Source organism: Muntiacus reevesi, chromosome 4, assembly GCF_963930625.1.
Source record: "Muntiacus reevesi chromosome 4, mMunRee1.1, whole genome shotgun sequence".
Taxonomy (NCBI): domain Eukaryota; kingdom Metazoa; phylum Chordata; class Mammalia; order Artiodactyla; family Cervidae; genus Muntiacus; species Muntiacus reevesi.
Genome location: NC_089252.1, coordinates 42,137,876 through 42,209,964, shown reverse-complemented (window position 1 = coordinate 42,209,964; position 72,089 = coordinate 42,137,876).

Below are 72,089 nucleotides of genomic sequence, written 5' to 3'. Positions count from 1 at the left end.
GTCTTGAAATAATTGAGAGTGAGAAGGTGTATTAGAGGGAAAAGTAGAAGAAATATATATTTTGAGAAGTTAAAAATAAGAAATTATATGTGGGGTATTTCTGAAAACAATTGGTAACACAAAAGCAGGAATCCTGGCTCAGATAGTAAAGAATCTGCCTGCAATGATGGAGACACAGGAGGTGCAATCTCACTCTCTGGGTCAGGAAGATCCCCTACTAAAGGAAATGGCAACTCAGTCCAGTATACTTGCCTGGAAAATCCCATGGACAGAGGAGTCTGGTGGACTACAGTCCATGGGGTCACAAAGAGTTGGATACAGCTAAGTGGCTAACACGCACACACAAAGCAAAATCAATTATTTGATGTCATATGTTCATATTGAAAGATATAGGATTCATCCATTCAACCTACAAGTTACTGGGTACAGGGCATAATGAAAAGGACTGTGAGATGTAAAAAGAAGGGTAATATACCATCTCAACATGGTAGACATTCTCAATCTAGGCATGATCTCACAAGCTTTAGTTTCCAATCTGCAGAGAAGTTGATTCAAGATCATTCTAAATTCAATCAGAAATAATGATCAAGTATAACAACTTACAATTTTGCTTATCCAGACCCTCAGTTAGTTTTACCAAGTGATCACTTTCTGAGCATCTCAAATAGTATTATAAATAAACAAGTTCCCTTGTAGAAAATATTTAGGTACCTGTAGGTGATTATATAGTCTATAATCAATCTATATCATCTACTGTTAAAACTAGAAAAAAACTGGTATCTAGGATGATCATCAAGCCCTGAGACTTTCTTCAATCAATTAAATTATATGTGTCTGTGTATGTATTTCCATTCTAGCCCTCAGCTTCTCAACAGTGAATTCCTGTTCATTAGATAAGAAGATATCTAATACAAAAGATTACATAATAATACAAAATATTATTATATAATATAAAATAATATATTGTTTTATTATTATATTAATATATAATATTATACATTATATAATATTTAAAAGATTATTATATAATACAAAAGATTATACTAAGATACAAAATACTAAGTACAGTGGTTATTGGGATGGTAAATAGGAAGATGGAAATAGTTTCCATTTATCTAATGTACCTAGATTATCTTTTTTTCTTAATTGAAGTTTAGTTGTTTTACAATGTTATGTTAGGTATTAAATTCAGATATACAGCAAAAGTTATATATATAGTTATATATATATTATGTATATATATATATGTTCTTTTTCAGATTCTTTTCCATTATAGGTTATTACAAGATATTGAATATAGTTCCCTGTGCTATACAGTAGGTCCTTGTTGTTTATAAATTTTATATATAGCAGTGTAGGATTATTTTTGTCTTCTGTATGAACTCTCATTTCTTCAGGTAACCCACAACTCTGCTTATGGTGGTATACCATCCTTTGGAGGTTATGTCTATTTGTTTTTGCTGTTCAGTCACTAAGTCATGTCCAACTCTCTGTGACCCCATGGACCACAGCATACAATGCTTCCCTGTGCTTCGCTGTCTCCTGGAGTTTGATCAAATTCATTTCCATTAGGTTGGTGATACCATCTAATCATCTCATCCTCTGCTGCTCTCTTCTCCTTTTGCCTTCAATCTTTCCCAGCATCAGGGTCTTTTCCAAGGAGTCAGCTTTTTGCATCAGATGGCCAAAGTATTGGAGCTTCAGCACCAGTCCTTCCAATGAATATTCAGAGCTGATTTCCTTTAGGATTGACTGATTTGATGTCCTTGCTGCCCAAGGGACTCTCAAGAGTCCCACACCACAATTCAAAAGCATCAATTCTTTGGCACTCAGTCTTCTTTATGGTCCAATGCTCACATCCATACATGACTACTGGAAAAACCATAGCTTTGACTATATGAACCTTTGTCAGCAAAGTGAAGTCTTTGCTTTTTAATATACTATCTAGGTTTGTCATAACTTTCCTTCCAAAGAGCAAGCATCTCTTAATTTCATGGCTGCAGTCACCATCCAGAGTGACTTTGGAGTCCGAGAAAATAAAATCTGTCACTGCTTCCACAGTGATAGATTATTATTTGTATCTAATGTCTTATCCATGGGAGCAACCTGTGTGTAGTTGCAGAGTTGTGACACATAATACAATTATCTCAAACTAACACACTCAAGTTTGGAAGAACAAAGGAGAAAGGAAATGAGCAAATTAATAAAATTTAACTTTGTTTAACCTTAGTGCATAAGATAAAGCATTCACTTGATTATATAGTGTTCTTTAAGTAAAGGTGCCTCCCTGTGAAACTGGTACCAAAGTATTTTCTCTAGTGTCAGACGCAAGATTGATAAAAGTCAATCCTACTTCTTATCTAAAGATTCACATATTTATTAGTTGTGTCAGGATAGGTGTGAAAAGGGTCAGAGCTCAGTGCTATATCTGTTCAGAAGGTGTGGCAGACTGTGGGGGAAGCCCCTAAAAGCAGTGGACCAGCCATATAGGCAGGGCAAGCTTCCAGCAGAGATATCAGTGTTTAGTCATAGCTTCTATAAAGGGACGAGGGTAAAGTTGTAGATGTGCCAGCAGGTAGGCAGGCGATAAAAATGAATACACAGCAGCAAACACTGCAGGTAACATCTGCAAGGTCTGTTCATGGCCTGGGAGGAAAAGGAGGTTGTCAGAGTAAGAAGGGAACCCAGATCTGGACCCAGATGAAGTCAGGTCATTAGAAATGGTGGTCATAATAGAAATTAAAGCAAAAGTAAAGTCTTCTGAATCCACTGGAGTACAATGATGCCCAAGAAGTTATCTCTGAAACTCAAAGAGGGACTCTGGCAGTCATATTGGAGCACTGGTGGGGCAGTGAGTCCTGTCAAATGTTATTACAGAAATAGACTGTCTTGGGAAGAATCAAATACTCAGCATCAAGTCATGTCATGCTGCCCCAACACCACTAGCACTAAGTGAAGTCGCTCAGTCGTGTCCAACTCTTTGTGACCCCATGGAATGTAGCCTACCAGGCTCCTCCATCCATGGAATTTTCCAGACAAGAGTACTGGAGTGGGTTGCCATTTTCTTCTCCAGGGGATCTTCCCAACCCAGGGTTTGAACCTGGGTCTCCCGCATTGCAGGCAGACACTTTACCTTTTGAGCTACCAGGGAAGCTAGCACAATGATTGGGTTCTAAGCATCACCCTCTTGGTTCAAGAAGAGACTGGAGAGACTACTTAAGTTCATTCATAAAGCAGATTGCTTTGATGCCTGGAATGGGTTGAACTTTTATGCAGAAATCAATTTATCTGCAGTGGAAAGGTGAGGAAGATATCAGCAGAAGAACTGAGGTGGCAGAGTGAGAGATGTTGTTAAAAAGGTCCTTAAAGGGTGTAAAGACAATTTACTTTATATTGGGAAACAGCTTCTACTCAGGTTCTAGCTTTTAGTTTGTTAAAGAGTAAATTTTAAAAACTTGTGAACTTAGAAAAAATTAGGATTATTATCTAATTGAATGTGGATTAGTATGAATACAAGTGTTCTGTTTTACCCAACAGATTTTAAGTAAGTCAGGAAGAGAAACGAGCATTTGCTTCAGCATTTTCAAAATATTTATTGAATAACAACTACTGCTAGAGACTTTTTTTATCATAGATTTCTCTCTTGCTGCAACTCATCCCCAACAATTAATACCTACCACTGCCCCCACAATCTTCTGCATGAGCTATTTTTTTTTTTTTTTGTATTTATCACAAATCTCTTTCTACAGCTCCTAGATAAAATATTTGCCTGCCTAGTCCTCGTCACCTTAAAGAAGAGCTGCCAGAACCATGAGGTTCTACTTTTCCAATTATATTGAGTCAAGAGATTCTACCCTTGCTGAGGTGGGAAGAAGCCCAGACATGAAGAACAACCAGCTCAAAACATTCCAGAGTTTTGGCCAGAGGAGAAAATGGCTAGCTTAATCATTTTCTACAATAGTACATATTAGATGATTTGAAGCCTCCAGCCAGGCCTCTTCCATTTGAATCTCCTCTACTCTCTTATTGATATTCCCAAACTCTCTCTACCCTTGTACATATCTTCACTGGCTAAACAGAACTTAAGTTTAAGATTTACATTGACTTACAATAGGTGTTTGGTTATATGGAAGGATAAGTAGACTTCTATTCTAGAGAAGACTCTTGAGAGTTCCTTGGACTGCATGGAGATCCAGTCAGTCCATCCTAAAGGAGATCAATCCTGAGTGTTCATTGGAAGGAATAATGTTGAAGTTGAAGCTTCAATACTTTGGCCACCTGATGCAAAGAGCTGACTCATTTGAAAAGACCCTGATGCTGGGAAAGATTGAAGGCAAGAGGAGAAGGGGATGACAGAGAATGAGATGGTTGGATGGGATCACCGACTCAATGGACATGAGTTTGAGTAAGCTCCGGGAGTTGGTGATGAATAGGGAGGCCTGGCGTGCTGCAGTCCGTGGGGTTGCAGGACAGAACTGAGTGACTGAATTGAACTGAACTGATTCTGGCTCTAATAAAGTGGTTTGTATCATACCTGCTGCTGCTGCTGCTGCTAAGTCACTTTAGTTGTGTCCTACACTGTGTGACCCCCATAGACGGCAGCCCACCAGGCTCTTCTGTCCCTGGGATTCTCCAGGCAAGAATACTGGAGCGGGTTGCCATTTCCTTCTCCAATGCATGCATGCATGCATGCTAAGTCATTTCATTCGTGTCCAACTCTGTGCAACCCTATGGATAACAGCCCACCAGGCTCCTCTGTCCATGGGATTCTCTAGGCAAGAATACTGGAGTGGGTTGCCATTTCCTTCTCCATTGTATCATACCTACCCACCCTCTAAGAACATAGCACATCTGTTTGAAGGCATTTGAGAGCATCTAAGTTAGAACTGGACATGGAACAACAGACTGGTTCCAAATAGGAAAAGGAGGACGTCAAGGCTGTATATTGTCACCCTGCTTATTTAACTTATATGCAGAGTACATAATGAGAAATGCTGGTCTGGATGAAACACAAGCTGGAATCAAGATTGCCGAGAGAAATATCAATAACCTCAGATTTGCAGATGACACCACCCTTATGGCAGAAAGTGAAGAGAAACTAAAAAGCCTCTTGATGAAAGTGAAAGAGGAGAGGGAAACAGCTGGCTTAAAGCTCAACATTCAGAAAACTAAGATCATGGCATCTGGTCCCATCACCTCATGGGAAATAGATGGGGGAACAGTGGAAACAGTGTCAGACTTTATTTTGGGGGGCTCCAAAATCACTGCAGATGGTGATTGCAGCCATGAAATTAAAAGACGCTTACTCCTTGGAAGGAAAGTGATGACCAACCTAGATAGCATATTAAAAAACAGAGACATTACTTTGTCAACAAAGGTCTATCTAGTCACGGCTGTGGTTTTTCCAGTGGTCATGTATGGATGTGAGAGTTGGACTGTGAAGAAAGCTGAGCGCCGAAAAATTGATGCTTTTGAACTGTGGTGTTGGAGAAGACTCTTGAGAGTCCCTTGGACTGCAAGGAGATCCAAACAGTCCATCCTAAAGGAGATCAGTCCTGGGTGTTCCCTGGAAGGACTGATGCTGAAGCTGAAACTCCAATACTTTGGCCACCTCATGTGAAGAGTTGACTCATTGGAAAAGACCCTGCTGCTGGGAGGGCTTGGGGGCAGGAGGAGAAGGGGAAGACAGAGGATGAGATGGCTGGATGGCATCACTGACTCGATGGGCATGAGTTTGAGTAAACTCTGGGAGTTTGTGATGGACAGGGAGGCCTGGCATGCTGTGATTCATGGGGTCACAAAGAGTCAAACACGACTGAGTGACTGAACTGAACTGAACTGAAGGAAGCCAAAACATGAAATGTCAGGATCCCCAAAAGAAGGGAAAAGAATTGAGGAAAGTCAGATATTCTGCACTGTTTTTCCTTCATACATTTGCTGATTCAGAAGACTTACATGGAGTATGAGCAACCAAGCAGAAAGGAGTAACTGAAAAGTAGAACAGCTAAGCAGGGTCTGACTGTATCACGAGGCTGGGAGACAAAAAAAAAAATGTAGTTTAGGACTTCCAAGGCAGCCAGGACTTGAGCAGCCAATTACAGAGAGAAATAGAACCCAGAGAAGTAAGCTCTTGTGCTGATTTTCCTCTCATGGAATGTGATGATTCCCAAGGAATATGTAGCATGGGATGAAAAATATTATAATTCAGGCCCAACCAAGAAGGATGGATTCTGGTAAATATTCCCGGGCTTTCATTTGGAATCCTGGAAGTCTCTCTTCTTAGGAATAAGAATAAACTCAGAAGAGACTAGGTCTTACAGTACTAGAAGTCCAGCTCCAAATTAATTCAATATCTGATTAAATTAAGGTGAGCAGTCTGTAAGAATCAAAAGAATATTTTCTCTGGAGGAAAATAACATGAATTAGAACTTCTATAATTTTTATACATGTGCCAGATGTGGCATCAATCAAAATTTAGTAGGCATTCAAGGAGATGGAGAAAAAAAAAAAACTTGATGATTAAAACACTAAAAGTTGATCCCGATTTGGAATTATCAGACATGGAGTATAAAATAATTGTGATTAACATATTAAGAAAAAAAAAAGAAAAATTGTAAACTTTCACAAGAGTCATACTTTTCTTTAAAAATGAAATAGGAATTCTAGAAGAAAAAATTCAGAAAAAGAAAGTCTCTATAAATGGGTTTAATGACCAACTAGGTACAATTTAAGAGAGGACTGGTAAACTGGAAGTTAGGTCAACATTTCTGAGATGCTCAGAGTCATTTTTTAAATAGAAAAATAAAAACTTCAGTTTTTCCAAAAAAAATTGTTGATGAACTTGTCAGTTATGTATGTTTGAGTTTGTGTTTATGTGTGTTACATAAATGATATTCTTTTTTAAAATTTAAGTATAGTTGATTTATAATACTGTGTTAATTTCAAGTGTATAGCATAGCTATTCAGTTTTTTTGTAGATTATATTCCTTTATCGGCTATCACAAGATATTGTATATAATTTCCTGTGCTATACAGTAAATCCTTGATGCCTACCTTTTTTATGTACAGTAGTTTGTATTTGTTAATACCATACTTCTAATATGTACTTCCTTCCTCCTTTTCCCCTTTGGTAAACATAAGTGTTTTTTAATGTCTGTGAGTCTGTTCCTGCTTTGTATACACATTCATTAGTATATTTTTTAGACTTCACATATAAATAATATTATATAGCATTTGTCTTTCTCTCTCTGACTTATTTCACTAAGCATAATTTTCCCTATGTCCATCCATGTTGATGCCATGGTAATATTTCATACCCTTTTGTGGCTGAATAATATTCCATTATACACATAAACACACACACATATCTCACATCTTCTTAAACTGATCATCTGTGATGGGCACTTGGGTTGCTTCTGTGTCTTGATTATTGTGAGTAGTCCTGCCATGAACATTGGGGTGCATGTATCTTTTTGAGTTACTGTTCTTGTTTTTTTTTTCTGGATATATAGCCATAAGTGATTGCTGGATGATACTGTAATTCTATTTTTTGTTTTTTGAAGTATGTCCATACTGCTTTCCACAGTGACTGTACCAATTTACATTTTCACCAACAGTGTACAAGAGCTTCCTTTCCTTCACATCCTTGCCAACATGTTTTATTTGTAGACTCTTTTTGTTACAGGTATTCTGATAGATATGAGGTGATACCTCAGGATGGTATTAATTTGCATTTCTCTATTAGTGATGTTGAGCATCTTTTCCTGAACCTGTTGGTCATCTGTATGTTTTTGGAGAAATGTCTGTTTAGGTCTTCTGCCCATTTCTTGATTGTTTGATGTTTGTTTGATAGTGAGCTACATGAGCTGGTTGTATATTGTGGATATTAATCCCTTGTTGCTTCTTGTATCATTTGCAAATATTTTCTCCTATTCCATAAGTTGTCTTTTCATTTTGTTGATGGTTTCCTTTGATGTGCAAAAGCTTTTAAGGTTGATTAAGTCCCATTTGCTTATTTTTGTTTTCATTTCTTTTACCTTGAGAGACTGATCTCAGAAAACATTGCTACAATTTATGTGAAAGAGTGTTTCATTTATGTTCTTTTTTAGGAGGTTTATGGTATCATGTTTTACATTTAGGTCTTTAAACCATTTTGGGTTTATTTTTTCATTGTTTTACATGAAGCTGTCCACCTTTCCCAGCACCACTTGTTGAAGAGATTATTTTTTCTCCATTGTATATTATTGCTTCCTTTGTCATAGATTGATTAAATGTAGGTGGGTGGGTTTATTTTGGGGTTCTTTATTCTGTTCTATTGATTTATGTGTCTGTATTTGTGACAATATGACACTGTTTTGATTACTATAGCTTTGTAGTATAGTCTGAATTGTGGAATGGTTATACCTCCAAATTTGTTCTTTTTTCCTCAGAATTGTTTTGGCAATTCAGAATCTTTTGTGGTTTCATATAAATTTTAGGATTCTTTGTTCTATTTCTGTGAAAAATGTCCTGTGTTTTGACAGGGATTGCATTAAGTCTGTAGATTGCTTTGAGTAGTATGGCCATTTTAATAATATCAATCCATCAAATCCAAGAACATGGGATATATTTTCAATTCTTTGCATAATCTTCAATTTCCTCCAATACTTTATAGTTCTCCATCAACATTTTATAGTTTTCAGAGTATAGTTCTTTTGCTTCTTTGGTTAAGTTTATTCCTAGGCATTTTATTTATGAATAATATTCTTCTATATATATATTTGTATTTACAAATAATATTCTTTTATATATAATATTCTTCTATATATATTTTTAGTTTCAATTGAACACACAAAGTGTAGCAACAAAGAAGATATAATCCTGGCTTTTCTCAAATTTATAGTTTAATAGTAATGCTTACATAGAGAAAATAAAAAGGAAGAAATAAAAGAAGGGAGGGAGAAGGAAAAAAAGACATCTTTTCTCATACTTCAGAGACAAAGTCAAGAAGAGATAATCATCTAAATTAATCTAGCTTTAATTATTTATTTTAACCTCATAAGCTTCCTTTTCTATTATTTGGTTAATTCAGATTAATTTTCAATTTTTAATTTTGTTTGGACCACATGTTTCAGCTCATTCCTACTTTTATTTTATCATATTTTATAAACTGAACATCTTGTAATTTTATATATTCCCCTGAGATCTTCATTTGGATAATTTGCATGATTTTTAGAAGAAGAATTCTGAATGAGCCATGAATCTTGACATGGCATTAGGTATGGTTGGGTATTGAATAAATATTTGTATTAAACAAATATTTGATAACTTTGTATCATCTTTTATGCTACATTTATTAGAGAAAGTTTAAGGTCTTAGAAATTAAAATATTATTTTATAAACTTAAAGAATATTAAGTAAGTAAAGCTGCATTTGAAAAGACAGGAACTAAAAATGGAAAATGGTTGTCTTGTGCAAGACAAAATGATATTGAAGCCCATCCTTCCTTTCAACACTGCAGTTTATTGCATGTCTCTTCCCTAGTCTTTTCCTCCTATTCTCTGTCTACCTGTGAGCTTTCTTTTGGACTTTGTGTTCCCAGAAATCTTCCACTGAAGTCTTTACCTCTGAAGAACCATTGCACTTTCATTTTTATCAATTATTGACTCATTTCCTACCTATTTCTCTAGGCATTTTCTTTCACATGTCTTATCTCTAACTCAAAACCCCTTCAATCAGTAGATATTTAATACAAGATGCTATGGAAAGTACAAACAATATGCATACCCTCTCATACACCCATGGGTATACATAGATCTCTGATGGCTTCTGATTCATTGCTGCCTAATTCTTAATAGAACTTGTTGTTCATTCACTAAGTCATGTCCAACTCTTCGAAACCCCATTGACTGTAGTACACCAAGCTTCCCTGTCCTTCACTATCTCCTGTAGTTTGCTCACACTCATGTCTACTGAGTCAATGAAGCTATCCAGCCATCTCATCATTTATTGCCTGCTTCTTCTCCTGCCTAATATCAATTCACTCATTAGTCTCCCATATAATAGATCTCCACATTTTTGATGAACACTAGAAACAAAGATTTTACTTCCAGCTACCCTCACATCCCTGGTGACTCAGAGAGTAAAGCATCTGCCTGCCATGCAGGAGACCCAGGTTCGATCCCTGGGTTGGGAAGATCCCCTGGAGAAGGAAATGGGAACCCACTTCAGTACTCTTGCCTAGGGAATCCCATGTATGGAGGAGCCTGGTAGGCTACAGTCCATGTGGTCACAACAAGTTGGACATGACTGAGTGATTTAACTCACCTTCACATCCAGGTGTGGCTGGGTGATTTTGTCCAATATAATGAAAACAATAGTGGCATGTAATATATCATTCCTTATCCCTATTCTAATATCTACAATGCAGGTGCTGCCATCTTGGACCATGAAGTTGAGATTATGTACTATAAAGCAACAAGGTAGATAGAAGCATGACACTTGGAGCACTATGCCAGTCAGAACTGCCTGGCCAGATTTTGATTTTACATGGAGAAACTACTCTCTTGCAGTTTCTGTTATTTTAGGGGTTCCTTTGCTCACTCCTAACCTATCCTAACTGACCAGGGCTCTTTATTAGAATGTCAAGCTAATATTCCTGTGCTTCAGTACTCTCATAGTATAATAATAATGACCCTTCAGTATTATAAGACTATTTTAGACAGAAGTAAAATTTAGCTGTCATTGAATTCCAAAGTTAGTACACATTTCTTACATTTGATTGGTTCTTTAACAATGAAGAATATATATCAATAAAGGACGCTTCCTAGCTCAAACATGTCCCTCATCAAATGAAACGACTATCCATAAGCTTATTTAATTGTGTTAAGATATTGTCTCCAGGGGTTTCCTGTTAAAATATTAATTTATGCCTTAATGAATATCTATCAATTACAGTCTAGGTTAATGTCTCAAAGGATCTGTAGTGGCTGTAGTGGAGCGTCAACCTTGCTGTACTCTGCTTAGTAGGGAAAGTAATTGTGTGGAAGTATTTCTTGGAACATTCTCTGGAGTTCCACCTAAGAAGAATTTCTCTTATGCTTTGATAAGCCTGACTCCTTAGGAAAACCAACAATGGGATAGAAAGAGAAGGGGTAAAACTGAGGCTAGCTAAAACTTAGGCATCTGGCCTCACCTTTCAGGAAATACTGACTTGCATTATCCTGTAGGAATAGAAACAATAATTGGAACTGATCCAACCATAGTCCTGAACAGGGCAAAAGACCTCTGGAGACTCCTGGCTGACTTGGGTTTGTCATTTGAGAAAAACACTCAGAAGGTCTTGAGTGAAACCTAAGCAGTTATTGAAAGTGATAAGGAACTTGGAGTTTATGCTGAATTTCTATAAAATTTATATTTTATGCTTAAACTTGGGTTTAAAGAATGAATAGAGTAACATAAAGGGAGAAAATTTGAGAGTGAATTGAAGAATTGAAGGTAATGATGAATTGCCATTCCATCTGTGGGATGTCTTTAGTTTTGGAGTGAGTATCATAGATACAATATGATCTTTATGGAGACTGACCTAGAGAAAAAAATCTCTGAAAAAAATCCCCAGATTTATCTGCATCTCAGAGAATACTTGGCATAATAGAAAGAGGATGAGATGGTTGGATGGCATCACCAACTTGATGGATATGAGTTTGAGCAAGCTTTGGGAGCTGGTGATGGACAGGGAAGCCTGGCGTGCTGTAGTCCATAGGGTGACAAAGAGTTGGACATGACTGAGCGACTGAAATGAACTGAACTAGGTTTCTCATAGTGTTTCTTCCAAGGAGCAAGTGTCTTTTAATTCCATGGCTGCAGTCACCATCTGCTGTGTTTTTGGAGCCCAAGAAAATAAAGTCTGTCACTGTTTCCCCATCTATTTGCCATGAAGTGATGGGGATTTGATCAATCAGATTATTTCAGCCACCATCAGGCTGAATCCAGGTAGCCCAAGCCAAAATGATCAATTAAGCTGGGAGGTCTAGACACCAAATATCTACAACCTCTCAGGTCCACAGCTATCTACAAAATGAGGCTAAAATTCTTGCCCACTTAATGACTCAACTTACTTTCTGAATCAAATTAGGTTATGAATGTTGCAATCCTCTGAAAGTTAAAGTGCTGTATAAGTGGACAGCACATTAATCAACAGACTGGTCATTGCAGAGTCTAATCAGATCAATTAAGATCAATCAAGTCAACCAGGACTGAAGGAGAGAGCCAGTTACCATGTAAAAACAGTCTGCTTTAGGGCCGTCCCTTGTGTCCAATTTGCCACTTTTCCCTGTTTTTACTCCTGTTTAGTCCTGGAAACACTGCAAGTGATTTCCATCTGATTTAGGGAAGTAATGGAGCAAAGAGACTATCTGTAAACATAAAGAATACAATGAGAAACATTATGTGTGTATATAAAGAAAGTGAAATAAAACCAGGCGAAAAAAATTTTACAGCTTGTCTCAAAAGAATTATAAAATTAGTAGATGAAGGGTATGTTGTTACATTTTTATATTGCATTTTGCCAATGGAAGGGCCTCATAATATTTTTACTATACTTGTAGACTTGGCTCTTCTGCCTATAACATGGATTCAAAGCTGATTCTCTGGAATTGGGGACTGCTGGGAAGTGAAATGTTTCCTGGGATGGGAGACAGCCTGATGTTATGATGGGCCAGGCTTTTTTAGCATCTCCTCTGGGCACAGAGCTGAGCAGGTGTGTAGCATCATGTCTGACTGTGCTGCTCATGCCAAAGCTTCCACCAGACATTCTTAAAGATGCTCTTCTTTTCTACTCTCCATCCTCCTCATTTTGTACTCCATTATAAAAAGGAACCCAAACCAAAACAAAACAAGTGTTAATTACAAAAGGGCCTTATGGCTCCAACTTTGTTGTTCATTGTTCAGTCGCTAAGTCATGTCCAACTCGTTGTGACCCCTTGGACTGCACCACACCAGGCTTCCCTGTCCTTCGCTGTGTCCTGGAGTTTGCTGAAACTCATATCCATTGAGTCATGAGTTGGATGTCATCCAACCATCTCATCCTCTGTCACCCTTTCTCCTCCTGCCTTCAGTCTTTCTGAGCATCAGGGTCTTTTCCAATGCGTCGGCTCGTCACATCAGGAGGCCAAAATATTGGAACTTCAGCTTCAGCACCAGTCCTTCCAATGACTATTCAGAGTTGATTTTCTTTAGGATTGACTGATTTGATCTCCTTGCAATTCAAGGGACTTTCAAGAGTCTCCTCCAACAGCACAGTATGAAAGCATCAATTCTTTGCCACTCAGCCTTCTTTATGGTCCAACTCTCACATCCATCCATGACTACCAGAAAAACCATCGCTTCGACTATATGGACCTTTGTCAGCAAAGTGATGCCTTTGCTTCTTAATATGTTGTCCAAGTTTTTCACAACTTTTCTTCCAAGGAGCAAAGGTCTTTTAATTTCATGGCTGCAGTCACTGTCTGCAGTGATTTTGGAGCTCAATAAAATGAAATCTGTCACTATTTTCATTTTTTCCTCATCTGTTTGCCATAAAGTGATGGGACTCGATGCCATGATCTTAGTTTTTTGAATGTTGAGTTTTAAGCCAGTTCTTTCACTCTGCTCTTTCACTTTCATCCAGAGGCTCTCTAGTTTCTCTTTGCTTTCAGCCCTTAGGATGGTATCATCTGTATATCTGGGGCTGCTGATATTTCTCCCAGCAATCTTGATTCTAGCTTGTGCTTCATCCAGCCTGGCATTTTGCTTGATGTACTCTGCATATAATTTAAATAAGCAGGGTGACAATATACGGCCTTGATATATTCCTTTCCCAATTTGGAACCAGTCCATTGTTCCATGTCTGGTTCTAACTGTTGCTTCTTAACCAGCATACAAGTTTCTCAGGAGGAAGTTAAGGTAGTCTGGTATCCCATCACTTTAAGAGTTCTCCATAGTTTGATGTAATTCACACAGTCAAAACCTTTAGCATACTCAGTGAAGCAGAAGTAGATGTTTTTCTGGAATTCTCTTACTTTTTCTATGATCCAACAGATGTTGGCAATTTGATCTCTGGTTCCTCTGCCTTTTCTGAATCCATCTTGTACATATGGAAGTTCTTGGTTCATGTACTTTTGAAACATAGTTTGAAGGATTTTGAGCATAATCTTGCCAGCGTATGAAATGAGTGCAATGTTATAGTAGTTTGAACATTCTTTGGCATTGTCTTTCTTTGGGATTGGAATGAAAACCAACCATTTCTAGTCCTGTGGCCACTACTGAGTTTTCCAAATTTGTTGGCATATTGAGTACAGCACTTTAATAACCTCATCTTTTAGTATTGTGAATAGCTCAGTTGGAATTCCATCACATCCACTAGCTTTGTTCATAGTAACGATTCCTAAAGTCTACTTAATTTCACACTCCAGAATGTCTGGCTCTAGGTGAGTGATCACACCATGGTGGTTACCTGGGTCATTAAGACCTTTTTTGTACAGTTCTTCTGTGTATTCTTGCCACCTCTTCTTAATCTTTTCTGCTTCTGTTAGGTCCTTGCAATTTCTGTCTTTATGGTGCCCATTTTTGTATGAAATCTTCCCTTGGTATCTCTAATTTTCTTGAAGAGATCTCTTATCTTTCCCATAGATTTTTTCCTCTATTTTTGTGTATTGTTCACTTAAGAAGTCTTTCTTATCTTTCCTTGCTATTCTTTGGAACTCTGCATTCCGTTGTATATATCTTTCCCATACTCCTTTTCCTTTTCCTTCTCTTCTTTTCTCAACTATTTGTAAGTCCTCCTCAGAAGACCATTTTATCTTCTTGCATTTCTTTTCCTTTGAGATGGTTTTGGCCATGCCTCCTGTACAATGTTATGAATAGTTCTTCAGCCATACTACTTCAGGCATTCTGTCTATCAGATCTAATCTCTTGAATCTATTTGTCACTTCCACTGTATAATCATAAGAGATTTGATTTAGGTCATAACGGGAAAGCGTCTGCCTATAATGTGGGAGACCCAGGTTTGATCCCTGGGTTGGGAAGATCCTCTGGAGAACCCACTCCAGTATTCTTGCCTGGAAAATCCCATGGATGGAGGAGCATGGTAGGCTACAGTCCATGGGGTCGCATAGAGTTGGACACCACTGAGCGGCTACACTTTCACTTTGAATGGCCTAGTGGCTTTCTCTACTTGCTTCAATTTAAGTTTAATTTTGCAATAAGAGCTCATGATCTGAGCCAAAGTCATCTCCAGGTCTTGTTTTTCTGACTGTATAGAGCTTCTCCATCGCTGGCTGCAAAGAATGTAATCAATCTGATTTTGGTATTGACCATCTGGTGATGTCCATGTGTAGAGTCATCTCTTGTGTTGTTGGAAGAGGGTGTTTGCTATGTCCAGTGTGTTCTTTTGACAAAACTCTTTTAGTCTTTGCCCTGCTTCATTTTGTATTTCAAGACCCAACTTGCCTTGAGTTTATGGGGCAACAGATACTCCAGTTATCTCTTGACTTCCTACTGTTGCATTCCAATTCCCTATGATGAAAAGGACATCATTTTTTGGTGTTAGTTCTAGAAGGTCTTGTATGTCTTCATAGAACTGTTTGACTTCAACTTCTTCAGCATTAGTGGTTGGGGTATAGACTTGGATTATTGTGATGTTGAATGATTTGCCTTAGAAACAAACCAAGATCATTTTGTTGTTTATGAGATTGCACCTAAGTACTGCATTTTGGACTCTTTTGTTGACTATGAGGGCTACTCCAGTTCTTCTAAGGGATTCTTGCCCATAGTAGTAGATATAATGGTCATCTGATTTAACTTTACCCATTCCTGTCCATTTCAGTTCACTGATTCCTAAAATGTCTGAGTGACATGCCTAAAATAGCGATGTTTACTCTTGCTATCTCCTTTTTGAGTCAGACACAACTGAGCAACTGAATAACAACAAATCTCCTTTTTGATCACAACCAATTTACCTTGATTCACCAACTTTGTTGCTTATTCTTTATTACCCTGATATTGTCAATGCTATTTAATGATTAATGCTTCAGTATTTGATCTATATCTGAAGAAGTTTTACTCCTGTGTTGCAAATTTGTTAATTTGTTTATTCAGTTTGCTATAGACTAAACTGCATGCCTCAAATATCCCTATGTTGAAACCCTAATCCCTAATGTGACTATATTTCGAGATAGGGCTTTTAGGAGGTAACTAAGGTTAAATGAAATCAGAAGGGTATGTCCCTAACCTGATATGATTGGTGGCCTTATAAGGAGAGGAGGAGAGAGAGACCCAGAAGGTAGCCATCGGCAAGCCAAGATTGATCTCACTAGGAATTAAACTGGCTGGCACCTTCATCTTGAACTTTTCAGCTTCCGGTGCTGTGAGAAAATGAATTTCTGTTGCTTAAGCCATGCAAGCTATGGTATTTTGTTATGGTGGCCAAAGCTGACAAATACACAGTTAAGTTGAGTGGGATTTTTAATTCTCTATCAGTTAAGAAGGATCAAGTTGTCTATTCAATTATGAAGCCATTTGTGCTTCTCAAATGTGTACTGCCTTCACTATTCAAAAAGCAAGAAGGTGGTATCCAAAGGGGTTGCATAACTTGTTAACATTTTTCCAGTGATAAGCATCTCAAGTCTAGCACCAGAGCCTATTTTAGTGTGCTTAAACCACTGCACAAATTAGATACCATCAAATCCAGAACCTTGTCTCAAGTGTCAAAATAATCCATCTAAACATGATTCAAAAGAGAATTAATAAAAATGACTATGTTTAAAAAAAGAGTTGTGATCAGCAAAAACCAAAGCAAAATAAAACTTTACCATAAGCAAGTCAAAATTTAAATGACAGACTAGAGAAAAATGTTTTGCAATTTAGATCACAGACCAATAATGTTATAAGAAAAGCAAACAAAGAGACAGTTCACAGTAAAAGAAACATAAACATCTTTCACATTTATGAAAAGATTCTCTCCACACCACTAAAAGAAATGCAAATTTAAATTTCACTGAGATGTTATTCTTCATCTATTAGATGGAGAAGATCCAAAAGTTTGAAACTACCTTCTTTTCAAGTCTGTGGGACAACAGTCCCTCTCATTCATGACAGAAGGGAAAATAAGTACATGCCTTCTGGAAAGTAAGTAAAAAATATCGAAAATTTTAAGTATATCCTTTTAACCCAGATTGTCATTTATGAGAATTGATATTATGTGCAATATAACTTGCAAAAGTATAAAATGGCTTTTGTCCAAAATTATTCATTCAGAATTATTTGTAAAAGTAAACAAATGGAAAAGACCCAAAAGTCCATCAATGAGAGATTACTCAAATAAACTATGGCATTAATCATATGATAGAATACACTAAACTAAGAAGAGAGAGATGAAGACCCTCTTTATGTACTGATATGGAAGGATCTCCAAGGCATATTGTTAGGTGAGAAAAGCAAAGGATAAATGCTATTCTAACTTTAAAAAGTCAAATACTTATAATGACCTAGATAAGTACTGTAAGATATACAAGCTTGTCAGTGTCTTATGAGGATGGAGATTAGTGAGTATGAGGCCAAAGGAGGATAAGAAAGAGTGCGACTTTTGACTCTACACATGTCCCTAAAATAATTTTTGTTTTTTGAAACATATGAATTCATTATCTATTCATAACTAATAGAAAAATAAAACAATAGAGAGAGAGAGAGAGAGAAATCCATGAGGGGATTCCATGAGAAGAATCCAATATTCTCAGTAATCCATGCCTCTTTGTTCTATTTTTTTGATGTGAAGAAAGTCTTCATTATGTCTCTTTTCAGTAGTTTCAGATTAATAACAACTTTGGCAGTTTAAGAAATACATATAGAAGAATTAGTAACTGCATGTTCTGAAAATGCAATATTTAAAAGAAATTTGGCCAAGAAAAAATAATAACACTAGAATAATCTTGCCACAGTTTAAAATGTTCTCAATTACTGGTTATATGTCGATAGTGAAAATAACAGAGACCTTAGAGACTAGTCAATTTGAGTTCAAATCTCATTTCTGCCACTAGCAACCTTTGTGTTCTTGGATGAATATCTTTACTACTAAAATTTCAGTTACTGTTCCCTCATGGTCATTGTAGTAATATCTGTAGTAGATGTACTGAATATCCATTAATGTTATTCAGGTTAAAGAGCTGGAATTGGTAGGTTTGTCATAGAGGGTAGCTATTTTTAGATGATTTCTATGTTGTCACTGTGAAAATTCCATAAAGCCTGCAGTTATTTGCAAAATAAAAGCAGTCTACAGAGACAATAACATTTCACCTACTTGAAATTTTACCATCTTCAATCTCACCACCAGAGTACAGAAAAAGAAAGAAGCAAACAATGGCTCTCAGTAGCAAAACAGATTCTGCAAATATCTGTATGAATGGTTGAGCATTTGACTCTTAGAAGAGCCCCCTAAAAGCCCCCTTTAGAGCTGATTTGGCTTTGATTTCACGGTAGCGCTAAGAACAAAATTAGAGAAGGAACTGACAGAGTCATATTTACTGTCGAATGAAAATGACAGACAATGGCCTGAGAGGAGAGCCATTTAAAGCAAACATACAAACTTAAGAGCGTAACATTTGAGAGCTTTTTATCTAGGAATACATATCTATAGATACATATCCCAATAAGTGGTGAAGACCTTGCTGTTTCAGGTCAGGTCCATTGCAAATATTTATTCAACAGTTTGACAAGGTATGGAAGAATAACGATTTTCATTAACAATGGTTAAAATAAAAGTTAATGTTGATACTTAAATACCTGCTTATGTCAAAAGCTCAGTTATCTTTAATTATTCATTCCCTGTGTTTTATCACAAATAGCTAAAATTTCACTGTGTCCAACTTTTTGTGACCTCATGGACTGTAGCACACTAGGATCCTCTGTCCATGGAATTCTCCAGGCCAGAATACTGGAGTGGGTATCCATTACCTTCTCCAAGGGATCTTCTTGATTCAGGGACCAAGCCTGGGTCTCCTGCACTGAAGGCAGATTCTTTACCAGCGCAGTCCTATTAGAAATAGAAATTCTATCAGAAAAATCTGATCTGAGATAAATAAAAACCTCTAAATTAACTCAAAACAAGAAATCTGCACAATAAATAGGATGTTGTTCTTATGTGCTCATGGAAACTCCTGTAAACGAACAGAACAAAATTACCTGTACTGCCTCTGATTTAAGGCTTACAGCATGATGTGTAATATTTTCCACCAGGTTCTCTACTCTAATTATTCCTATTTGTTTAAATTTTCAGAAATCCAAGAGCTGAATAAGTCACTTTTGCAAGCTGCAAATTGCTTTAAGGGGAAACACTTCAGTTGTTGTGTATGTAACTTAGTAAAAGTGAAAGTAAAAGAGAAAGTGTCATAGTTGCTCAGTTGTGTCGACTCTTTGTGACCCCATGAACTGCAGCCCGCCAGTCCTCTCTCCTCTGTCCATGGAATTCTCTAGGCAAGAACAATGAAGTGTGTTGCCATTTCCTTCTCTAGGGGATCGTCCAACCCAATCCATGGATCATACCTGAGTCTCCTGCATTGCAAGCAGGTTAATGATATCCTCTTTGGGGTCATGGACTAGAGATCTTAATTCCTGTTGAGTTTTTGTTTACAGAGACAGGCATGAAGAAGGTGCTTGCCCTAAAAACTTTGATGCCATCCCCATGGGATTACTACAACTCTTCTCAGTAACAGAACTGCAAGAAATTCGGCCATATTTTCCAAACAAGTAGCAATCAAACTGCTAGTGCACCCTCTGCATCACATATTTTTTAGATGACCTATGTGGCTATGTTCTTTTGGGTCAACATTCTTCCTTTATTATGTGCACTCCCCAATCACTCTGCAAATAGCTATGCCACTTCTGTGGCTGCTAACCACAGAAATTGTAGGACCATTTTCAAAAGTGTGTTTGTTATGGAAAGTGACAAGTTTCTTTTATTGTTGTTATCATCATACCAACAAAATAATAATGAAGAATCAGCTCATGTTTGTTAATTGAATCCCACTTCAGCCACAGAGTATAGATCTGTAACCTCCAGGTTCCCTGAACTGATGGTGAACATGTGGGAAGTGGTGGGGGCAGGGCAGGATAGAGGTACCAGAATCACCTGGGGACTTATTCCAAGTGTTCTTGCACATTTCTATAGTTTTCTCTCATCCCCAATTCATTTGAATACATACTTGTGAGGGAATTTTGTGGATTTGGAAAAAAATTTCCCAGATGATTCTGATACATTAAATGCAATAATAATAATACATATCATATAATAGTAAACATTTATTGAATGTGCTCTAGAGGCTGGACATGTTCCTAAACTCTACCTTTTCCTGTTTAAGACCTTTTCTCTGTGATTAATACAATAAGTTGATATTACAGTTTGGAAATTAACTGCATAATGTTATCCACAGACTTTTCCCTATCCCCTTGTAATAAATTTTAAAATGTTTTCATAAGAAAACATGGTGTATTGAAAGAACAACTCTTTCTTGTGCGCTATATGTGGTTTTGAATAGAAAATATTATTCTGAACTTCAGTTTCCTTATTTGTGGTACATGTGGATAATAAAAGCCTCTTTGTCAGAGTCAACACTTTATATTAAAATAAAATAAATGTAGTTATATCATGCAGTGAATACTTTTGCAGAAGTTTGCAGTATAAGTAGAACATGTGCTTCTATATGATTTTTGCGTCCAGAGGAAGTATCACCTGAGGCAAAAGCTTAGAGCTCTGTGTTATAATTCCTGTAGCCTTATAACACCCAGCATCTTTCCAAGTATATAAGGAAGAACTCACTTTACATTTACTTGTGGATTAGAAACATAAGGTGAGATGAGGTGATAGGCTTGGAACTCTGGACTTTGCTGGTCCTGGACAAAGGCAGAGCTACAAGTAAAAGGAATTGGAGGGGGAAAAGCCGTGCAAAACAAAAATGGGGACCACTAGAGACAGCTGGTTCTCCTAATCTATTTTCCCAAGATCTGGCGCTGTCACAATTGCATAGCCTTGAACCACCCACCTTGAAGACTGGGAAGTCTGTATCTTTCCCACCCACCCTCTTACATTCCAAATACCTCTCCTTAAAATACACAAAAGTTGAGGCTGGGGTGGTGTGATTAATACGAACCTGTCTGGAGTGCAATTCCATCACCCCGTGGCCTTCTCATTTTTTTAGATGGTGAGAAAATGCTTTTCACAGCTATGATGACACAGCCAGAAATATCACCTTTTGAAGACATCATAACTGTGAGATATGACACTCTTTCAGCCGTTAGAAGGTTATTTGCTGTAGCCATTAAATACAGCCCTGTCACTCCCACTCACCTGAGCCATATTTCCTCCTTCAATAGATTATCCATAAATACAGGCTCAGGTACAAATACAAATAATGAACATTCACAGCTAAAAAGACCTGCACAGTCAGATCTTGCCAAAGGGCAGAGCTTTCCCTCTAAGAAAGAAGTGATCCTGCTGTGGAGCAGGCTCAGCAGAACCCAGAGGCCAGATCTCCTTGGAAGGGTCTCAGAGGCTCAAGTCAATATAGCTTCTCCAGCCTCTGAGTAGTACAGAGCCCTTGCCTACTAAATTCCAAGGGTGTAGCTGTCTGCTCATTTGCTGGTCTACTCTACTTTGCTGCTATTTGTTAATTAGAACGAGTTATTAGCTGTAGCTTATCTAGTATTTAATTCTAGTTAGTATTAATATTGGTAATAATGTGTTACACATGTGTAGATTCTACAATTTCCAAAACACAGGCAAATAGTGTACTCATTTAATCAAATATATTATATATGTATATAAATGTTTTCCTAATCTAGAAAGTTTATTAAGCATTTTATGTGTGCTGTGAAATGAAAATATCTTCTGCCATACTGATAAGCAAGAAATGTCACAGCCGTCAGCAATTTCTGGCCTCCAAATGTGAATGAGGGCTCCCCAAACTCTGATCTAGTGGCTGCTGCCAACCCCCACGGTGATTGCTGAGGAGTTGGGGGAATGCAAGAAGCAAGGTGAACAAGGAAACAGGAATGACCCAGTTAACAGAGGTGCATGTGAAAGGAATGAATTTAGTGAGCCCAGAGGATTGCCATACATAGAATTCTAAAATCCTTAACTTGGTATCTGATTTTTGATGTTCGGATTGCCTGCTCCCTTTGTTTCAAACTTGTATATAGCCTAACTTCCCCTCCTGCCTCCTTGGAGCAATTTTTTCAGAGCTACTGAGATGCCAACTCTCAGGCTCAGAGTCCTAAACATTCCCACCAAATAAAATAACTCTCTACTTTCAGGTTGTGACTATAATTTTTAGTTGACAGTGCCCTGGGAACCTGGTGAAATACAAAAAAAAATTTAGAAAATACATAGCAATTTATCATCAAACTCATCAAACTAGGGTTAAAACTTTCACCTCATGCAAGCGTGAGAGAATACTGTGTAATTAAATGCAAGATTGCAAAGCACAAGTGACTACATCTGAGGTGTTCCCTGGGATTAATAGGACTTTAGTTTGGCTCTGAGAATTAGACGTCTGCAGGAGACCTTTATCTGGATTCTAAACATGAAACCTCTGTAAAAAAATTCAGCACGTCATCCCAAGAAGTGAGTGAAAAGTGAAAGTGAAAGTGAAAGTCACTCAGTCCTGTCCGTCTAGCCCATGGAATTCTCTAGGCCAGAATACTGGAGTGGGTAGCCTTTCTCTACTCCAGAGGATCTTTCCAACCCAGGGATTGAACTCAGGTCTCCTGCATTGCAGGCAGATTCTTTACCAGCTGAGCCACAAGGGAAGCCCAAGAATATTGGAGTGGGTGGCGTATCCCCAGGAGATCTTCTTGACCCAGGAATTGAATTGATCTCCTTTAGGATGGATTGATTGGCTCTCCAGATCCAATCTAAAGGAGATCAGTCCTGGGTGTTCACTGGAAGGACTGATGATGAAGCTGAAACTCCAGTACTTTGGCCACCTCATGCGAAGAGTTGACTCATTGGAAAAGACCCTGATGCTGGGAGGGATTGGGGGCAGGAGGAGAAGGGGATGACAGAGGATGAGATGGCTGGATGGCATCACCAACTCGATGGACATGAGTTTGAGTGAACTCCAGGAGTTTGTGATGGACAGGGAGGCCTGGCGTGCTGTGATTCATGGGGTCGCAAAGAGTCGGACACGACCGAGCAACTGAACTGAACTGAACTAAACTTCTGCATTGCAGGCAGATTCTCTACCAACTGAGCTATCAGGGAAGGAGTAAGAAGAAAGATTCAAAGGGAAGAATATTTGTGACATACAAGGAACTATTTTCTGGAAGAGAATAGAACACTTGAATTGCTCATGAAACTTTCACATTGACAGAAATAACCCTGGAAAATCAGGCAGGCCTTAGAAATAACTTTTGTAGATTTGTGTAATACTGTGATGTAGTGATTTCCAAGGATTATCTACAAATTCAGAAGCTTTCTTTGTTTGCTAGAGCTCATGTCCCACATCCTTAAATAAATTCTTACTCAAGAGAGGTTCAACTCATGGGAAAAACCCATGAGAGACTTAGGACTTAGTTTCTTTTCATGGCTCAAGACAGACTTGTCTACCACAGAAAAAAAAATATTAGCCTATTTATGAGTTGCATTTTTGTCTACATGTCTATTCACAAAGTTGTGGTTGTATTTGATTAGCGAAGAGGACACACCTCTTGAATAGGTTTCTTGTTGATAAAAGGAAATTGTATTTCACAAACAGGTACTAATTTCACAAGGTTCTTCCTTCTACTGGTAAAATATTTTCATGTGGCAATAGCTCTGTTTGTAGAATAATTACTAAAATCCTTTTCACCCCAGAAGTACATGACATATATATTTATACGTCTTCATACAAATCTTCCCAGATCTTCACCAGCTCCCAGATCTTCAGTGTATTATCTATCTCAAGGCTATAATATACACATAAAATTCATATAAATATACTTTTGCAAGCATGTATATGTATACGGTGGGAGAAGTGAGTTTGTTAACACTCATATGAAAGCAACTTTATTTTGTGATCTGGCTATTAGCATGTCAAGAATTATAAAAGACCTGCATACAACAGTGTGTTGAAGAGATCTGATCTGCTCAATTTTGACCCATAGCAGTCTGTTCAACATACTGTAGCTAGAAAGATCCTTGTGAAAGTAAAGCAGTTGTTGTCAGTTTATTGCTCAAAATCTTGCTATGGTTTCCCATTAGAGTTAAAATAACAGTCAAGTCCTCAGCAACACCTAGAGGCACTTCCTGATCTGGTCTTCATTTCTTATTTATTTCCTTGTTTTGTTTACTCTGCCTAGTTGTGCTTTTGCTGCCCTTGAAAGATGCCTAGCACATTTCTGACCCAGAGACTTTCCCCTTGATGCTCTCTCTTTCTGACATACACTTCCTTCAGATCTTCACTCTAACTCCTTCAACTTACTGAGATTTCTGCTTAAAGGTCACTTCCTCAAAGAGGCCTTTCCTGATCACTCCCCCTGAGACTGTCTTCTTGTCCCTCCCTAGCCCATTGTCTTGCTTTATTTTGCTCTTAGGATCTAGGACAACCTGTCATTATATAATGCATCCACTTGTTACTCATTTAACGTACATATTTCCCAAACAGGAATGTCAGTTCCACAAAAGAATGAGTTCTGTTTTGCTTTCTTCTGTATCTCTGGCACATATTAGATACTCATTAAAGAAAAATAGTAGGATGGCATTTGTAGGCTTATTTGTTTATTTACTTATTGATTAATTTATAGTTACCATCATACACCTACTATCCAACTTGAGAACTAGAATGTTATCAGAAACTGTCATCTGCCTATGTAGGCCCCTCCCTATCTCACACACTCTGTCCTCCCATCTAAAATGATACTTATCTTGAATTTTGTGTTATAATTTCCTTCCTTGTAAATACAGTTTTGTTGTATAGATGTATCTATCTAAAACTATATATTGTCTAGAATATATTCTTTCCTTGTATTTGTTATTGAATTTTATTTAAAAAGAATATATCATTCACATGTAATCCCTGGAAATTTTTTTTCTATCAATTTTATACTGATTAGTTTCAGAGAAACCAGAGATCAATTGCCAACATTTGCTGGATTGTAGACAAAGCAAGGGGATTCCAGAAAAACATCTACCTCTGTTGCATTGACTATGCTAAAGCATTTGACTGTGTGGATCATAACAAACTGTGGAAAGCTCTTAAAGAGATGAGAATACCAGATCATCTTACCTGTCTTCTGAGAAACCTGTATGCGGGTCAAGAAGCAACACTTAGAATCCTGTATGGAACAACTGACTAGTTCAGGATTGAGAAAGGAGTACTAAAAGGATATTTATTATCACTCTCTTTGTTTAACTTATATGCAGAGCATGCAAAATGCCAGGCTGGATAAGTTACAAGCTGGAATCAAGATTGCAGGGAGAAATAGCAACAACTTCAGATATGTGAAAGATATCATCCTAATCTCAGAAAGCAAAGAGGAAACTAAAGAGATTCTTGATGAGGGTGAAGGAGGAGAGTGAAAGAGCTGGCTTAAAACTTAATATTAAAAAACTAAGATCATGGCCTCTGTTCCCATCATTTCATGGTAAAAAGAAGAGGAAAGTTGAAAGCAATGATAGATTTCTTCTTCTTGGACTTTAAAATCACTGTGAATGGTGACTGCAGCCATGAAATTAGAAGGCACTTGCTCCTTGGAAGGAAAGCTATGACAAACCTAGACAGTATATTAAAAAGCAAAGCCATCACTTTGCCAACAATGGCCCATTTAGTCAAGGGTATGGTCTTTCCAGTAGTCATTAACAGATGTGAGAGCTGGAAAATAAAGAAGGCAGAGAACCAAAGAATTGATGCTTTTGAACTGTGGTGCTGGAGAAGACTTGAGAATTCCTTGGAAAGCAAGGAGATCAAATCAGCCAATCTTAAAGGAAATCAATCCTGAATACTCTTTGGAAGGACTGATACTTAAGCTGAAGCTCCAATACTTGGGCCTGATACAAACAACTGACTCATTAGAAGAGACCCTGATGCTGGGAAAGATTGAAGACAGAAGGAGAAGAGGGCAACAGAGGACGAGTGGTTGGATGGCATCACCGAGTCAATGGACACGAACTTTGGCAAAGTCCAGGAGATTGTGAGTAACAGAGAAGCCTGGCATGCTACATTCCATGGGGTTGCAAAGAGTTGGAGACAACTTGGCAACTGAAAAACAAGATTCATTGATTTTTTAAAAATTTTTGATATTATATTGTCTTGATACATGTCTGTGATCCAATCATTTTCACAGTTATATAGCAGTATTCCTTTTTGTGAGTGTACCACAATTTATTTTCACATTGTTTTCTAAAGAGTATTCTAGTATGATCTTCTCTTTCAGAAATTAGGAGATCTGGCAGAGTTCTTAATCAGTTTGTCCAAGGCCACTGAAACAATCAAGATTTGGGCTCAGACTCTCTATTGAGTTTTCCTTCCAATTTATAAAGACTTGTTAGGAGGTGTCTTGAGTGTGATGCCCTATAGTCAGTTGAAAATTGAGCATGTTTTGGACATTTTTTCCCGAGGAAGTCTCTCCTAGTTCTTCCAAACTGGCTCACACCAGCTTTCTCACATGTAGGTTCAGTTTCATTTAAGTTTCCAAAGTATATATGATAGAAGGAAGTATATTAATGATCCTAGTTGGTGAGATTTCAAATGAGGTCCCCCAGGACCCAGTATAAAAACTTTGGCTAGCAGATAGACTTAGGAGTTAGTGTGTCTCCCCCAGCCCCAGCCTTGCTATTACCAGCTTCTTACACTCCCATATTGGTCCAACTGTAATAGAGTCTTCCCATATGTAGTAGAGCTCAGCCTTGTAGCCTCACCTTGACCAGTCTTATCCCCTAGTTCTGGAAACAGTATAATTCCCAATATGATTGCAAAGACCTGACAGCATCTGGATCCTCAGTTCTGGAGTCCTGCTTGCTTGGTCAGAACTCAGAAAGCAGATCACTCTTGGATTTATGATAGAAAACATTGTATTTATGGATACAAGCCTTCCATTTAAGCTGCACATCAGGAATTATAGCCAGGACAGTTTTTCTGAATTTGTGGGAAAAAAAAAAAATGAAATCAGGTGTGAGATTTGTGACCAAAGACCAGTTAGACGCTAATTGGACTTGATGGGTCTAAAAACACAAGTGATATAATCTCAGACAAAGATGATTATATTTAAAATTTACATAACTTTGTAATGCAACATCACACATTGTGATAGTGCACATTGGGATAGATCAGTTTTATAGCATGTATTCTTAAGTAGTTCATGGATTTTGGCCCTATACCGTAACTTCTGGAAATATATTGTAGAGATCATTTTAAATACAAAAACGTTTTCACACAAAGATGTTCATGCAGCATTACATACCTTCAAAAAGAAAGATAACAAGCTAAATCTTGATTGGGATAATAAATAAATTAAATTGAAATAGTTATAATTTCCATTATAGGAATAGCACTAATCTTAAAGCTTACATGCTTTGAAAAACATTATCATTATACTACTAAAATGATATATGAAAAATTAAAATCATACATATAGCATAATCACAAGGGTGAAAAACAACTTCCTCCCACAAACTATGCCAGAGAATAAGACTAATGGAACTGCTCCAAAATATTCAAAGTGATGAAATTATAGCTGTCTTCTAGCTGACTTTTGTTTTCATTGTCTTGAACTGTAGTGCTGGAGAAGACTCTTGAGAGTCCCTTGAACAGCAAGAAAATCAAGCCAGTCAATCCTAAAGGAAATTAACCGTGAATATTCATTGAAAGGACTGATGCTGAAGCTGAAGCTCCAATAATTTGGCTACCTGATGCAAAGAGCCGACTCATTGGAAAAGACCCTAATGCTGGGAAAGATTGAGAGCAAGAGGAGTAGGGGGCAACAGAGGATGAGATGGTTAGATGGCATCATCAACTCAATGGACATGAGTTTGAGCAAACTTCAAGAGATAGTGACGGACAGGGAAGCCTGGTGTGCAAAAAGTTGCATGGGGTTGCAAAAAGTTGGACACAATTGAGCAACCGAACAACAACAAATATATCACTTTTACAAGAAGAAAAAATAACCAAACTAAAAAAATCAAACATGACACCTTTCAATTAAGAACCCAGATACACAGAAGATAGTCGGAAAAATAGTCTCAAAGATCTTTAAACTGTGTCCTTCCCTGCATGAATCTCTCATACTGTTGAGATCAGAGTAGGGAAGCCCTTTTTAGGTGCCTGTGGAACATTTGCTTTAGAGATTACCTTCAAAAGTGGAAATAGATACAAGACATAAAATAATTTCTCCATGGTAAAAGTAGATTTTCAAACCAGATGGAATCAGAGGGATCAGTTCATGTTTATAAATGTATTTAGAACATTATTTGACACATTATAAATGCTAAAAATAAAATAAGCTATTATTATTATCATCACAATTTAGTACATGCATTTCCATTGGTGGCTGTCAGTTTAAGAAAATGATGATAAAACTTCAAACATTTGATCTTATATTAAAATAAATTCCAGATAGATTAGAAATTCAAATACTAAAAATGAATCCATAAACAAACTAGACAAAAATTCATCATAGAGAAATCCTTTCTCAGTGTAATACCAAAAGTAGAGTCCCCTGGGGTTTGGAAAGACAATCCTTTTAGCCATAAGCAATTAAAATTTTCTGTAGGAATGGAAGTCAGAGAAGTGACAATCTGGGGTAAATATTTACAAAACAGATATTTTATTTGGCTTCATTATTTTTTAAGATATCATGCTTATTTTTTTCTCTTTTACATTAGAGTTAATAATCTCATTATGAAAAAGCCATTGCAAATCTATAAGAAAATAAGCAGTTACTCCAATAATATAAATGGAGTAAAGGGGCCAGAGATATCAGTAACATGTCCAAATAAGATGTCCCTGGTGTATATCCTTTCCTCAAAATAATAATTTGGCATCCATTCATGGATAAATGTGCCTTCATGAGAGCTTTATGATCCAGGTAGGAGACATGAAACTTTAGTGCAGTCCACAATTGAGAAGAGCTATTTTTAAAAGGCAGGCTCCCCAAAAGGTAACTAACTTGCTGACTATGGCCTCAGCTACCCTGAAATAGCTCTGTACCCCTGAAGACTTGGCAACAGCACATTTGGTTTTATCTATAGTGGACACTCATAACTTTTCTCCCAAAAGATGCCTGCTCCTTGGAAGAAAGGTCCTTCTAGTCAAAGCTATGGTTTTTCCAGTAGTCATGTATGAATGTGAGAGTTAGACTATAAAGAAAACTGAGCCCTGAAGAATTGATGCTTTTGAACTGTGGTGTTGGAGAAGACTCTTGAGAGTCCATTGGACTGCAAGGAGATCAAACCAGTTAATCTTAAAGGAAATCAGTCCTGAATATTCATTGGAAAGACTGATGCTGAAGCTGAAACTCCAATACTTTGGTCACCTGATGAGAAGAACTGACTCACTGGAAAAGTCCCTGATGCTGGGAAAGATTGAAGGCAGGAGAAGAAGGGAACAACAGAGGATAGGATGGTTGGATGGCATCACCGACTCAATGGACATGAGTTTGAGCAAGCTTCAGGAGTTGGTGATGGACAGGGAAGTCTGGCGTGCTGCAGTCCATGGGGTCACAAAGAGTTGGACACAGCTGAGTGACTGAACAGAACCGATAGCAGACACACAAAAAAGACAATTAAAAGGAAAGGAATTAAAGCATGTCCATAGGAAAAAAAAAAAAAACAACATTTTTTTTAAATGAGGAAAAAACAGCATCAAAAAACAACAGAACAACAGTCAGATAACAGTGAATGAAGCAGCAATATAAGTCCTCATTTATCAAAAATCACTTTCAATAGAAATGGACCAAATCCTCCAATCAAAAGACATAAAATGGGTGAGTGCATTAACAAACAAAAGCTGACAATATGCTGCCTACTCAGGTACCAGCTTAAGAACACACATATATTAAAAGTGAAGGGCTGTAAAAGATACTCCAAGCAAATGGTAACCTAAAGAGAGCAGGATGGCTTTACTTATATAATATGAAATAGACTTTCAATTAAGTAGGTAACAAGAGACAAGGAAGATCACTATATAGAGATAAAAGGGGTGAATTAATCAAGAGAATACAATAATTGTAAATATACATGCACTTAACATTTGAGCATCTACATATTTAAAGCAAATATTAATAGAGTTGAAGGAAGAACTAGACAATATAATAATAACACTAGGAGATTTCAATACCCTACTTTGAACATTGGATAGATCATCCAAACAGAAAATTTATAAGGAAACAATAGATTTGAATACACTATGGACCAATTGAATCTTACAATTATATATAGAACATTCAATCCAACAGTAGCAGAACATACATTCTTCCTAAGCACAAACACCTGAAACAGTCTCTAAGATAGATTTTTATGTTGGGTAACAGAAGAAGCCTTAACAATTTCATGAAGATTGAAATAATATATAGTATATTTTCTGACCAATGATATAAAACTAGAAATCAACAATAGGAAGGAAACTGAAAAATTCATAGTGGAAAAAAATGTGGAAATTAAATAACTCACTCCTGAACCACCAATGAGTCAAAAAAGAAGTCAAAATGGAAATCAGAAAGTATCTTAAGACAAACAAAAACAAAATCACAGCATCAAAATTCATGGGATGCAGCAAAAGCAATTCTTAGAGGGAAGACCCCAGTGCTAGGAAAGACTGAAGGCAGGAGGAGAAGGGGATGACAGAGAATGAGATGATTGGATGGCATCACTGACTCAATGGACATGAGTTTGAGCAAGCTCTGAGAAATGGTGAGGGACAGCAACCTGGCGTGATGAAGTCCGTGGGGTTGCAGAGTCAACCACAACTGAGTGACTGAACAACCAGAGGGAAGTTTAGAGACAAATGCCTGCATGAAAATGCAGAAAGCTCAACCAACATAGGAGCACCGCAGTATGTAAGGCAAATGCTAACGAGTATGATAGAGGAAATTAACAATAACACAATAATAGTGGGAGACTTTAATACCCCACTCACAGCTATGGATAGATCAACTGAACAGAAAATTAACAAGGAAACACAAACTTTAAATGACGCAATGGACCAGCTAGACCTAATTAATATCTACAGGACCTTTCACCCCAAAACAATCAATTTCACCTTTTTCTCAAGTGCACACAGAACCTTCTCTAGAATAGATCACATCCTGGGCCATAAATCTAGCCTTGGTAAATTCAAGAAAATTGAAATCATTCCAGTTATCTTTTCTGACCACAGTGCAGTAAGATTAAATCTCAATTATAGGGAAAAAACTATTAAAAATTCAAACATATGGAGGCTGAATAACATGCTTCTGAATGTTATTTATATGTTATAGAGACTACTACCAGCAGTTCTATGCCAATAAAATGGACAACTTGGAAGAAATGGACAAATTCCTAGAAAAGTATAACTTTCCAAAACTGAACCAGGAAGAAATAGAAGATCTTAACAGACCCATCACAAGTATGGAAATCGAAACTGTAATCAGAAAATTTCCAGCAAACAAAAGCCCAGGACCAGATAGCTTCACAGCTGAATTCTACCAAAAATTTAGAGAACAGCGAACACCTATCTTACTCAAACTCTTCCAGAAAATTGCAGAAGAAGGTAAACTTTCAAACTCATTCTATGAGGCCACCATCACCCTAATTCCAAAACCAGACAAAGATGCCACAAAAAAAGAAAACTACAGGCCAATATCACTGATGAACATAGATGCAAAAATCCTTAACAAAATTGTAGCAAACAGAATCCAACAACATATTAAAAAGATTATACATTATGACCAAGTGGGCTTTATCCCAGGGATGCAAGGATTCTTTAATATCTGCAAATCAATCAATGTAATACACCACATTAACAAATTGAAAGATAAAAACCATATTATTGTCTCAATAAATGCAGAAAAAGCCTTTGACAAAATTCAGCATCCATTTATGATAAAAGCTCTCCAGAAAGCAGGAATAGAAGGAACATATTCAACATAATAAAAGCTATATATGACAAACCGACAGCAAACATTAACCTCAATGGTGAAAAATTGAAAGCATTTCCCCTAAAATCAGGACAAGGGTGCCCACTCTCATCACTACTATTCAACATAGTTTTGGAAGTTTTGGCCACAGCAATCAGAGCAGAAAAAGAAGTAAAAGGAATCCAGATAGGAAAAGAAGAAGTGAAACTCTCACTGTTTGCAGATGACACGATCCTCTACATAGAAAACCCTAAAGACTCTACCAGAAAATTACTGGAGCTAATCAATGAATATAGTAAAGTTGCAGGATATAAAATTAACATAAAGAAATCCCTTGCATTTCTATACACTAACACTTAGAAAACAGGAAGAGAAATTAAGGAAACAATACCATTTACCATTGCAACAAAAAGAATAAAATACTTAGGAGTATATCTACCTAAAGAAACAAAAGACCTATACATAGAAAACTATAAAACACTGATGAAAGAAATCAAAGAGGACACAAATAGATGGAGAAACATACCGTGTTCATGGATTGGAAGAATCAATATTGTCAAAATGGCTATTCTACCGAAAGCAATCTATAGATTCAATGCAATCCCTATCAAGCTACCAATGGTATTCTTCACAGAACTAGAACAAATAATTTCACAATTTGTATGAAAATACAAAAAACCTTGAATAGCCAAAGCAATCTTGAGAAAGAAGACTGGAACTGGAGGAATCAACCTGCCTGACTTCAGACTATACTACAAAGCCACAGTCATCAAGAGAGTATGCTACTGGCACAAAGACAGAAATATAGACCAATGGAACAGAATAGAAAGCCCAGAGATAAATCCACGAACCTATGGACACCTTATCTTTGACAAAGGAGGCAAGGATATATAATGGAAAAAAGACAACCTCTTTAACAAGTGGTGCTGGGAAGACTGGTCAACCACTTGTAAAAGAATGAAACTAGAACACTTTCTAACACCATACACAAAAATAAACTCAAAATGGATTAAAGATCTAAATGTAAGACCAGAAACTATAAAATTCTTAGAGGAGAACATAGGCAAAACACTCTCTGACATAAATCACAGCAGGATCCTCTATGACCCACCTCCCAGAATATTGGAAATAAAAGCAAAAATAAACAAATGGAACTTAATGAAACTTAAAAGCTTTTGCACAACAAAGGAAACTACAAGCAAGGTGAAAAGACAGCCCTCAGAATGGGAGAAAATAATAGCAAATGAAGCAACAGACAAAGGATTAATCTCAAAAATATACAAGCAACTCCTGAAGCTCAATTCCAGAAAAATAAATGACCCAATCAAAACATGGGCCAAAGAACTAAACAGACATTTCCCCAAAGAAGACATCCAGATGGCTAACAAACACACAAAAAGATGCTCAACATCACTCATTATCAGAGAAATGCAAATCAAAACCTCAACGAGGTACCATTACATGCCAGTCAGAATGGCTACTATCCAGAAGTCTACAAGCAATAAATGCTGGAGAGGGTGTGTAGAAAAGGGAACCCTCTTACACTGTTGGTGGGAATGCAAACTAGTACAGCCACTATGGAGAACAGTGTGGAGATTCCTTAAAAAACTGGAAATAGAATGGCCATATGACCCAGCAATCCCACTCCTGGGCATACACACCGAGGAAACTAGATCTGAAAGAGACACGTGTATCAATGTTCATCGCAGCACTGTTTATAATAGTCAGGATATGGAAGCAACCTAGATGCCCATCAGCAGACGAATGGATAAGGAAGCTGTGGTACATATAAACCATGGAATATTACTCAGCCATTAAAAAGAACTCATTTGAATCAGTTCTAATGAGATGGATGAAACTGGAGCCCATTAGTGAAGTAAGCCAGAAAGATAAACACCAATACAGTATACTAACGCAGATATATGGAATTTAGAAAGATGGCAATGATAACCCTATATCCAAAACAGAAAAAGAGACACAGATGTGTAGAGCAGACTTTTGGACTCTATGGGAGAAGGCGAGGGTGGGATGATCTGAGAGATCAGCATCGAAACATGTATATTATCAAGTGTGAAACAGATCACCAGTCCAGGTTGGATGCATGAGACAAGTGCTTGGGGCTGGTGCACTGGGATGACCCAGAGGAATGGGATAGGGAGGGAGGTGCGAGGGGGGGTTCATGAGGGGAACACATGTAAATCCATGGCTGATTCATGTCAATGTATGGCAAAAATCACTACAATATTGTAAAGTAATTAGCTTCCAACTAATAAAAATAAATGAAGAAACAAAAAAAAGATGAAGAAAGCTCAAATAACCTGACTTGACACCTCAAGGGATTAGGAAAAGAAGGACAGACTAAGCCCAAACTACTAAAAGAACAGAAATAATTAAATTTAAAGCAGAAACATGTGAAATAGAGACTAAAAAGACAACTGAAAAAAAAATCAATGAAATTGAGTTAGTTTTTTGAAAAGATAAACAAAATAGACAAAATTTTAACTACACTAAGAAAAAGAGAGAGCAATAAAATAAACACAGTTATAAATGAGAGGAGACTTTACAACTGACACGAAAGAAACACAAAAGATCATAAGAGGCTACTATGAACAATTATATTCCAAAATTGCCTCAATGAGAAGAAATGAATAATTTTCTAGAAACATACAGTCTACAAGTGAATAATAAAAAATAGAAAATTTTAACAGATCAATTAACAACTCCTTAACAACTAAGGAGATTGAATCAGTAATCAAAAACCTTTCAACAAAAAAAAGCCCAGAACTAGATGGTTCTCTGGTGAGTTTTACCAAACATTTAAAAAATTAATACCAATCCTTCTTAAACTTTTCCAAAAAATTGAGACAAGGGAACACTCTCAAATTCATTTTAGAAAGCCAGCATTACCCTGATACCAATGTCAATAAGGACACTGCAAGAAAAACTATTGATTAGCAACCTTGATGAACATAGATGGAAAAATTCTCAAAAGTCCTAGCAAAATTAATTCAATAGCACATTAAAGGGACAATACACCATGGTTAAGTGGGATTTATCCCTAGGATGCAAAGATGGCTCAATATAAATAAATCAATAAATGTAATATGCCACATTAATAGGTTGAAGGATAAAAAAATCATATGAACTTCTCAATAGGTGCAAGAAAGCACTTGGTAATATTCAACATCTTTTCCTAGTATAAACTCTTCACAAATTAAATATATATAAGAAACATACCTCAAATAATAAAGGCCATATATGACAAACCCACAACTAATATCACATTCAACAGTGAAGAGCTAAATTTTTTCTTCTAAAATCAGGAACAAGACAATGGTGCCTACTCTTACCACTCCTCTTCAAAATAATATCTAAGTCCTAGCCAGAGAAATCAGGCAAGAAAAAAAGGCATCCAGTTTGGAATGGAGAAAGTAAAATTTCTGCTTGAAAATTACATTATCTTATAGAGAGAAAACCCTAAATACTCCAACAAAAATTTTTTGAACTGACCAATGAATTCAGTGAAGTTGCAGAATACAAAGTCAACATAAAAATTAAATTTCACTTCTATATAATAACAAAATATCTGAAAGAGAAATAAAGAAAACAATTTGATGTACAACAGTGCCAAAAACAATAAGGTATTCAGAAATAACTTAACCAAGGAGATGAAAGATCTGTACACTGAAAATTTTAAGACATTGATGAAAAAATTGAAGACACAAATAAATAGAGAAATATCAGGTGTTTTTGGATCAGAAGAATTAATATCATAAAATGCCCATACCATCCAATACTATCTATGGATTCAATGTAATTTCTATCAAAATTCAAACAGCATTTTCCACCGAAGCAGAAAAAACAATTCTAAAATTTGTATGGAACCACAGTATACCTTGAATAGTCAAAGTGATCTTGAGAAAGAGAACAAAGCAGAAGGCATCACACCTCCTGATTACAAGCTATTGTAATCAAAGCAATGTGGTCTTGGCATAAAACAGATACATAGAGCACTACTGAAACAGAGAGATCTAAAATAAATCCATGCATTTATATATGTTAACTAATGTTGGATAAAGAAACCAAAAATACTCAGTGACAAAAGGATAGTCTTCTCAATAAATGGTATAGGGAAAGCTGGATATTCAGATGCAAATGAGTAAATTATATCACCCATGAAAATGGAAATGGGTTAAAGACTTAAATGTAAAATATGCAACTATAAAACTTCTAGAAGAAAACTTAAGGATGAAGCCCTTTGATACTGGTCTTAACAATATTTTTTGGATATGACACCAAAAGCAGAAGAAACAAAGGCAAAAATAAACAAGTAGAATAATACCAAACTAAAAAGATTCTGCACAGCAAAAGAAACAATTAGTAAAATTAAAAGGCAACCTACAGAATGGGAGAAAACATTTACAAAACCTATATCAGATACCTGGTTAATATCCAATATATACAAGGAGCTCACACAACTCAAAAGCAATAAAACAAATAGTTCATGATTAAAAAAATGAACTAAGGATTCAAATAAACATTTTTTAGAGAAAATATAATAGTTATATGAAAAGATCCTCAAACACAAATAATCATCAGCAAAATGCAAATGAAAAGCACAATGAGATGTCACACCTGTTAGAACGGCTATTAGCAAAACAATAAGAGATAAAAAGTGTTAGCAAAGGTGTGGGGGAAAGGGAACATTATTGCATTGTTGGTAGAAATTTGAAACTACTTTGGAAACAGCATGGAGGTTTCTCAAAAAATTTTTAAAAAGCTACTGTATGATCCAGCAACCCTACTTCTGTATATATACATATCTGATATATGAAGAAATGGAATTATTGTCTTGAAGAGATATCGCTACCTTCATTATCCATTACAGAATTATTCACAATAGCCAAGACATGAAAATGACCCAACCATCCTTTGACTTGTGAATGGGTAAAGAAAATGTGGAATAGACACAGACACACACACAATGGAATATTACTCAGCCATAAAAGGAATTTCTGCCATTTTCAAAAACCTTGATGGGATGAACCTTGAGGGCATTATGTTAAAAGAAATGAGTCAGACAGAGAAATACAAATACTGTATGATCTTATATGTGAACCTTTGAAAAAGACAAACTAATAGAGAGTAGAATGGTGATTACCAGGGGCTGGGGCAAATGGGGAGATGCTGGTTAAAGGATGCAAACTTCCAGTTATAAGATGAATAAGATCTGGGGATTTAAGATTCAGCAGGGTGACCATAGTTAACAATTCTGGCATATATACTTGCAAGATGTTGAGTGTAGATTTTAATTGTTCTTACTACACACACAAAAATGGTACTTATTTCAGTAAATGTTTGTGTTAACTAACCTTGTTGCAGAAATAACTTCACAATATATAGTGCATCAAGTTATCATGTTGTACATACTAAACCTACACAATATTACATGCCAATTATCTCTCAGGACATAAACAAAAGTGGAGCAAAGGATAAAACAGTAAAGGGAAGTTTGTGTGTATGTGCATGTACAAATACATTATTAGGTATATATAACATTTATATTTTATATTTATGAGTTGTAGAAATGTGAATTAAAACAACATGAAATACAAGACTTTTTTCTCAAATGAATTGGCAAAGATTAAAATGAAGATAATGCTTGATATTTTTGAGATTAGGGTTTCTGCATTGTTTTTGTGAACTTAATACTTTTCTGGAAAATTTTTGTTGTTGCTGTTCAAAATTATGGAAGCCACTTTGTCTACCACATGCCTATGAAAAATGCCCTATTTCGCTTATAAAAGATACAAGGACTAGGGATATGGATTCCAATATGAACACAGTGCAGAATTTCTGGTGAGTAATATTTTTATTTTATAAGAAAAATATTCTTTAAAATGGTTTGTACATTAGAGTATTCATACATCAACACATGGAATCTTTCAATGAATTAAATGCTAATAAATCATCTAATTCTAAAAAAAAAAGCCTCAGATTAAGATTAAACAGTTAAGTCTAATAGAATCATTGACAGATTGTGATGTGCTCCAGAATCATTTTTTTTCTCTCTTTCTCTCCAAATGAGCATTAGAATATTTCTCATGATTAAAGGGAAACACACTCTCATAGGAATGTAAATTAGTAAAAGCTTGTGGCACAGTTTGACAATATGTAAAGTACTTAAAATTGTAAACATGCTTTGACAGAGAAGTCTCATTTTTAGGAATTTATCCTAAAGAAATAATAAGACAAATGTTTAAAGATGTTTATACAAGGGTGTTCACTGAAGTGTTGTTAACAGTACTGAGAATTTTGAAATAAACTGGATATTCAACAGTGGGCAATTGGTTTCAAATTTATGCTATGTGGAGTAGAATTTGCTATATAGAGTGAACCTTTAAGGATTTGAATTTATAAGTATATTCCCTGAGTTTAATGAAATATAAAATGTTCATTACATATAAAGTGAAAAAGCTTCTACAATACGGTATGTTTACCATAATTCTCTTAACATAAAAATCACACACACACCTGTGCATCAATATCCAAGCAGAATCAATTTCCAAGTATAATACATATACCAAAAGGCTAACAATATGTACCTCAAAATGTAGGATTATGGATAACTTTTTCTCTTTTGTGTTTCTACAAAACATGCATATTATTTATTCAGCTTCAGTATAATCTGACAATTTCTCATCTAAGCTACCACCTTTGTTCAAGCCACTGTCACGTTTAATCTGACATCTTCTCTTGAATCCCCCTGAAAGTAGATGCAGAAATAAGAACTAGAGGGCAATTAATTGGATTGGGAGGTGACTCAGGAAGCAGAATGGCCAGTAGAGGAGAAGAGCCAGCAAAATGTGTGTTAATAGACTGGTGACTCGTGACTGCTGTGTGAACTGGGGTCAATCCCACTGTAGTCTATGTGAATGCACCTCTGAGTTGTCCCATTGAGAGACTGGAAAACCAAGGTATTTCTCTCTCCTTGGTAGAGAATTGCCCCTGAATGTCAAATTTCTGGTAGCTGGTACCTGAAATTTGAGCAAACTTCTCTAACACCAAAGGAAAATTCTCAGTCACAGAAATAGAGCTGGGTGCACTTGCTCAGGGAAACTGGAGGGATATGGGTGGGAGCTATATATTGCCCTTGTAGCTGTACTCCTGCGTGAGTCTCAGGACATCACTGAGGATAGTCCATCTGGTACCCTTGGATTTCTGTCACAGTGTCTCAAAAGGTCTGCTCATTCTACCCTCACCCACTCAGAGTATGTTCTTAGCATAGCCATCAGAGTGATTATTTTAAAATTCAAGTCATACCATGCCAGACCTTTGCTCAAACCTCTGATGGCTTCTCAAGTCACTCACCAAAGCAAACAATTCCCCACAAGGGTGTGTTTAAATAGTCCACAAGGCAGTAATCAATCCAGCCCCCATTATCCCATTTCTCAATGTCTCACTTCTTTTCTCACTGGCTTCACTGTAACCACACTGACCTTCACGCAAATATTCTTCCAAGTGTACACTCATCCAGGGTCTTTGCACTAGTTCCCTCAGCCTGAAAGTCTTCTCTCCCCAAAAGTGTACTTTCCTCAGGAGCTGCCCACATGATCCCTTCTTGGAGGAGCTCTCGCTGCAGCTCTCTGACTCTATTTCCCTCTATTCCTATTTGCTTTTCACATGATGAATGAATGAATAAGCCAAGGAAGAATCAGCTTCCAAGAGAAGTATAGGATGAGATAGAGAATATTTCTCCAGGATCATTCCTCCTTTGGTATTTGCAGCTCAGTAGAGCCACTTTTACTAACCCTCCATGACTTTGACAATTCTGCTTAGTCCTATTGGTTAGTCCTCCACAGAACTATACATAAAAGGTCTTGATGACCCAGATAATTACAATGGTGTGGCACTCACCTAGAGACAGACATCCTGGAGAGCAAAGTCAAGTGGGTCTTAGGAAGAATTACCACCAATAAAGCTAGTGGAAATGATGGAGTTCCAGCTGAGCTATTTAAAATACTAAAAGACAATGGTGCTTCCGTACACAGATAAACTAAAAATGGGCTAAAGACCTAAATATGAGACCAGGAACTATAAAACCCTTAGAGGAAAACACAGGCAGAACACTCGATAACATAAATCAAAGCAAGCTCCTCCATGACACACCTCATAAAGTAATGGAAATAAAAGCAAAAATAAACAAATGGAACCTAATTAAATGTAAAAGCTTTTGCACAGCAAAGGAAACTGTAAACAAGGTGAAAAGACAATCATCAGAATGGGAGAAAATAATAGTAAATGAAGCAACTGACAAAGGATTAATTTCCAAAATATATAAACAGCTCATACAAGTCAATACCAGAAAAACAAACAATCCAATCAAAAAGTGGGAAAAAGACCTAAAGAGACATTTCTCCAAAGAAGACATACAGTGGCTAACAAACACATGAAAAGATGTACAACATTGCGCATTATTAGAGAAACACAAATCAAAACTATGAGATATCACCTCATACCAGTCATAATGGCCATCATCAAATACTCTACAAACAATAAATGCTGGAGAGGGTGAGGAGAAAAGGGAACCCTCTTGCATTCTGGTGGCAATGGACATTGATAGAGCCACTATGGAAGATGGTATGGAGATTCCTTAAAAAACTAAGACCAAAGCTATTATATGACCCAGCAATCTCACTACTAGTAATTTGCCCTGGGGAAAACAAAATTAATAAAGACACATGTACCCCAATGTTCAATGCAGCACTATTTACAATAGCTAGAACATGGAAGAAACCTAATGGATAAAGAAGCTGTAGTACATATATACAATGGAATATTACTCATCCATACAAAGGAACACATTTGAGTCAATTCTAATGAGGTGGATGAAACTAGAGCTTATTATACAGAGTGAAATAAGTCAGAAAGAGAAAGATAAATATCATATACTAATATATATATATTTATATGTCAATCTAGAAAGATGTTACTGATAAATTTATTTGCAAAGTAGCAATGGAGAAACAGACATAGAGAACAGAATTTTGGACAAGGAAGGCAGGGAGGAAGGAGAGGGTGAGATGGATGGAGAGAGTAACATGGAAACTTACATTACCATATGTAAAATAGATAGCCAATGGGAATTTGCCATATGGCTCAGGAAACTCAAACAGGGACTCTGTAAAAACCTAGAGGGGTGGAGTGGGGAGGAAGATGGTAGGGAGGTTGAAGATGGGAGGGAGGTTCAAGAGGGAGGGGACATAGGTACACCTACGGGTGATTCATGCCTATATTTGGCAGAAAACAACAAAATTATGTAAGGCAATTATCCTTCAATTAAAAAATAAATAAAATAAAAGATGATGGTGCTAAAGTGCTAAACACAATATGTCAGCAAATTTGGAAAATACAGCAGTGATCACAGGACTGGTAAAGGTCAGTTTTCATCCCAGTTCCAAAGAATGGCAGTGTTAAAGAATGTTCAAATGACTGGACAATTGTGCTTACTTCCTATGCTAATAAGATTATGCTCAAAATCTTTCAAGCTAGGCTTCAGCAGTACTTGAATAGAGAACTTCCAGATGTACAAGCTGGGTTTAGAAAGGCAGAGGAACCAGAGATCAAATTGCCAACATCCATTGGATCATAGAGAAAGGAAGGGGATTCCAGAAAAACATTTACTTTTGTTTCCACTGACTAGGCAACAGCTTTTGACAGAGTGGATCACAAGAAATTGCAAAATTCTTAAAGAGATGGGAATACCAGGCCACCTTACCTGTCTCCTTTATGTGAGTCAAGAAGCAACAGTTACAACCTTACATGGAGAAATGGACTGGTTCCAAATTGGGAAAGGAGTACGTCAAGGCTATATATTGTCACCCTGTTTGTTTAACCTATATGCAGAGTACATCATGCAAAATGCTGGGCTGGATGAGTTACAAGCTAGAATCAAGTTTGCTGGGAAAATTATCAACAGTCTCAGGTATGCAGAATACTATTCTAATGGCAGAAAGTGAACTAAAGAGCCTCTTGATAAAGGTTAAAGATGAGAGTGAAAAAGCTGGCTTAAAACTCAACATTAAAAAAACTGAGGTCATGGCATCTAGTCCCATTACTTCATGGCAAATAGAAGGGGAAAAATTAGTAGCAGTGACAGATTTTCTCTTCTTTGGCTCCAAAATCACTGCAGATGGTGACTACAGTCATGAAATTAGAAGACTCTTGCTTCTTGGAATGAAGGCTATGACAAACCTAGGCAGCAGATTAAAAAGCAAAGACATCACTTTGCTGACAAAGGTCCCTATAGTCAAAGCTATGGTTTTTCTAGTAGCCATGTATGGATGTGAGACTTGGAACATAAAGAAGGTTCAGCGCCAAAGAATGGGTGTTTTCAAACTATGGTGTTGGAGAAGGCTCTTGAGAGTTCCTTGGACAGCAAGGAGATCAAACCAGTCAATCCTAAAGGAAATCAACCCTGAATATTCATTGGAAGGACTGATGCTGAAGTTGAAGCTCCAATACTTTGGCCACCTGATGGGAAGAGCCAACTCATTGGAAAAGACCCTGATGCTGGGAAAATTGAAGGCAAAAGAAGAGCACAGCAGAGATGTCATCATCAATTCAATGGACATGAAATTGGGTGAACTCCAGGAGATGGTGAGGGACAGGGAGGCTTGGCATGCTGCAGTTCATGGGGTCACAAAGAATCAGACAAGACTCAGCGACTGAACAACAACAATACCTATAATATCTGCCAGTGTCATCTGTTTAATCACATCTCCAGTACTATTTAATCAGATCAATCTGTTTATTCAGATTCCCAGGCTGTCTGCTCCCAGGGATGTCAACATCCTGGAACTACAGGTGAACTGGGGCTCCTGTCATAATGACCTGTCCTAGGCCATCAGATCCCCAGAAGGCAGGACCAGTGTTTTCACAAGGTTCTTGGTGCAAGTTCTGATAAACTCTGTTCTTGTCTCCTTGTAAAGCCAAGGGAAAGAACTTTGTGTGCTGGCACTGAGTCTAGTAGCCCAGATTTTCTTGACAACGCACCCTCCCATAAGCGAAGACAAAATCATCCTTCCATCACCACCTCTCTTAGTTTTATTGGTCTTGGATCCCTGCCCCAACCTCTACCCTGCATCACTGCTAAGACTGCTTGTGAAACATGAGTTCCACCCACAGCTCTCTTCACCCATGACTCACCTGAATTAATGACAAGGCTCAATGCAGAGAAGTGATAATATCTTTTCTCCAAAGAATATGGAGTGTTTGGAAATATACCTGGGTCACCTATTCCTAGCACCCATATACTTCCAGGTCATTCATTTACCCAAGAGAAGAAAATGAGATTTGGATTGGAAGTCCCTGGGGTGCCTCAAACAAGGGAGATGTAGAGTTGACATTTCTGTTTAAATCAGTAGCACTTAATCCCACTTGGTAAAATGCAATTTTCTCTGGATATTCCATTGCATCACATCCCATTCCATGGGTAATAAATGTTTACTTAACACATACAACATTGATGTCAAAATTCATTTTCTGCTATATTATTATACTGTAGTTTAAGTTTGAGGTAATGGAACTGAATTTTTGACAGAATTCTAGTAAAATTTGTTTATTTCTCTACCTCTCATAACTGAATTCTGTTTTTAACATGAATCATCTTAAAACCTTAGAAAAAAATGATTGTTTCTATATTCAACTATACCTAAATGCCTGTAAGGAAGTCTCTCAGGAACTTATGGCATTCAGATGTTTTCCTAATACTCCCAAGTAGGAAATGATCAATGGATTGCTATATATGTTTATCATCAAATAATTTGAGGTTTGTATGAAAGTTATTCAATAAATTTTTGTTATATCCTAGCTCTTAAAGAGATTCCATTTTAACAATATATTGACCATTTGCAATCCTATGCTACGTTTTTGACAACTAACCATAAAATATGAATTTATACATATACAAGAATAAACATTTTCTCAATGTTGATTCAAAACCACAAACACTGTATTTCACAGAAATAATAAATCCATAATAGAATTATTAACATTATCTACATTCTTACTTTTGTGCTTCTCCTTGATACAGTTCAGATAACTTTCCATCTTCCCTTTCTTTTCCACAGAATGTGATTCAGTCTAATCTACAACTCTGTGTGTAAGATCATGTTTGAGACTTTGAGGCACACAACATGATTGGATACAGATTTTAATTTCAATAAAACAACTTCCTCTCTGTTCTCAGGCATGTGGTTTGTTGTAACCAAGAAACCACTCTATGTAGAGTTCACAGCTAATAATAAAATTTAGCCTATTATTTGTTAAGTGCTCATTTTGTTCTAAGCATTGTGCTACTTTCCATTGATTATATTAATGTAATTTCATTCCCATCCTTGTATAGTAGGTACTATCTTTCTTTACCAGATGAAACAACTAAGGAATATTCACTATTTGATTTGATTTAATTCCATATTTCTATATACCAATATAGTTGTCTTCATACACTTGCTTGTATATTAATTGAAAAATGTTTTTCATTGCCTACTCTAGGTAGAAGTTTCTTAGGAGCTATGTTATGAGCTACAGGAAATACAGAGGAACATGATTCAAACCCTTTCCCCAGATTAAAAATATAGTTGTATATCATTAGGTGACACAAACTTTCAAAGCAATAACATCCTAAAATCTTAACATGGTGTAACACAATGGAAGTTAACAATTTCTGACCATAATGTTTGGTAGGCTGTCTTCCATGTGATGCTTTCAGAACCCAGACTACTATCACCTAGTGTTTTTGTCATCCTTTTGCTTTAGAGTCAATCACTTCTAGCTGGTAAATGGGGAAAAGAGACACAAGATAGGCCTAGTCAGGCCATGGTGTTCTGTTCTATTAACCAGAGCTCAAAACATGGGCCTGTGTGATTTCAAGAGTGGCTAGAATATGTGGTCTTACTGAGTGCACAGAAAGAAAAGAACATATACAATACTAGCAGTCCTTCAAGCAGCCCACTCCTCTGGGCATCAAATATCCCTTCACACTTCCATAGATGACTTGCCCCATGGAAGAGAAACCAAAGACTCATCTATTCAATTCAGTTCAGTTCAGTTCAGTTGTTCCGTCATGTCTGACTCATTGTGACCCCATGGACTGCAGCACGCCAGGCCTCCCTGTCCATTACCAACTCCCAGAGTTTACCCAAACTCATGTCCATTGAGTCAGTGATGCCATCCAACTATCTCATTCTCTGTCATCCCCTTCTCCTCCCACCTTCAATCTTTCCCAGCATCAGGGCCTTTTCAAACTAGTCAGTTCTTCACATCAGGTGGCCAAAGTATTGGGAGTTTCAGCTTCAACACCAGTCCTTCCAATGAACACTCAGGACTGATTTCCTTTAGAATGGACTGGTTGGATCTCCTTGCAGAGATCTCAAAAGTCTTCAAAATTCTTCTCCAACACCATAGTTCAAAAGCATCAATTCTTCCACGCTCAGCTTTCTTTATAGTCCAGCTGTCACATGCATACATGACTACTGGTAAAACCATAGCCTTGACTAGATGGACCTTTGTTGGCAAAGTAATGTCTCTGCTTTTTAATATGCTATCTAGGTTGGTCATAACTTTCCTTCCAAGGAGTAAGTGTCTTTTCATTTCATGGCTGCAGTCACCATCTTCAGTGATTTTGGAGCCCCCCCCAAAAAAAGTCTGCCACTGTTTCTCCATCTATTTGCCATGAAGTGATGGGACAGGATGCCATGATCTTAGTTTTCTGAATGTTGAGTTTTAAGCCAATTTTTCACTCTCTTCTTTCACATTCATCAAGAGGCTCTTTAGTTTTCTTCATTTTCAGTCATAAGGGTGGTGTCATGTGCATATATGAGGTTATTGATATTTCTCTTGGCATTCTTGATTCCAGCTTGTGCTTCATCCAGCTCAGCATTTCTCATGATGTACTCTGCATGTAAGTTAAAAAAGCAGGGTGACAATATACAGCCTTGACATACTCCTTTCCCAATTTGGAACCAGTCTGTTGTTCCATGTCCAGTTCTAACTGTTACTTCTTGACCTGCATACAGATTTTTCAAGAGGCAGGTCAGGTGGTCTGCTACTCGCACCTCTTTCAGAATTTTCCACAGTTTATTGTGATCCACACAATCAAAGGCTTTGGAATGGTCTATAAAGCAGAAATGTGTTTTTCTGGAACTCTTGCTTTTTTGATGATCCAGTGGATGTTGGCAATTTGATCTCTGGTTCCTCTGCCTTTTCTAAATCCAGCTTGCACATCTGGAAGTTCACAGTTCGCATATTGTTGAAGCCTGGCTTGGAGAATTTTGAGCATTACTTTGCTAGCATGAAAGATGAGTGCAATTGTGCAGTAGTTTGAACATTCTTTGGCATTGCCCTTCTTTGGGATTGGAATGAAAAGTGACCTTTTCCAGTCCTGTGGCCACTGTTAAGTCTTCCAAATTTGCTGGCATATTGAGTGCAGGACTTTCACAGCATCCTCTTTTAGGATTTGAAATAGCTCAACTGGAATTCCATCACCTCCACTAGCTTTGTTCATAGTGATGCTTCCTAAGGCCCACTTGACTTCACATTCCAGGATGTCTAGCTCTCGGTGAGTGGTCACACCATCATGATCATCTGGGTTGTGAAGATCTTTTTTGTACAGTTCTTCCGTGTATTCTTGCCACCTCTTCTTAATATCTTCTGCTTCTGTTAGGTCCATACAATTTCTGTCCTTTATTGAGCTCATCTTTGCATGAAATGTTCCCTTGGTATCTCTAATGTTCTTGAAGATATCTCTAGTCTTTCCCATTCTATTGTTTTCTTCTATTTCTTTGCACTGATCACTGAAGAAGGCTTTCTTATCTCTCCTTGTTCTTCATTGGAACTCTGCATTCAAAGGTATATATCTTTCCTTTTCTCCCTTGTTTTTCACTTCTCTTCTTTTCAGAGCTATTTGTAAGGCCTCCTCAGACAGCCATTTTGCCTTCTTGCATTTCTTTTTCATGAAGGTGGTCTTGATCCCTGTCTCCTGTACAGTGTCACGAACCTCCATCCACAGTTCATCAGGCACTCTATCAGATCTAGTCCCTTAAATCTATTTCCCACTTCCACTGTATAATTGTAAGGGATTTGATTTAGGTCATACCTGAATGATCTAGTGGTTTTCCCTACTTTCTTCAATTTAAGTCTGAGTTTGGCAATAAGAAGTTCATGATATGAGACACATTCAGCTCCCAGTCTTGATTTTGCTGCCTGTGCTTCTCCACTTTTCACTGCAAAGATTATAATCTATTCAATACATCCAGCTAACTGTACAGGCACTCAGAGTGATGCATGTCCCATCTATGTGGTCCATTTGTGACTCCTTGTGGTCTGGTGACCTGTGAACTCTAAAGACAAGTTTTCTACCTTCCCATCCCCACCCCATAACTCCCCACTCACCTTCGTACCCTCAATGTACACTGTAAACTAGGGTCAGGATAACAGTTATAAAAACTCATCTGCAAAGTTCCTTAATAATTATAAAATCCTGCTGGGTGGCCCTTGTAAAAGTTCTTTATGAAAGGGGATGACAACGTTCTGGATGAAACCTTGATTATATTATATCTCTGGGAGAAATTCCTTTGTGCACTGTTTTTGGTGGCCCATCTTTGAACATTTTCCCTATGACCACATACATTGGAAGTTGGTGTTGGCAAGTTTGTCCTCCTTGAAGGTTGTCTACCATTTGTTATCTATTTTCTGCTGGTACTGGTTTAAGGGCTCAAATGTTTTAACTTCTGCATAGTCACAGTTTTCTGTGGTAAGTCTTATTTACTTCCAGTCATTTCCATGGGTTAGTGGAAGAAATACCAATAATCAACCTTCAATTTCTTTTCTAATGACAATTCTGAAAACTGAATTTGTTCTTCCCTTTCCAAATAATTTTTTCTGTAACTTAAAGGGACGGTAAACTTGAAGGAGGGATGGAAGGAAGGGCCTAATATCTTTAATCTGATCTTTAACAGTTGGAGTTTCTCATGTAAATTATCACATGTGAAATGAATCGCCAGTCCAGGTTTAATACAGGGTGCTTGGGGCTGGTGCACTGGGATGACCTAGAGGGGTGGGATGGGGAGGCAGATGGGAGAGGGATTCAGGATGGGGAACACATGTACACCCATGGCAGATTCATGTCAATGTATGGCAAAACCAATACAATATTGTAAAGTGAATAAATAAAACTGAAAAAAAAAAAAAAACCAAAAAAACAACCAGTTGGAGTGTCTTTGAATTACAAATGAAAAGACCTGCCTGATCAGCAAGCTCTCCTTTAGAAAACAAAACAGCAGAATAGAACAAAACTCAAACAAATTAACAAAACAATATTGACAAAAATGAAAACTTAGTAACCATCTACATCAAGGATATATTTATGTTGTTCCATTGCTTCTGACTTGCAGTTGAAAGAGTGAGGCTCATCTTGTCTCATGTAAGTAAAAATCCATATGAAATAGATGAATTTATGAAAGCAGGAAGATATTTAGCAAATAGTCTTAGAAATCATTCCTTCTCACTCATCATCATATTGTAACATCTTGCAAGCCCAAGAGTGAAGAGTTAACAATTCGTACTTGCAGGAAAGAATGAATGAACAATTCTTGTTGAAAGCTTCTGGAAAATTCATCCCTTTAGGTTGGTAATTTCAAATAGGAGCCTGCTGTTCCTCAGTCTTGCCTCTATGGATGTGAATTGTTACCCTTGCTGTATTCCCTAAACTCCTCCATCAGTCATTTATTTTCCATTTGGGGCAGACAACAGACTTTTGGAAGGTAACACTTGAAGACATTCTCATTTAAAATGCCTTATAAGGAGAAAGGATCTTACCAGATGAGCTCTAAATCTCATACACTTGCTTTGGAAATGAATAGTTTATACTCTGCATATTACCAGTTGCTTACTTGGTTGAGGCCCTGGTCAGGAAGCTGAGGAAGACTCTGTAGTAGCACTTGAGGTCAAGGAGGTATAGCAAAAGTGATGGAGAATTTGATATTTCTCTGGAAATGAGTCTCCTATTTTTAGAAGACAATACAATATAGTAGAAAGAATACAAATTTTGAATTTTTTTATTGATTGGTAGGTTTTGTTTACAAGCTATATCTATTTATGAGTTTTATAACTCTGAGAAAGTTACCTAACCTCAGTTTAGCTCATTTTCCTTATCTGAAAAATGTGGGATAATAGTGGTACATTCTCCATAGTATTATTTGAAGGATTAAATGAACTAATAGATGGGAAAGCAGTTTCAAATGCATTTGTTATCATAATTGGCTCTCAAAAACTACCTTTGATAAAAATGATCAGTTTCTAATCCATTTGTCCTTCTCATAAGGATTGTAGATATAGGGCATCAGTCTCACAGGAGTAGAGCTTGCTGTTGGCACCTTTTCCTACCCAACTCAGAAGATCATTGGAGAAGTAGGATCAGGACTCACCTCACCCTGGTACTCTTTCCTTAAGGCAGTATTTTACCACATTAGAACTTTGTTCTTTTTTGGAGGGGGAGGGGAGTGTGGAGCAAAGAAATGTTTACTATTGGGACAAGAAAGGAGAACAGATGACTCACACTGGAAAAAAATCCCCAACTATCAGAATTCTGTCTTTATGCAGAATATGGTGTCAGTGTGACAAGTGCAAAGAGCACTGGGCTGATAGTTCAACACACATTTGTATTTCTTTGTTGTTTTGTCAATTTATGCATTGATTCAGCAAATATTGCTGAGGGCTTATGATTGCTAATTTGCTATGAGTGCGGAGTTGAGTATTTTAACCGCCCCCCATTCCCATATGAATAGGAACTTGATGATGTCACTTAAACTCTTAATGTGTTGGTTGACTCAACTGTCCACAGTGATCAGCCCTGCCCTGTCTTTCTCACAGTTTCTATGATAGAACAGGTTGGAGAGTGCTTTGCAGAAAGAAAGGACTAGACAATCATGAGGTGTCAATATATTAATAGCATTTCTTGAGCAACCTTTGGGATATGGCATGACTACTGTGCACTGGTCATTAAACTATAGCAATCTCCCTCTTTCTTTATGATCATAAGAAAGCCACAAAAGAAAGTAGATCATAAAGAAAGAGGGAGATTGTTATAGCTTAATGACATTTTGCTGAATGTAAATAACTGAACCCAGGATTCTTTCATTGTTGAGCTATGTGTGAAGTTAAGGCTGTGAAAAAAGATGAGAAAGTTAAACGGGACCATCCTTTTCATCATAGGTGACAGTAATGCGAAAGTAAGTCAAGAGATACTTGGACAAACAAGCAAGTTTGGCCTTGAAGTACAAAATGAAGCAGGGCAAAGGATAATTGAGTTTTGCCAAGAGGACACACTGGTCATAGCAAACATCCTCTTCCAACAACACAAGAGAAGACTCTACACATGGACATCACCAGATGGTCAATGCTGAAGTCAGATTGATTTTATTCTTTGCAGCTGAAGATGGAGAAGCTCTATACAGTTAGCAAAAACAAGACCAGGAGCTCACTGTGGCTCACATCATGAACTCCTTATTGCCAAATTCGGACTTAAATTGAAGAAAGCAGGGAAAATCACCAGACCATTCAGGTATGATCACAATCAAATTCCTTACGATTATATAGTGGAAGTGACCAACAGATTCAAGAGATTAGATGTGATAGACAGATTGCCTGAAGAGCTATGGACTGAGGTTCATAACATTGTACAGGAGGTGGTGATCAAAACCATCCCCAAGAAAAAGAAATGCAAAAAGGCAAGATAGTTGTCTGAGGAGGACTTACAAACAGATGAGAAAAGAAGTGAAATGCTAATGAGAAAAGGAAAGATACAGCCACTGAAATTCAGACTTCCAATGAAAAGCAAGGAATAAGAAAGACTTCATAAGTGAACAATGCAAAGAAATAGAGAAGACAGTAGAATGGGAAAGACTAGAGATCTCCTCAAGAAAATTAGAGATACCAAGGGAATATTTCATGCAAAGATGGACACAATAAAGAACAGAAATAGTATGGACCTAACAGAAGCAGAAGATATCAAGAGGAAGCAAGAATACACAGAAGAACTATACAAAAAAGATCTTAATTACCCAGATTACCACGATGGTGTTATCACTCACCTAAAGTCAGACATCCTGAAGTGCAAAGTCAAACATTATCTTTTAGGATTTGAAATAGCTCAGCTGGAATTCCATCACCTCCACTAGCACCACTACCAACAAAGCTAGTGGAGGTGATGGAATTCCAGCTGAGCTATTTCAAATCCTAAAAGATAATGCTATTAAAGTGGTTCACTCAATACACCAGCAAATTTGGAAAATTCAGCAGTAGCCACAGGACTGGGAAAGGTCAGTTTTTATTCCAATCCCAAACAAAGGCAATGCCAAAGAATGGTCAAACTACTGCACAATTGCACTCATATCACTTGCTAGCAAGGTGATGCTCAAAATCCTTCAAGCTAGGCTTCAACAGTATGTGAACCAAGAACTTCCAGATGTGCAAGCTGGATTTAGAAAAGGCAGAGGAACCAGAGATCAAATTGCCAGCATCTGTTGAATCATAGAAAAAGCAAGAGAATTCCAAAAAAACATCTATTTCTGCTTCATTGACTATGCTAAAGCCTTTGACTGTGTAGATCACAAAAAACTGTCGAAATTTTTTAGAGTGAATACCCGATGACCTTACTGTCTTCTGAGAAATCTGTATGCAGGTCAAGAAGCAACAGTTGGAATTGGATATGGAACAACAAACTAGTTCAATATTGGGAAAGGAGTGTATCAAGGTTGAATGCTGTCACCCTACTTATTTAGCACATGCTGGGCTGGATGAATCACAAGCTAGAATCAAGATTGCTGGGAGAAATATCAATAACCTCGGATATGCAGACGACATGACCCCTTATGACAGAAAGCAAAGAGGAACTTAAGAGCCTCTTGATGAAGGTGAAAGAGGAGGCTTAAAACTCAATATTCAAAAAACTAAGATCATGGAAACTGGTCCCATCACTTCATGACAAATAGATAGGGAAATAATGGAATCGGTGACAAATTTTATTTTCTTAGCCCTCAAAATCACTGTGGACAGTGACTGCAACCATGAAGTTAACAGAAGCTTGATCCTTGGAAGAAAAGCTATGACAAAACTAGACAGCATATTAAAAAGTAGAGACATCACTTTGCCAACAAAGGTCCATATATTCAAAGCTATGGTTTTTCCAGTGGTCATGTTTGGATATGAAAGCCGGGCAATAAAAAAGGCTGAGTGCTGAAGAACTGATGCTTTTGAACTGTGATGTTGGAGAAGACTCTTGAGAGTCCCTTGGACAGCAAGGAAATCAAACCAGTCCATCCTAAAGGAAATCAGTCCTGAATATTCATTGGAAGGAGTGATGCTGAAGCTGAAATTCCAGTACTTCAGCCTCCTGATGCAAAGAGCCAACTCATTGGCAAATAACCTGATGCTGGGAAAGATTGAAGGCAACAGGTGAAGGAGATGACAGAGGATAAGACAGTTGGATGGCATCACCGACTCTGACATAAGTTTGAGCATGCACTGGAAGTTGGTGATGGACAGGGAAGCCTGGCATGCTGCAGTCCATGGGGTCACAAAGAGTCAGACACAACTGAGTCACTGAACTGAACTGATATATAAAATAAATTAATAAAAACCTACTATATAGAGCAGGGAATTCTACTCAACACTCTGAAATGGGGAAATAATCTAAAAAAATAGTTGATATATGTATAATTGATTCACTTTGCTGTACAACAGAAACTAACACAACATTGTAAATCAGTGATACTCCAATGAAAATTTTAAAAAGACCAGAAGCTATACCTTTTATTGCTCTTACATCCTAGAAACTTGACTCTCAGATTTGGCTAAATTATTCAGACTATGAATCAGAAGTATAATTGTTTTTAATGTCTGCTGATGTTTTGCACAGCAATTGGACTATTTCATAGAATATTAGTGCTGCAAGGGAACTTAACAAATCCTAATCAGATGCCTTTCATTTTGTAAACAAAAATATTCAAAGGCAAATCATTCCTCTGAGTGCACAGCATTGCTGCATGCTTGGTCGTATAGTTCTCTGAGTGCCTTCCCTCTGATGCTCCAGAGAGTCCCAGGTTGCACTTTGTGGTATTAGAAGGAGAAGACTAGCACAAATTTATATTTTCCCTAGAGGACTAACAATGCTAAAAACAGAGTGGGTATTAGGCTATGTTAGGTTCAATTTAAGTTGAATAGGTACTCAATCTCTAGAAAGGGGAATAAAATGAAGACGCTGACGTGTAGGTTAAGTAGTTCTCAGCCATGGAAAGTTTTGTCCTCAATGGGGCATTTGTCAATGTCTGCAGATGTTTTTTTTAGCAACACCCGGGAGAGTGCTACATGCATCTAGTGGGTAGAGGTCAGAGATCCTTCTAGATATCCTACAAAGCAAAGGATAGCCCCTCATAACCAAAAATTAGACACTCCCAAATATCAATAGGTTGTAAAACCCTGCAGTGGGTGTTCTTGTCAGCTCAAGAGACGGGGCAAGGCCAAGAACAAAGGATAGAGAACTGCCATTTACCAGTTGTATCTTCAAACATAATGGCCAAATAATTTCTGCTTCAGGATAATAAGGTGGTAAGATGTCTGATAGCAGGTGAATCATTTTAAGAGCACTTAATGATGAGATGAAGTCTTGATGGACAGATTATTAACCAGTATCCTCACAAGGAGATTCTAAATTTATTATTCGACTCACCCATTGTTTTGCTTGTGCCAAAAGATCCTCTGAAGATAACCTTTGACCCTTTGAGTCTGAGAGCCACACACCTGGTCTGAAGTCCCAGCACTAACACTTTTATAGACTGTTTGTGCCGCCCCTAAATTTATCTGTTGAAGCCTTAATCCCCTAATTTGACTGTATTTGGAGTTGTGTGCCTTGATAGAAGTAACTCTATTAAATGAGGTCATAAGGTGGGGCTATAATCTGATTGAATTTGTGTCCTTCTCAGAAGAAACACCAGAGCTCCATCTCTCTGTGCACCAAGAGGAAATGCCATGCGAGGATTCTGTGAGAAGGTCGCTGTCTAAAAGCCAGGAAAAGTGGCTTCATCAAAAAAACTGAACCCTGCCAGAACTTGATCTATGATTTGCAGCCTCCAGACTGTGAGAAAGAAATTTCTGTTGTTTAAGCACCCAGCCTCTGACATTTTGATGGCATTCTATTCATGTCAATGTATGGCAAAAACCACTACAATATTGTAAAGTAATTAGCCTCCAACTAATAAAAAAAAATAAAAAATAAAAATAAAAATATTCTGGAACATATAAAAAAAATAAACAGACTAATGTACTCAAGAAGCTTGAACAACTGAAAAAGAACAGAAAGTAATAAAGATCTCCAAGAATATCTTACAAGGGAAATGGTAAGAGAGTAAAACTCAGATTTTCCTCCAGTGAAGACTATCAGTGAGCATTCCCCTGCTATCCCCACACCAGCATTATTGCCTAACAACTTCTTTCCAATAATAGGCAGTTCTAACTGACTCTGATTTTTGGAAGCTAGGCCTCCTTTTGGTTGCTGAAGACTTTTCAACAGAAACAAAACATATTGAATAACATAATTAGAAGATATTTTAATAAAAGGAAGATAAATGATATTTTTGTGGAATAAGGATTATGTATCTGGGCCACCTATTAATAACAACAACAACAAAATGTTTCCTTGAAGCCTTTAGTGCAGTACTTTCAAATATCAGGTTTGCATAGGAATTATTTAGAATACTTGTTAAAGATTCAGATTCATGGGCCCATCACCATAGATTCTGACTTAGTGGGTTTGAAGTAGGGCCTAGAATCTATTTACAAAACCCTTGGCATTTCTGTACAGGCAATTCACTAATCACACTGAGAAACACTGTGTCTATACTTCACAATGAACTTTTCAAGGGCATTTTCATTCACAATATATTTAAGAAAATGGGGAAGAAATAAATGAAGGGTTTGGAGAAAAAGAAATGCAATGAGGTATAAAAACAATGAAAGCTGAAATATAATCCAGATATGAAGAAATGAGGGCAATCTTGGGGAGGAATTGCATTTTAGAGCAAGTCAAGGTGAAAAGGGATGGAGCCTGCTAGAAGTTTATAGTAAGAAAGGTCAGTTTATTTCCATTTATCATAACTGGCTTCTGAATTCCAGTCTTGGCATTTATAGTCATTGTTAATAATTAATTCACTCTGTCTCTCACTTTAAAACCTGAAATCAGTCTAGAGTTCTCCATAGAACCTCTCTTTTGGTTCACTAAGGAAATTCAGGAGGAAAAATTCATGATATTTAAGTGCCAGTAGAGGATGGGAATTAGACCAGCTGAAGATATGCTGGGTGACATATTGCATAGGTATTTCTCATAGGATATTTTATGGGCATATTCCATAGATATCTGAAACCAGACTATCAAGAGAAGAACCTCACAGGTGAAAACGATTTTCATAAAACATTCTATGACTCTTAATGTTTATTTTACTTAGGTGAAATCAAGTTTAAATGACATCAGTCACAAGAGGAAAATGGAGTGTTCTAATATAGGTGGGCCGTGGAGATATAGGGGAGATCATGGTGGGACAGCTAAGTATTCTGGATGTCTATTGCCAATATTGGAAATTATATTTCCAAGAATCTTGTGGAAATGCCTGATACTTTTCTGAGTTGGGTTATACAAAAGTGAAGTTGCATGAGATTTGGAAGGCAGATGTGAAATAGAAGTCATATGCTTTGAAGATCCTTGTCAATGAGATGTGGTGAGAGAGAGACATAAAGGTGTAGGTGGGTTTCAATTTGTTACTGATCTTTTCAACTGGCAGCCTTGATGACCAACAGAACCCACAGCCTGCTATCTGACCATGTAAATGGATAGAACCAAAAAACTTCTACAGACTTCTATAGCCCTCCACACAGTTGAACTACAGCAGCTAGGTGCTCCTAGCTTCCAGATATTCCTGCAAGCTCTAATTCATTCAGTCATACCATGAATAGCTAATGGCTTTTCTCTGATCCTTCTGCTCTAGACTTTCACTTCCCAAGTGACTCCCTCAATCATATAGGTCTAATTCCTATAATAAATTTCTTATTCCATGATCCTTATGATAATACTGCTTCCCAGACTAAACCCTGATCAGTAACAACCCTATATCACTTCCCTCCACCAATGCATACCAGCTTCATAGACCTTCATAGTACAAAGAACATTGTAGAACTTCATAGAACAAAGAACACTGAGAAGAAACAATTCTCCACATATACCTGAGATAACTCTTCCCATAATACTTAGTATCTAGATATGAGAAATTTCTCTCAGTGAGTACTAGAGAATGTATAGATGTATAGAGCTACTGTTTTGCAACAATAAGAAATTGAAAGCATCCTTCAATTTATGAAGAGTTTAGATTGACACACATGGACTTTAAGGACAACTGTAAAATTTTCTGAGTCCAGATGGCTGTCAGTGACCCTTGTTTTGTTTTTCAGTCCTTAAGTCAAGTCCTACTCTATGCAACCCCATAGACTGTAGCACACCAGACTTTACTGACCTTCACTGTCTCCTAGAGTTTGCTCAAACTCACGTCCATTGAGTCGGTGATGCCATTCAACCATTTCATCCTCTGTCACCCCTTTCTCCTACCTTCTCTATTTCCCAGCATCAGGGCCTTTTCCAATGAGTCAGTTCTTTGCATCTGCATCAGGTGGCCAAAGTATTGGAACTTCAGCTTCAGCATCAGTCCTTCTAATGAATACTCAGAGTTTATTTCCTTTAGGATTGACTGATTTGATCTCCTTGCTGTCCAAGGAACTCCCAAGAGTCTTCTCCAGCACCACAATTCAAAAACATCATTTTTTTTTTTTTTTTTTTTTTTTGGTACTCAGCCTTCTTTATGGTCCAGTTCTCACATCCATACATGACTACTGGAAAAATCATAGCTTTGACTATTGGACATTTATTAGCAAAATGATGTCCCCGATTTTTAATATACTATCTAGATTTATCATAACTTTCCTTCCAAGGACCAAGTGCCTTTTAGTTTCATGGCTGTAGTCATGGATTTTGGAGCCCAATAAAATAAAATCTGTCACTGTTTCCACTTTATCCCTCATCTATTTGCATTGAAGTCATGGAGCCAGATACCATGATCTTCATTTTCTTAATATTGATTTTTTTTTGTTTTTTTTTTTTAATATTATTTTATTAGTTGGAGGCCAATCACTTTACAACATTTCAGTGGGTTTTGTCATACATTGACATGAATCAGACATATAGTTACACGTATTCCCCATCCCGATCCCCCCTCCCACCTCCCTCCCCACCCGACTCCTCAGGGTCCTCCCAGTGCACCAGGCCCGAGCACCTGACTCATGCATCCCACCTGGGCTGTTGGTCCGTTTCACCATAGATAATATACATGCTGTTCTTTCAAAACATCCCACCCTCACGTTCTCCCCCAGAGTTCAAAAGTCTGTTCTGTACTTCTGTGTCTCTTTTTCTGTTTTGCATATAGGGTTATCGCCACCATCTATCTAAATTGCGTATATATGTGTTAGTATACTGTAATGTTCTTTATCTTTCTGGCTTACTTCACTCTGTATAATGGGCTCCAGTTTCATCCATCTCCTTAGAACTGATTCAAATGAATTCTTTTTAACGGCTGAGTAATATTCCATGGTGTATATGTACCACAGCTTCCTTATCCATTCATCTGCTGATGGGCATCTAGGTTGCTTCCATGTCCTGGCTATTATAAACAGTGCTGCGATGAACATTGGGGTGTACGTGTCTCTTTCAGATCTGGATTCCTCAGTGTGTATGCCCAGAAGTGGGATTGCTGGGTCATATGGCAGTTCTATTTCCAGTTTTTTAAGAAATCTCCATACTGTTTTCCATAGTGGCTGTACTAGTTTGCATTCCCACCAACAGTGTAAGAGGGTTCCCTTTTCTCCACACCCTCTCCAGCATTTATTGCTTGTAGACTTTTGGATAGCAGCCATCCTGACTGGCGTGTAATGGTACCTCATTGTGGTTTTGATTTGCATTTCTCTGATGATGAGCGATGTTGAGCATCTTTTCATGTGTTTGTTAGCCATCTGTATGTCTTCTTTGGAGAAATGTCTGTTTAGTTCTTTGGCCCATTTTTTGATTGGGTCGTTTATTTTTCTGGAATTGAGCTTCAGGAGTTGCTTGTATATTTTTGAGATTAATCCTTTGTCTGTTTCCTCATTTGTTATAATATTGAGTTTTAAATCAGCTTTTTAACTCTCCTCTTTCACCCTCATCAAGAGGCTCTTTAGTTCCTCTTTGCTTTCTGCCATTAGAGCGGTATCATTTGCATATCTGAGGTTGTTATTTCTCCTGGCAAACTTGATTCCAGCTTGTGATTCATTCAGCCTGGCATTTTGCTTGATGTAGTCTGAATATAAGTTAAATAAGCAGGGTGACAACATACAGTCTTTCCCAATTTTGAATCAGTTCATTTTTTCATGTCTGTTTCTAACCATTGCTTCTTGACCTGCATACAGGGTTCTCAGGAGACAGGTAAGATGGTCTGGTATTCACATCTCTTTAGGAATTTTCCACAGTTTGTTGTGATCCACAAAGTCAAAGCCTTTCGCAGAGTCAGTGAAGCAGATGTTTTTCGGGAATTTCCTTGCTTTTTCTATGATTCAACGGATGTTGACAACTTGATCTCTGGTTCCTTTGACTTTTCTAAATGCAGCTTGTACATCTGAAAGTTCTTGGTTCACGTATTGTTGAAGCCTAACTTGAAGGATTTTGAGCATTACCTTACTAGCATGTGAAATGAGTGCAATTGTACAGTAGTTTGAACATTCTCTGGCATCACCTTTCTTTGAGATTGGAATGAAAACTGACCTTTCCCAGTTCTATGGCCATGGTTGAGTCTTCCAAATTTGCTGACATATTGAGTGCAGCCCTCAATCTGGATATAAATTTAGAACACTAGATGAGGAAGTCAAGGGATAGGCAAGTGGATGTTCTTCAGACAAGCCACTTGGAGAAATATGCTTTAACAGAGTGACTGGAATTGCAGAAATCAAAGGGATGCCATGGGTTATGAAAGTGGCAACTTATAGGGCAATTTAAGATGCTTTAAAACCAAAGAGAAGCTTTCTACAGGCAAATAATGTGTTACTTTCCTTTTCTAGGGAACTAGAGATTTCAAGTACAGCCTGCTCACAGCCAGAGGAGACCACAGGAAGTTCACATTCTGGGTCAGTAATACTGGTGGTTGAAGTTCTGCAGGGCTTGGGGCCCCCGTACTCAGTGACAGTGTCCTCCAAACTCTGCTTTGGATTGGTGGACTGCAGAACTTGGGGTGACTCAGCACCCTTCCTAGATAGAAGATAGATAAGCAAAGAGTGGAGACAGTTATATTTATGACTGGACTTAAGGTTAGTTAGTAAAACACATCTTTGTTTTGTTAACACAGCTGTTTCAACACTTTTCTTTATCTGTTTTACAGAAAATATTTTATATGAGGATTTCTAACCTTACTAATGCTGAAATAATTAGGAAATTTATTTTTCCAACTTCAGACCAATAAATAGACAAGGATCTGGTTTCTTCCTGAAGTCTCGTGGAAATAGCATCAGCTGCTGCTTCTGAATGCTGTTCGGTGGCATGACTGCAGGTATGTGCACACAGAGGAGTAGATATTCAGACTCAGCAATGGACAGTTCCTGCTCCCTCTTACCTGGCATGAAGCTCAAATGTTTTCTTTCTCCACTGTCTGGCACTCTCCATGGGAAAACAGATGACACCATCCTTATGGCAGAAAACAAAGAAGAACTAAAGAGCCTTTTGATGAAAGTGTAAAAGGAGAGTGAAAAAGTTGGCTTAAAATTCAACATTCAGAAAACTAAGATCATGGCATCCGGTCCCATCACTTCATGGCAAATAGATGGAGAAACAGTGGAAACAGTGACAGACTTTATTTTCTTGGGCTCCAGAATCACTGCAGATGGTGACTGCAGCCATGAAATTAAAAGACACTTGCTCCTTGGAAGAAAAGCTATGACCAACCTAGACAGCTTATTAAAAAGCAGAGACATTACTTTGCCAACAAAGGCCCGCCTAGTCAAAGCTATGGTTTTTCCAGTAATCATGTGTGGATGTGAGAGTTGGACTATAAAGAAAGCTGAGCCCTGAAGAACTGATGCTTTTGAACTATGGTGTTAGAGAAGACTTTTGAGAGTCCCTCGGACTGCAAGGAGATCCAACCAGTCTATCCTAAAGGTAATCAGTCCTGAATATTCATTGGAAGGACTGATGCTGAAGCTGAAACTCCAATACTTTGGCCACCTGATGCAAAGAACTGACTCGTTTGAAAAGAACCCTCATGCTGGGAAAGATGGAAGGTGGGGAGAGAAGGGGATGACAGAGGATGAGATGGTTGGATGGCATCTCCAACGTGATGGACATGAGTTTGAGTAGGCTCTGGGAGTTGGTGATGGACAGGGAAGCCTGGCGTCCTGCAGTCCATGGGGTTGCAAAGAAATGGACATGACTGAGCGATTGAACTGATGGGAAAACTCTCTCCCTTTCCTCTCAATTAAAAGGAAAATTTGTTGTCAGTTCAAAACATCTAAAGGATTAGCCTGAGATTCAAAACTGAAATTGTCTTCCACCTTGCTGCCTTACTAAGCTACCTCCAAACCTGAAAATTTCCTCCACCCTCACTGCAAATAAAACGGTCCCCTAAATAGGGGGCTAGCTGATGGCAGCAGCTGGGTGAGCTTCACAACTGCTCCTGAAGGAATAGGATCGTCCTGTGATAATCAGACCTTCCTCCCTCAGAAACACTGGGGTTTGTAACTGGTATGCTTATTTCTGTTTTACCTGTAAGTAAAGGGTAATCATACATTCATTCCCTTAAGCTGTAGTTGAAATCATGTTTTAACTGGGAAATGGAAGCTTCCTGGCCTCCTTAAAATGCTAATAAGCTTTGAGATGTGTGATGGCAAGGGCTTCTGAGGTGGGTTTGCTGGTGTCCAGGGCTGCTGTGGATGTAATTGAGGTCTGTCCCTACATGTCCTCTTTAACCCTTGCAAGATACCCTGAAGACTATGGAACACTTTCTCTTTATTTGACATGTGCCACCACCAGCACACTTCTCTAGCCCACTAGCCTCCCCAGACAACCCCGCAGAATTGGTAGAGGCATGAAAACTGTGAGGCAAACAAAGTAGGTCTCTGGTGCATTTCCGTCAGAGCTCACAGAGGCAAGAGCTTCACATGGAATGGAACTAGCAAAACCAAAACCAGGAAGTGGCAAACACTGGAAGTAGAACCTGGGCAAGATACAAGAATGGGGAAAAAAAAAGTCAAGGTCAAATCCCCAATTAGCATAATAGAAGCTCCCAATTCCATTGAGAACTGGCATTTCTGGGGTTGATAGGGCCAGAAGTAGACTGGACTTACAAGGAGAAAGTCCTGAGAATTAGTGCTGGTGATGCAGTTCTCTGGACAACTTTCCCCTAGCACAGGACTTCTCCGAGGGGATAAGTTCTCTCTTATCTCAAGGAGGCACCTCTCTTTTATCTCAGTATTGAAGGGCCAGTATTCAGAATTCTTCACAATTTTCCTCTCACAGATTTTCTGTTGTTGTTTCTGTCCCCTAATCTGATTGTTGTCTCTCTCAAGGAGTGGAGTACCAAGACTGGAGTGCTAAGCTAATTACTTTGCTTCACTGAGCTTCTCTTCTTTCTTCAAGACAACTTTCACACTTTCTCTCCCCTTTCTATAGTAATATCAACCTTGGGCATGTCACTTAGCACTGGGTACACTTGACCCAAAATTTAGAGCTGACTAATTCAATGAAAGATGTGAAGGGCAGGTAAGGAGCTGTTATTCATCTTAGTATTTGCCTTTTAGTAAAGAATTTACTTTCTCCAAACTCCCTCTAATGAAAGAGGGGAGAACCTGCCCATTTTGTCACCTCTCAAATCCTGTCCTATGAGTGTTTTCTATTCCACCTACTAGCCCAAGAACAATACTGAAATAAAGAACAGAGAAGCTCTCAGATTAAAGAATGTTTCCCAGGCCAATGGAATCAAGCAGTTGGCAACTCTCAAATCTGTTTGCAGACAGTGCTGAAAGTTGAGATTAGTATAGCTGCAGGATTGGATACAATCTTCAGATTGTCTTGCCAAATATGGGTTAAAATGACTTTGGCTGCTGTACACTCCAGTTTCAGTGGAGGCAGAGAAAGCGTCTCTTTCTCTCATCTTTTCTGAACTCCTGGGGCCTAACAGTCAGTGTTTGGCTTAGAAAGGGATTTGGTATCTTTTTATTATAGTTTTGATGTCAACTCCAATGCCACATGGGAAGCCTTCTTATTTTCAAGGGGCAGCCACAAGCAGAGAACAGCAATCTGTGTTTTTCTATTTTTTTTTTTTTTTTTTTTTTTGTCTCTGAGATAATTTTGAAGGAGGCAATGTTTGTGTTTCCAAATTACCCCTCCACTTTTCAATTTTTGTATCTCCTTACATATCCTCATATATCATTTTCATGGTTTTGCGGTTTTAGGCTGTTCTTCTTTTGAGAGGAAAGCAATCTGATAATAAGTCTATATTAGGTATTCAGACCTGAGTATGTTATTCCTTTAAAGGCTACTTAGATTTTTTAAAAGGTTGCAGAAAGAGGACAATACTCAAATCATATTTGCCTTACATGCAAAAACATTTTTTTTTTTTTTTTTTAATATTATTTTATTAGTTGGAGGCCAATCACTTTACAACATTTCAGTGGGTTTTGTCATACATTGACATGAATCAGCCATATAGTTACATGTATTCCCCATCCCGATCCCCCCTCCCACCTCCCTCCCCACCCGACTCCTCAGGGTCCTCCCAGTGCACCAGGCCCGAGCACCTGACTCATGTATCCCACCTGGGCTGGTGGTCCGTTTCACCATAGATAATATACATGCTGTTCTTTCAAAACATCCCACCCTCACGTTCTCCCCCAGCAAAAACATTTTTGACTCAAAATACAAGTATCAGTTTTCATAACTTAAGCAAACTTAGACCTCTGGAAAAGTTTAGTTCTCTCTTGGTGGAAGCATTGGCTAATTGCAGCTTCAATTCATATCACTGGTATTACTTATAAAGCAATGGCTTCTGTGGATTTTATTATTTATTTATTTGTATAATTCAGAGTATTTTAGAATTTAGGTGGAACATGGAGGTGAGGAGAGGGTGTAGAGTAATAAAGCAGAATAATGGGAGCCCCTGATGATGAGCATGTATTGTTTATATGGTCACTGGTCACTAATGTTGATTGGTATCAAGGTAAGATCAGGTCTGATCACTAACATCTTGAAGTCTTTAATCCTTTTTAGGCATCTATGCTATTTTAAAAATAAACTCACAAAATAACTACCATAATACTTTATAGAGTATAATAATTTTGTTGAAAGATTAATATTAATATGAATATTTGTGGGGTATCATTAAGTAGAACAGTTTTAGCTGTTTGTGACATAAACACTGATGGGATGCATAGACTCCAGATGAAATGTATACAATGTTCAGTGTTAAAAAGCAACAATATTTCCACTGCAAACATATATTCCTGGCATAGAGAAGTCTGTTAAGAAAAATCTTTTCTATCAATAACACATCATAATTGTGGCTGATGTCTTGAGCTGGAAGACATAACCCCAGGGATGTATGTAGTATGGAAAATAAATAATAAATAATAAAACCTAATAAGGCTGCTTTTTTGCTCAGCTTGCATTGGAGAACTTGATTTTCACATCTGCAAATATGGATCTTTTTATGTGATCATGTGCTAAAGTAGCAAAGTTGTAATAATGTCTTGTGTTAAAGTGAATCATTTAAAAATGAGAATTTATTTATTTAATGAGTGTCCTTTTCCTGTACTGGATGTACATATTTAGCTCTAGCAGATAGAGTGACTGTTAATAATTCATATTCCCATCATTAGGGTAGGAAAATTCCAGGCATCATCATTCATTTTAGTCATTCTGTGCTGTTGCATATTATTTTGGTTTTAATTTGCATTATCCTAATACCTAATGAACATGATCACTTTTTCATATGTTAATTTGTCATTTGGGTTTCAAGAAGTTCCTCTTCAAATAGTCAAAATAATCTTGAGAAAGAAGAATGGAACTGGAGGAATCAAGTTCCAAGTTCCTAGTCTGAAGTCAGGGTCTTCCTGACTTAGACTTCAGACTATACTATAGACTATAGACTTCAGCCTCTACTACAAATCTACAATCATCAAGACAGTATTGTATTTGTACTGGCACAAAAACAAAAGTACAGAGCAATGGAAGAAAATAGATACCCCAGAGATAAACCAACACACCTATGGACAACTTATCTTTGATAAAGTAGGCAAAAATATACAGTGGAAAAACGACTGTTTCGTCAATAAGTGGTGCTGGGGAAACTGGTCAACTACATGTAAAAGAATGAAATTTGAGCATTTTATAACACCATACATAAAAATAAAATCAAAATGAATTAAAGACCTAAATATAAGACCACAAAGTATAAATCTCTTTGAGGAAAACATAGGCAGAACACTCTCTGACATAAATCACAGCAAGACCCTCTATGACCCAGCTCCTAGAGTAATGGAAATAAAACAAAAATAAACAAACGGGATCTAATTAAACTTAAAAGGTTTTGCACAATGTAGGAAAATTTAAGCAAGGTGAAAAGACAACCCTCAAAATGGGAGAAAATAGTAGCAAGTGAAATAATTGACAAAGAATTAATCTCCAGGATGTACAAGCAGCTGATGCAGCTCAATACCAGAAAAACAACCAACCAACCCAATCAAAAAATGGGCTAAAGAACTAAACATACAATTCCCCAAAGAAGACATACAGATGGCTAATAAACACAAGAAAAGATGTTCAACATCACTCATTATTCAGTTCAGTTCAGTTGCTCAGAAATATTAGAAAAATGCAAATCAAAACCACAGTGAGGTATCATGTCACACCAGCCAGAATGGCCATCATCAGAAAGTCTACAAACAATAAATGATGGAGAAGTTGTGGAGAAAAGGGAACCCTTTTACACTGTTGGTAGGAATGCAAACTGATACAACCACTACAGAGAACAGTATGGAGATTTCCTTAAAAACTAGGAATAAAACATGATCCAGCTATTCCACTACTGAGTATATATGCTGAGGAAATGAGAATTGAAGAAGACACTGTACTCCAATATCATTGTAGCATTTTTTAAAATAGCTAGGACATGGAAGCAACCTAGATGGCCATCAGCAGATGAATGGATAAGGAAATTGTGGAACATATATACAATGCAATATTACTCAGCCTTAAAAAGGAATGCATTTGAGTCAGTTCTAATAAGGTGGATGAACCTAGAGCCCATTATACAGATTGAAGTAAGTGAGAAAGAGAAATACAAATACTGTATAACAATGAATATATATGGAATCTGGAGAGATGGTACTAATAATCCTATGTGTGGGGCAGAAAAAGAGACACAGACATTTAGAACAAACTTTTGGACACAGTGGTAGGAGAGGATGGGATGATTTAAGTTATTTAGAGAATAACTTTGGAACATTTATATTACCATATATAAAATAGATAGACAGTGGGAGTTTGATGTATGATGCAGGGAACCGAAAGCTGGTGTTCTGTGACAATCTGGAGGGATGGGGTGGGGAGGGAGTGGAAAGGGAGTTTAGGAGTGAGTGGCCTATGGCCAATTCATGCTGATGTATGGCAAAGCCCATCACAATATTGTAAAGTAATTATCCTTCAATTAAAATAATTAAATAATTTTAAATTTTAAAATATGCCATTCCATGAAAACAATGTGCTGATAAATTGTGTTTTATTAATTTTAAGAAACTCTCTTTACAAAAGAAGCCAGTAAAAGTTCAAAGGAAAGTTACAGTGAGTGAGGCAATATTTGCAATACATAAATCCAAGAAAGACTCATGCCCAACATAAAGAACTCCTTTGCATTAATAAGAAAGCGAATAGGAAAATGAGCAAAAGATTTGAAGAGGAACTTACTGAAATTCAAATGACAAATTAACATATGAAAAAGTGATCATGTTCATTAGGTATTAGGATAATGCAAATTAAAACCAAAATGAGATCGTTCCTGGGTAAAGTAATCTTGGTTATATGTTTTTCTGTTTCATCACTTTAAGTATATCCAGCCATCCCCTTCTGTCGTGCAGAGTTTAGCTTTTAATAGGGATCCCCTTGTATGTTATTTGCTGCTTTTCCCATGTTGCTTTTAATATTTGTTCTTTGTGTTTAATATTTGTTAGTTTGATTAATATGTGTCTTGGCATGTTTCTCCTCGGGTTTATCTTGTATGGGACTCTATGGGCTTCCTGGACTTGAGCGGCTATTTCCTTTCCCACTTTAGGAAACTTATCATCTATGATCTCCTCAAATGTCTTCACATGCCCTTTCTTTCTGTCTTCTGGGACACATATGATCTGAATGTTGGGGTGCTTAACATTGTTCCAGAGGTTTCTGAGGCTGTCCTGATTTCTTTTTATTCTTTTTTGTTTATTCTGCTCTGCTTCAGTTATTTCTACCATTCTATATTCCAGCTCACTTATTCACTCTTCTGCCTTCATTACTATACTTTTGGTTTGCTCCAGATTATTTTTAATCTCAGGCACTGCACAGTTCATTGTTGATCATTTATTCTTTAATTCTTCTAGGTCCTTGCTAAACATTTCTTGCATCTTCTTAATCCATTCCTCCAGTCTATTTATCTTTGCCTCCATTTTGTTTTTAAGATTTTGGTCATCATTGCTATCATCATTCTGAATTCTTTTTCAGGTTTACTCCCTATCTCCTCCTCTTCTGTTTGGTCTGGTGAGTCTTTGCCATGTTCCTTCACCTGCTGGATATTTCTCTGTCTTTTCTTTTTGTTTAGTTCACTATATTTGGGGTCTCCTTTCTGTCAGCTGGAGAGACATATTTCCTCTTAATTGTAGAGTCTGTTCCCTACTGGTGAGGTTAGACCAATGCCTTGTGAAGGTTTCTGGCTAGGGTGACTTGTGCCTGTGTTCTGGCAGATGGAGCTGGATCTTTTCTCTCTAGAGGGCAGTGCAGTGTCCATAATGAGTTTTCGTGTGTCTATGGGGTAGGTATGGCTTTGGGAAGCCTATCTGTTAATGTGCAGAATTGTGTTCCTGATTGACATGGGATGTCTTGCACTGAAGCTTCCTGGCTCTTAAGTGGAGCTCGGTCTCAGTGTAGGTATGGAGGCTTTCTTGTAGACTCTTGTCTATTACTATTGCATGGGGTCGGGAGTTCTCTGATGCTTCACTGTCCTGGTGTTGAGTTTCTTGCCTCTTCAGTTCAGGCCTGACATCTCACAGTAGCATCAAGATTTATCAGGCCACATAGAACCCTGAGATTAATGGTGAAACCACTGTCCACTGCCAGGAACAACCAAGAGATTCACAGAGTTATATAGAAAACAGAAGAAGGAGAAAAAGGTGAAAAGAAGGAGAAAAGTGAGAGTCAAAAGAGAAGAGAGCAATCAAGCCAATAATCAAATCCCTAAGTGAATATGGATCCTAAAATTTAGATTCTCAAAGATACAAAATTAATTATAAAAATAAAAAAGCAAAAACTAAAAACCTAAAATAAAAATTACACTCACAGAAGTAAAGTATAGAAAGCAAAATATCAAACACAAAAATAAAAAATAAGGAATTTTTAAAAATAAGGCTTTTATAGAAAAGTAAAAGTAATGAACAAAAAAATAAAAATTAAAGAAGTAATAAAGAACCATGTTTGGACGGTATAAGGGAATAAATGGAGGGTGGAGAAAATAAAATAAATAAGGATAAAATACTGAAAAATAATTTAGAAGAAGAATAAGTTTAAAAAAAATTTTTATAGGGGGTGGTGAGTACAAATATGGTGGTAGTAAGAAGAATAGTCATATGATTGATTCTTTGGTTTTCCTCCCCCAGTCAATTTGCCTACTGAGAAGGTCCTCCCATATATCTAAGAAGGTCTCCAGACCTGTTGTGGGCAGTGTGGAGTCAGTTTAAACTCAGAACTTCCCTTTCTCCAGCTTGTATTTGCTCTTAAAGTCCACAGTTGGTCTTAAAGTGTACAGTCTCAAATTAACTGCAGGATTTTAATCTGCTGCCCTGTGGCTGGACCACATGGGGGATTGCCACAGCCTCAGGTGGGCGTGCACCTCCCAGTTTGTGGGACCCTTGGCAGAAGCAAGCTGTTCGGGCTGCTGGCTGGGCCTTGAGGGCACAGTCTTAGGCGGGTCATGCACTTCCCCAGAGAAGCTGGTCTCAGGTGGTGACACTCTTGGCTGTTCTGTGCTACTCAGGATCCCAGGAAGACCGGGATAGCGACTGGTGGCTGCTCACAACTTGGCGGTAGATGTGATATCTGAGGCCGAGATTGTAGTGACTCCTTGCCTTCCACCTCTGGCGCACCTGCCTCTCTGCCTCTGGGGCTCTAGACTGCAGTCAGCTGGCACCCCTTTGGTATTTGCTAGGGCAGGGTCCTTTGTTCCATGAGCGCGTGGAGTTAGAGGGCAGCATTAGAGACTTCCTGTGGGAATGGTCTTTTGTTTCTCTGGCATTCCCAGGGTTGTCCCTGTCCTGCCTGTGCTGTGTCACATTAGTCCCCTCAGAGTGTCTTCACTGCTTTCAACCTCAGTCCTTTCCCTGAGGACTGAGCCATGTAGCCCATGCCTCCACACCCAGCCCCCACTCCACACAGACAGATGCAAGCGGGTGAGCCACTTGGCTGTATATTGTCATTCAGCATGGTCTCTGTGGTGAATTTTCTTCATTTTGCCTCATTGTGCTTCATTCTGAGGTTCCTAAGTTCCTCCTGACCCCATCTGTGACAGGGCTTCCTATTGTGTGGAAAATTCTCCTCCTTCACAACTCTTTCCCCAGCATCAGACCCCTGTCCTGAAATTCTTTGTCTCCCTCTTTGTCTTTATCCTTGCCCTACCTCATTTCGAGGAGATAGGCTTGCTTTTCGGGACATCTGGAGTCTTCCGCCAGCATTCAGAAGCTGTTCTGTGGGAATAGATCCACATGGAGAGGATCTTTTGATGTATTTGTGGTGGAGAAGGTATTCTCTCTGTTCTATTCGTCCGCCATCTTGAAACCTGTCCTAGTGTTTCGTCTTAAATGTAGCAATGTGTGGGCTTCCCTGGTGGCTCAGTTGGTAAAGATTCCGCCTGCAATGCAGGAGACCTGGGTTCAATCCCTGGATTGGGAAGAGCCCCTGGAGGAGAGGATGGCAACCCACTCTGGTATTCTTGCCTGGAGAATCCCCAAAGACAGAGGAGCCTGGCAGACAACAGCCCATGGGGTCACAAAGAGTCAGACATGACTAAGCAACTAAGCATAGCACAGTACAGCATTGTCTATAGTGTCAGTCCCAAACTCCCGATCTATCCCTCTCTGCTCAGCACAAACTTTTGTTTTTAAGCGCTTTTGGTACTGTGTATAGCAGTCCTTCTCTGGCTCAGATGGTAAAGAATCTGCCTACAATGCAGGAGACCTGGATTCAGTCCCTAGGTCAGGAAGATCCATTGGAGAAGGGAATGGCAACCCACTCCAGTATTCTTGCCAGGAGAATCCCATGGACAGAGGACCCTGGCAGGCTATAGTCCATGGAGTTGCAAAAAGTCGGACATGACTGAGCAACTACGCTATTTAAGCTGTCTTTGCCTCAGTTCAGTTCAGTTCAGTCCTTCAGTCGTGTCCGACTTTGTGACCGCATGGACTGCAGCACACCAGGCCTCCCTGTCCATCACTAACTCCCAGAGTTTACTCAAGTTCATGTCCATTGAGTCGGTGATGCCATCCAACCATCTCATCCTCTGTCATCCCCTTCTCCTCCCACCTTCAATCTTCCCCAGCATCAGGATCTTTTGAAATGAGTCAGTTCTTCACATCAGGTGGCCAAAGTATTGGAGTTTCAGCTTCAACATCAGCCCTTCCAATGAATATTAAGGACTGATTTCCTTTAGGATGGACTGGTTGGAACTCCTTGCAGTCCAAGGGACTCTCAAGAGTCTTCTCCAACACCACAATTCAAAACCATCAATTCTTCGGCACTCAGGTTTCTTTATAGTCCAACTCTCACATCCATACATGACTACTGGAAAAACCATAACCTGGACTGGACGGACCTTTGTTAGCAAAGTAATGTCTCTGCTTTTTTAATATGCTGTCTAGGTTGGTCATAACTTTTCCTCCAAGGAGTAAGCGTCTTTTTATTTCATGGCTGCAGTCACCATCTGCAGTGATTTTGGAGCCCAAAAGAGTAAAGTCTGCCACTGTTTCCACTGTTTCTGCATCTATTTGTAATGAAGTGATGGGACCGGATGCCATGGTCTTTGTTTTCTGAATGTTGAGCTTTAAACCAACTTTTTCCCTCTCCTCTTTCACTTTCATCAAGAGGCTCTTTAGTTCTTCTTCACTTTCTGCCATAAAGGTGGTGTCATCTGCATATCTGAGGTTATTGATATTTCTCCCAGCAATCTTGATTCCAGCTTGTGTTTCATCCAGCCCAGCATTTCTCATGATGTACTCTGCATATACGTTAAATAAGCAGGGTGACAATATATAGCCTTGATGTACTCCTTTTCCTATTTGGAACCAGTCTGTTGTTCCATGTCCACTTCTAACTGTTGCTTCCTGACCTGCATACAGGTTTCTCAAGAGGCAGGTCAGGTGGTCTGATATTCTGATCTCCTTCAGAATTTTCCGCAGTTTATTGTGATCCACACAGTCAAAGGCTTTGGCATAGTCAATAAATCAGAAGTAGATGTTTTTCTGGAACTCTCTTGCTTTTTCTTTGCCTACTTCATCATAAAGATATTCCCCTACAATTTCCTATAAACCAATTATTGATTTTCTGCTCATATTTAGATATATAGTCCATCTGGAACTGATTTTTAATTTATGACATTTTCCCCAAAACAGTCATTTATTGAAAAGTCTGTCTCTTTCCCAGGGTACTGTGTGCATGCTAAGTGCTAAGTCCCTTGGGTCATTTCCAACTTGGTGCAACCCTGTGGACTATATCCCACCAGACTCCTCTGTTCCTGAGATTCTCCAGGCAGGAATACTGGAGTGGTGCAGTGGATTGCTGTGCCCTCCTCCAGTGGATCTTCCCAACCCAGGGATTGAACCCTTGTCTCTTACATCTACCTGAACTGGCAGGCAGGTTCTTTACCAGTAGAGCCACCTGAGAATGTAGTATAGTGTTATAGTTTATCCTAAATTAGATGACTTTATAGGTATGAATCAGTTTCTGAATTCACCATTCTGCTCTACTTCTTTATGTTTGTTTTGCTACTGTTTTGCCAAAAGTACAATTTCTTAAGTATTAAACACTGTGACAATTTTTGCCATCTTTCAGTTGAAGTCCAGGAATAGGATTTACACTTCTTCAAGATATTTTTAACCTTTTGCATGGGGATATAAAGTTAGAGCAAGCTTGTCAGTTTAGACTCACACACCCATGTTTTGATTTATGTTTGGATTGACTTGAATCTCTAGACTTGGAATCTCTATTGATTGGGGAGAATTATTCTCTGCAATATTGAGCTTCCCAGTCCATAGTCATTGTATATCTTCAACTTACTAGGTTTTTCTTGTATTTCTCTCAATAATATACTTTTCAGTATTCATCTCTTACATATGCTTTATTGGATTTATTACTAGGTGTTTGATGTCTTGATGCTGTTATAAATTTTAAATGTATATTTGAAATTTATTTGTTTGCCACTAGTCTATAGAAGTTCAGTTGCTGATTCCTTCAAATACCGTTTTGCCTATTCTCTTACGACTCTTTTTCTGTCTCTAATTATGTTCTTGTGTTCATGTGTATCTTTAAACTTTTCTGTATA